Raw genomic sequence first — 72,089 nt, forward strand, 5'->3', positions numbered from 1 at the left:
ATTCAGTCAGTTGAAGGCCTGAATAGAACAAAAAGACCAACTTGCCCCTGAGTAGGAGAGAATTTTCCAGTAGACCTGCCCTTGAACTTCATCTGTACCATTGACTCTCCTGGGTCTTGAGCCTGCTAACCTGCACTGCAGGTGTAGACTTCCCAGCCTCTACAATCCTGTGAGCCAATTCCTTATCATAAATTATATATATAATTATGGAATTATGCATATATATCACACACGAGATCTATATCTATTTACCTATCTATCTAATTTGATCTCTTTCTTTGGAGAACTAACAGAATGCAACTGCTTTCTCAGTCTCCTTTGTTAACTCTGTCTCAATTTTCCAATCTCTACTCATGCCTTTACCTCTGTCTCTTATCTTATATCCTACCACTCTCCCACCATGGCCTTTCTGCTATTCCTGGAAAATCCAAGCCTAGAAAATTCAGGCTAGTTCTCACCTCAAGCCCTTCACATTTGCTCTATCCTCTGCCTGAAGCAGTATGTCCCCAAATCTTCACAATGGCTTTCTCCTTTATAGCATTCATGTCTCAGCTTAAATGTCACCTCCTCAGAGGGGCTTTCCCTGAATACACTGCCTATCCTCTTTTCTCCCCTACCTACATCCCCTTACACTGGTTTGATTTCTTCATAGTACTGACCAAAATCCATCTGCAGAAGAGGCTGAGCCTCCAGACCATGCAAAGCCTACCTATTCTGCTACAGAGGAAATTGCTGCCTCGTACCTGTTTAGCCCAGATAGCAAAGACAGAGAGACAGAGATACCCAGAAGTGCCTGCAGAAGGTAGGTTTGGGGCCTGACCCAGGTGTGCTTACTGCATGGGGGGCAGGAGTGAATGGAGAATGCAACTATCTTAGAGCAGGCTGGCCAGAGAGACACCTGACAGGTCTAAGTCAACAAGCTTCACAGTCGGGTAATTATATCTCCTTTGGAGTAAGGAATGGAGAGAAGGGCTGGTAATGGAAGAACCTTTGTGGAAAGATGAAGGCTGGGGAACAGGGATCTGACAATTTAGGGTAATAAAAAATATTGCTTGAAGTGATTGGCAGAAAAGCAAGTAAAGTGACTAGTGTGTCTCTCAGAGATCTCCTCCAACCATAACTCAATGCTGGAAGAAAATGCAGCATCAGTGATGACATCCAACACCTTATTTTTTAATATAGAGCATTGCTCACACTCTACTGGTACCTTGCCTATGACAAATAAAAGCAGGCATTGCCCCACCCTTAGCTCAACATCCCTTCTGCATGAACTTGGTTGCATAAGTTAATTATCTTCCTACTCCTCCTGCCATTCATGTCATTTACAACTTAGGTTGCTTTTCTCTTGAGCAGCTTTATTCTCCTTCTGCATCTCTGTGAATATCTTGTTTAAATCGTAGTTTCTTCATTTCAAACAAGGAGGCAATATGAAAGCAACAGGCTTATTGTGCAGAATCACACATGTTAAAGGTGTTAAAAAATACTAGAGAAAAGAAAAGATGAACACCCTTTTCTTCTTTCATCTTCCAAAATGAGTTCATCCATCTCTGCATGGATCAGCCATCCAGAGATGTGAGCCTGGGCAGGGCTGGCCTAGCATTCCACACGTGAATTCACTAGGCCAGGCCCTGCCCACGCTCACATCTCTGCTTGGCTGATCCCCCGTGTGTGCCTTGGCTGATTCCCCCATGTGTGCCTTCTACTGTTTCTCTTGACAGCAAATCACAAGTGAAAAAGTGGCATTCTGGCAAATTTTAATAAATTTTGAACACTTCCAAAGACAAAAAAGGCAACGACAACTGAATATGAACCTTCAAAAACCGTACAGGACACATAGTTGTTTTAAACCATATAAAAAGAAAACTTGTAGGAATAATAGCAGCATATGTTTGAATGAACACTCATATCACACTGTGTCTCCCTGAGAAAGCCATGAGAACTGATTGGGAATCTAAAGTCATTCTTAAATACACAGATTCTTAACACAATTGCCTTCTAAAGTCTTAGCTATAACTAGGTATTTAAAGAGCACAGAAGTCTCTTCAAGCGTTCTTTTGCAAAACAGTGAAACAATTTTTATTGAAGCAAGGATTTATTACTAAAAAGATAAAATTTAACTGTGTTTCAGTTAGGATTCTTCAGCTGCAAGCATTAGAAACTAACCCCAGATAACTTAGCAAATAATAGGATTTATTAAGGGCATATGGTAGCAGATACTTGCTGAGGGAAAGCTGAAGAACCAGGTCTCAACAGGCACAGGAACCAGGCTGCTCTGGGAATCTAGGTAGTTGAAACCAATAGCAGGGATTTCTTCAAGATGCCATTGTTGAGTTGAATGAGTGCCAGCCATTTTTTAATGTTTGTATTACATCAAGATTCTAATCAGGAGATAGTGCATCTGATTGCCCCACCTTGATCAGTGTTAGCAGAACAACCCCACTAAGGCTGTAACCACCAGGGGAGGAATTAGTCTCAAACAAAATCATAAGGCTGTTTCAAGAAGACAAGAACAGATGATGCTAGGGTGGTGGTGGGAAGGAGAATAAATGTCCACTCCAGACCACCAGGTGACTCACTGATAAAAGTGTTTTCATCTCTGTTACGTACTTTTAAGTATTAATTTGATGACAGCATCTAACATAATACATTATGTCAATGTAATGTAACACAATATTGACTTAGCAATCCAGGATGACTTCTTTGCATGGTGATTGTCATAAATTTATACCAGAAGGAATATCGTATATTCCAACGGAGATACTGTCTCCCTTTCATTTAGAGAGCAATGAAAAAGAGTGCATGCCATATATTTATTTTGGCATGTATTTCTCACAGTGTGTATGCCATATATTCGTGTTCTCTTTTTTTGTTTTAATACTCAGGTGTATGTAAATTTCTGCACTCCTTGAAGACCCATAAGCTAAATAGTCTTGCTTTTTTTCACTTTTGAGCTATTAATATTATTTTGAGGAGACACATGTACTCCAACCATAGATAGTTAAATTGTCTTAATATTTCCTATGAATCTCTAAATGGCCAATGTTTAACAAAAATTTTTTTCATTGTAGATTTTATTTTTATGTTCCATGTTGCATTAGGCCATTCTTGCATTGCTATAAAAAAATACCTGAAGCTGGGTAATTTATAAAGAAAAAGAGGTTCAATTGACTCACAGTTCTGCAGGTTATACCTCATGGCTCCAGTACCTGCTTCTGGCGAGGGCTTCAGGAACCTTACAATCATGGCAGAAGGTGAAGGGGAAGCAGGCATATAACATGGCAGAAACAGGAGCGAGAGAGCGAGGAGAGGTGCGACATACTTTAAACAACCAGATCTCATGAGAACTCACTTTCAAAAGGACAGCACCAAAACATTTATGAGGGATCTGCCTCATGACCCAAACACGTCTCACCAGGCCCCACCTCTAATTTTGGGAATTACGTTTCAACATGAGATTTGGAGGGAAGGGCTGGTAATGTAACATCGAAACAATATCACATGTGAACCAACAATCATATGCAGAGTTCCTTTATTTATGTCTTTGGATTTTCTTTAATTTTTAAGATTCTGATAGCTAAAGGAATATTTGCTCTTTCCTTTCAGTAACAAAATTAAATTAATCTTTAAAATTTATAAATATTTGACTATAAAAATTCCATTAGGACTCATGTATAAATATATACTGCCAGTGACTGCTGGCTGCTGTGGTTCAAAGAAGAATGAAAATGACTGGATTATCAAAAGCAGGACAGGTTTTGTTCTATAACTGTTAAGAAAGTGACAAGTTGCCAAGTATTTGTCTAGAGCCCCTGATTCCTCTTCTTCCCCTCACACTCCTCATTTAATCCACCAGCAATCCTTTAGGAACTACCTCCAAGTGTTAGCCTGTTTTTCCACTTCTTCCCATTTCCACAGCTAACACCCTAGTCCCAGTCTCCTTCTTCTTGCCCACAGCAAGAGCCCTTTAAAGGTTTCTAAGCTTCTACTTGCAACAACTGATTCTCTAGGCAGCAGCCAGTTATGTTTTAATAACATGGAGTATGTCAGTTCCAGGTCAGAACCATCTCTCAGCTTTCCATTACACCCAGAATAAAACCCTAGCTCCTCCACATGGCCAACAAGACCTGATATAATGCACCTGTCAACCTCTTCCACACCTGTGCTATGTCCTTGCCATTCCTTGAATGAGCAAGTGAGAGCCCATCTCAGACCCTTATGCTTGCTCTTCTCTCTGCCTTCCACACTGTATCTCCAGAAGGCTGCACAGCTTGCTCCTTTCTACCTCTTAGATCTCAGTTCAAACAGCCGATCCCTGGAGAGGCCTCCGTAATCAGTCACCTCTATATTGCCCTCCAGTCCCATTCTCACTCACTCTTCATCCCTCTACGTTGGGATTTTCTGCAGCACACATAATCTGACATTCTTTTTGCATGTTTCTCTTTCATGGGAAGATAAGATTGATGAGAACAAGAACTTTGTCTTAATTGCTGCTAATTCTCCAGCCCTGTAATGTCACCTATCACATAGTATACTCCCAATTAATACTTGTCGAATGAATTTTTCTACTTCCAAATACAATGTCTATTCCCATGAGCTATTTATGAACACAGTTACCATAATGGAGAAGACTGATATGAGTGCCACAAAGGTGAGGGTGAAAGTCTAAAAACGTGGTGGTACAGAAACAAAATGAGAAGAGACCCTGAAGATCCGTAGCCTTTCAGATAACCTACACTGTACCAGACAGTATTATTACTGAAAGACTGTCAGTAATTCCCTACTCTGTGTACCTTACAGATCTCTGGCAAGAAAGCATATTCACCTGAGGGTGTAGGACCTTAGAGGACAAAAAGTGACGAGGAAGTGCCCGTTCTGAAGCAAAGGAAACCAGAAATCTAGGCCTTCTTCAAAGTCTAGGCCTGTGTTTTGACATTAAATAATTTGCCCAATCTCCTCTGCAGTTGTGATCTAACTCTGACCCTACTTCGTCTCTGAAAACGGAAACAGACACATGGTAAGTGTAGTGGCAAGAACTCTGCACTTGGAGTCAGAGAGCACAGGCTTGATGTTATGAGTTCTGACACTTAGTAACCTTGTGACTTTGGTCACGTTTCAGGTGAATGCATTCCCTCATCTGTAAAATGGAAATAATGCACCTCCTTCACAAGTTATCATGGAGAGTCCATGAGATGTGTCTGTGAGGGAGCCGAGCCTAATGCTTACATGGAAGTGCTCAGGGTATATTCGTTTCCTTCCATCCTTCAAACTCTATAGCTCTTTGCTTTTCATCCATCAAACACGAAACAATGATTTGGCAGGCCATATAGGCTTCTAGAGCATCAATACACAGGCTTTAAAGGTTTGTTTTCTGAGCTTCACATAACCAAATGTATTACATCTAATCAGCCAGAGATGCAGTCTTCTTTGGCTAGAAACAGTCTCAGATCTTGAAAATACATTGCCTTCACTGCATTTTATTCTCAGTGCATCACTAAAATGACAAGCTGCTTTCCTCAGAATGTATCAGGAATTCTGTTTCTTAGCAACACTCCTCCCACAGGCAATAAAAGACAGAACATAATTCCTTTGAGCATTAGGAGTCTGCTCGTAATACTGAAAATGTGGCCAATTTCCCCTTATATGCAGAATTAGAAATCAGTTCTCCATGTTTGAAAGACAATACAATTGAGACCCTTCAAAGTATAGCTTTTGAAAAGTTTAGCAAATTTCTTATTCTAAGGCCTGCTATTTCAGGCCTTATTTTTAATGATGTTACAGAATTTTACTGCATTAGGTCATGATTCAAAATTAAGAATGAAGCATTTCTAATTCTAAGCTCTTTCCTCCTACTACCTCTCAAATTTCCCATCTTTTGAGAAAGTATATCAACATACTCATTTTGACTATCAGCTGCACTCTTCAGTTTTGTATTCCAGATTTCAAAAAATAAAATTTTATTTTTATTTTTTTGAGATAGGGTCTCAGTCTGTCATCCAAGCTGGATTGCAATGGCATGATCACAGCTCCCTATAGCCTCAACCTCCCAGACTCAGGCAATCCTCCCACCTCAGCCTCCTGTGTAGGTGGGACTATAGGCTTGCGACACCATACCCAGCTAATTTTTAAATTTTTTTGTAGAGGTAGGGTCTTGCTATGTTACCCAGGCTGGTCTTGAACCTTTCGGCTCAAGGGATCCTCCTGCCTCAGTCTCCCAAAGTGTTCGGATTACAGGCATGAGCCACTGCATCCAGCCTACATTTTTAATCAAGTATAAAATAAGCTCATTATAGACATAAAGTTTGTTTAAAGGTTAAAATCCAAATACGTCTAGTGTTTATATTAATGATTCACTTTTCCATCAAATAATAATACTATTACTTTTATTTAGAAATTATATGCCAAGGGCCGGGTACGGTGGCTCACGCCTGTAATCCCAGCACTTTGGGAGGCTGAGGCGGGCAGATCACGAGGTCAGGAGATCGAGACCATCCTGGCTAACACGGTGAAACCCCGTCTCTACTAAAAAAAAAAAAAAAAAAAAAAAAAAATTAGCCGGGCACGGTGGCGGGCGCCTGTAGTTCCAGCTACTCGGGAGGCTGAGGCAGGAGAATGGTGGGAACCCGGGAGGCGGAGCTTGCAGTGTGCTGAGATCAAGCCACTGGACTCCAGCCCGGGAAACAGAGCCAGACTCCGTCTCAAAAAAAAAAAAAAAAAGAAATTATGTGCCGGGTACTCTACTTAGCCTTTTAAATGCTTTATTCTCTCCTCATAAAAACCTTGTGGGAAAAGTATTAATTCTCACTAACCATGGAACTGAGACTTAGAATAGTCAATTAACGAGGTCAAGGCCACACAGCTAGTAAATAGAGAGCCATGTAAATAATATATTAATCTTTACTCTCCAATATTTATTTGTTCCCTTTTTGTCTTTATTTTGTGCTCTGCTCGTCACTATCTTTGACCTAGTTTGTTGAATCTAATTGAATGAATAAAACCACATGTAAGTTTACACTTCTAGAAAAGGTGATATTCAGTAGTTTACCAAGGACATTTGAATATATCCAAAATTAATACTTAATCCTTTTACACTGTCATTATATATTGCAAAGATCCAGAATTAACACTTAATCCTTTTACACTGTTATTGTTGGTTGCCAAGAAGATATGTTGAATGAATTCAGTGTAGTAAAAAAGTTTCAGTGAGCTATGAGTTATTTCAGATAAGATTCTCATCACCAGAGCCAAACTATTTTTCATCTGTTTGACAATAGGGTGATTTATCCCATCTTCTCTATGTCTGCAATTTTGTCATGTCCTGCGAATAACTAGGTGACTAGCAAGCAAAACAAATTTGGTCACAATTATTTAAAGTGTGCTGTCATCTGATGAATCTAATTTTTTCTTAGACACGTGACACTTGATGGCTTGCATGTTCTATGACTAAAAACAGTCTTGCCATTATAATTTAATAAGCCACTCCTTAACTTCAACATGAACACTCCAGCAAATGCACTATCTGTTATGCTGTTGGCACAATCCAACAAAATGCATTATCATTCAGCTTTATATTAAGTAGTGTCTTGGGAGAGATCTCTCTCTTTCCATATATATAGAAATATATGAGTATGTAGATATATAGGTATTTCTCTATATATTTACATATATGTATATGTTAAATGAAGTGTCTTAAGGATAAAAATATAATAGATATTTAAAAGAGTGCTTATGATGAAAGAATGTCTTAAATACACATTTCTTCCTTTAGCTACCTTGGGATAGTAGTCCATTGCTAGAGGCATATGACATTATTTTAAAGGGCCATTAAACATTAAATGATTCATATACAAGTAAATAAGAATATAAATAAAAGTTGTACTTTATACACTAAAATAACGCACAAGTGAATTTTTCTAATAAATTAAAGGAAATGCACTATACAAGCTCTTAACCTCCTTGTACCCTGGACCTTGCAGGAAGGTTTATTTGAGTTAGGACTGCAGTCTGTGACTACAAAATGAAGACAGGCTCAATGGCTCAAAAGGTTCTCAGTCCCAAATCTTGGCCTCATTACAGGTTGCTCTAAGCAACTTTGTTTTCTCTTGTGGCAGAGGAATGACACTGTTCACATTCAGAACTGAATTCTATGGGCATACCCAGGGTCACATATGATTCTCAGCACAATTATAATTCTATACTTTTCTGATCTATTAACAAAGTGTAATTAAACTTTGGGGAGAATGTCAATATAAGAATGTTCTTAAATCAACTGTGATTTATAAAACAGCAACTCCCTTAATACTTGGTACTTATGATCCAGCATAGTTTGAAATGACGGTGGTGGATTAGCTTAGTACAGACAATTCTCCCATTCCAAACACGTGGAAAAGCTAGATACATGCACAAAAAAAAATTATTTAAGTAAACGGCTAAGCTTGAAAGGAAAATCCATAAATTTCAAAAATGAAGAGGGTTATTCAAAGTCAGAATAGTAAGTGTATGAGAAAATACCAACTTTAATGGGGGTGAGACCATCTAATGGCTAGGGACTGAGGTTTTAGCACCTACAGAAGGCATCTCCTTGAGACTCAGTTAAACAGAAGCTGAAACTTATCTGAAACTGAATTTCACATAATTGCAGGAACTCTGAAAAGACTATTCCTTGCATAAAGGGAGCCAAGAAAACTTTAGTTTTCAAGTCCAGGGACACAGCAAGAAACTTCCATTGTCTGCCCATTACTCTGGGTTGGGTTAAAAACCAAATGCTCCCATTAAAAACTGGAACTTTAACCCTGCACTTGGTACACTGAATCCAAATTAACTCCATCATCTTCATATAAAATGCCCAAGATGGAAATTTAACATAAGAAGCTGATTCTGGAATTGCTGGGGCCCTGATTACTGTGATGGAATTCTCCCAAAGCCCTGGGCTTACAGATTTTCACTTGGAGAAATGCTAACTGCTGAGCATACCTACAAAAATACAGTGACAATCTACATGAGACAAGTATCCATCAAGCAGTGAGCAGCACTACAACAGGAGGATCAGCACTCTAAGAATTTGAGGTAGCATAATCAAAGGAGACCAGAAAGTAGGGAAGTTTTAAATGATATGTAGAAACTGAAGACAAACAAACAAAAAAAATGGGTAAACTTGTAAAGAAGAAATAGAACTTCTAAAAATAAAAATACAGGCATAGAAATTAAAAAAGTAATAAATGTTAGCAGACAAGATAGGAAGTAATATCATTTGTGAATAGAAGATTTAAGAAAATTAGAACCAAGTACAGAGAGATAGAAGATATGTGAAAAATTAAGACACAAAGAACGGATTGGAAAAGTCTAACAATATGCCTAATAGAAGTTTCAGAAAGAAAGAATAAAGAGAATGAGAGTCCATAGAAAGATATAATGAGTAATAATTTTCCAGAACTAAAAAGAAAGACATGAGTCCACAGATCAAAGAATCATACTGTGGTCACAAGCGGAATAAATAAATAAATCAAAAACAGGTTTCATCATAAACTGAAAAATGCCAAAGACAGAGAGAGAATATCTAAAAGAACATGAGAAAAAAAAAGATTACTCACAACGGAGCAAAGAATGACTGAACTCACTAGCATCAGAGGGCAAAAAACAATAGATTAGTATCTTCAGATTAGTATCTGAGGGAAAAGTAGCTCCTGGGGCTGCACCATGGCATCCATGGGAACCCTCGCCTTTGATGAATATGGGCACCCTTTCCTCATCATCAAGGATCAGGACCTCAAGTCCTGTCTTATGGGACTGAGGCCCTTAAGTCTCATATAGTGGCAGAAAAGGCTGTAGCAAATATGATGAGAACATCACTTGGGCCAAATGGGCTTGATAAGATGATGGTGGATAAGGATGGTGATATGACTGTAACTAACGATGGGTCCCCATCTTAAGCATGATGGATGTCGATCATCAGATTGCTAAGCTGATGGCGGAACTGTCCAAGTCTCAGGATGATGAAATTGGACTTGGAACCACAGGAGTGGTAGTCCTGGCTGCTGCCTTGTTAGAAGAAGCCAAGCAGTTGCTAGACTGAGGCATTCACCCAATCAGAATAGCTGATGGTTATGAGCAGGCTGCCAGCGTTGCTGTTGAACACCTGGACAAGATCAGTCATAGTGTCCTTGTTGACATAAAGGACACTGAACCCCTGATTCCGACTGCAAAAACCATGCTGGGCTGCTCCAAAGTGGTCAAAGTTGGCACCAACAAATGGCTGAGATTGCTGTGAATGCTGTCCTCACTGTAGCAGATATGGAGCGGAGAGATACTGACTTTGAGCTCGTCAACGTAGAAGGCAAAGTGGGCGGGAGGCTGGAGGACACAAAACTGATCAAGGGCGTGATTGTGGACAAGGATTTCCAGTCACCTATAGGTGCCGAAAAAAGTGGAAGATGCTAAGATTGCAATTCTCACATGTCCATTTGAACCACCCAAGCCAAAAACAAAGCATAAGCTGGATGTGACCTCCATAGATCATAAAGCTCTTCACAAATATGAAAAGGAGAAATTTGAAGAGATGATTCAACAAATTAAAGAGACTGGTGCTAACCTAGCAATTTGTCAGTGGGGCTTTGATGATTAAGCAAATCACTTATTTCTTCAGAACAACTTGCCTGTGGTTCGCTGGGTAGGGGGACTTGAAATTGAACTGATTGCCATCTCAACAAGAGGGCGGATTGTCCCAGGTTCTCAGAGCTCACGGCCAAGATGCTGGGCTTTACCGGTCTTGTACAGGAGATCTCATTTGGGACAACTAAGGATAAAATGCTGGTCATCGAGCAGTGTAAGAACTCCAGAGCTGTAACCATTTTTATCAGAGGAGGAAATAAGATGATCATTGAGGAGGTGAAACGATCCCTTCACGATGCTTTGTGTGTCATCAGCAACCTCATCCGCGATAATCGTGTGGCATACAGAGGAGGGTTTGCTGAGATATCCTGTGCTCTGGCAGTTAGCCAAGAGGTGGATAAGTGCCCCACCTTAGACCAGTACACCATAAGAGCGTTTGCCGACGCTCTGGAGTCGCCCCATGGCCCTTTCTGAAAACAGTGGCATGAATCCCATCCAGACTACGACAAAAGTCCGAGCCAGACAAGTGAAGGAGATGAACCCTGCTCTCGGTACTGACTGTTTGCACAAGGGGACAAATGATATGAAGCGACAACATGTCATAGAAATCTTGATTGGCAAAAAGCAACAGACATCTTTCGCAACACAAATGGTTAGAATGATTTTGAAGATTGACGACATTCATAAGCCTGGAGAATCTGAAGAATAAAGACACTGAGAATACTACGTAGTAAGATCCATTACTGTGATTAAATGGATGTCTTGTGAAGCATCTACAGTTATTTATTACATCAGTTTTCAGACACTGTAGATACTATAATAAAAATAGCCCTTCGGTAACCATAGTTTGACTTGTTCAAAGCTATGTAATTGTAGGGGTACTATCTCAACAGCTTTTGTATTCATTATATTAAAGGAATCTCCTTAAACAACAACAAGAAAAATTGAGGGAAAAGCTGTCTGAGTGAGACAAATGTAGTTTAACATACAGTTTCCACTTTCTCCTGCCCTCAAAAGAAGAATATTAACGGAAATAGTTTAGGAAGAAGAAAACGTTTCCCAAAAGGAAGGAGTGGGTTGCAAGTAATGAATAGTGAGTGCTATCAATAAAACTGGTAAATAAGTACGACTGAGCACAAACTAAAACAGTAACAACAAAATGAGGATGGGAGGAGGATGAAAACCAAGGTGAAACAAACATCTGTGATCTATAACAACGTGAAAAATTAGTGCAAGATGTTAGGACTTAAACCATTCCAAGGTCTGTGTTCTGTTAAGCCTGTATGCATGTTCTCTTAGTTTCCTAGGGCTGTTACAACCAATTATCACAAACTTGGTGGTTTAAGTAAAACAATAAATGTATTCTCTCACAGTTGTGGGGGCCGGAAGTCCAAAACCAAAATGTTAACAGGATAAATTCCTTCTGGAGGCTCTGAGGAAGAATCTGTTTCATGAATCCCCTGGCTTCTCGTGGCTGCCGGCAATCCTTGGCGTTCCTTAACTTGTAGCTAGGACTCCAGTCTTTGCCTCTGTCTTCACGTGGCTTGCCCCTTTGTGAGATTGCCTTCATGTGCCCTCTCCTTTTCTGCCTCTTACAAGGAACCTCATCATTGGATTCAGAGCCCACTCTAATCCAGGATGACCTAATCTTGAGATCCTTACCTTGATTATATCTGGAAAGACCCTTACCCCAAATAAGGTTATATTCTAAGGTTCTGGGTGGACATATTTTTTGAGGACCACAGGTCAACCCAGTGTTCATGTTAAGAATGTAAAAGTAGCTACTAAAAAGGTTTTTCTAAAAAGTAGAATGTATACATTCTAAACAAACAGAGAAACAGAAATCTCCTTGAAGGTAGGAAAGAAGAAATAAAAGCATGGTGAATCATAAACCAAAGTCCAAATAAATTAGAAATGATTTTACATGCAAACAAGTTAAAATGCAACTGTTAAAAGACAAATTCAGATTAAAAACAAGACCCATGCATACCATTGCTTCTCTAAATATTCACAGACGTGTTTCATTCTCTTTAATACCTTCTTCAGTGCCTTAGCTTAGCAAGATAGAAGTACGTTTTCATTTGATTTGTGTCCTCAAATCATTTTCACCTGTGACATTAAGCTCAGCCTACAGAGGTTACAGAATAGAAAAAAGTCCCTTTCAAGCCAAATTTCTCCTTTTCAGGTGGTAGCCAATGAGTTAATTTTTCTGGAGCAGCTTTACAATTTTTTATCTTTGAAGTACTTTTAGATGGCTTAAAACATTAGTAAAAGGTTAAAGCTGTAGGATTTATTTTTCATCCCCCACTCATGTTTATTCTTCTGCCAATTTCATGTCTTAATTACCAAAAAAATTCTTTGAAATTCCTGACTACAAAGAACAACTCTTTTTACCAAACCTGTAGACTATGACTGATTTTCAGTCATGGTGAGCACGAATTCTGAATGCACAGCACGGGTCAATTTTAATGAGTTCAGAATTTCTTCTAAAAAGTCATTTGCAAACATACACACATGCACATCCAAACGGTAGCTCTTACAATTTTATCTAAGAAAAATTATGGGTTTCAAAATAAGATACAAAATACAAATTTTGAGCACAATGATGTAAAAAAGATGAAGAAAATTTCATCCATGGACTAAATGGACTTTTCCCCTAACCCCCATCTTGATGAAAAGATGCAATAGCCAGCTAGCCCTAAACAATGTGAACTATGTTTGTTTGTTTTTTTTAAGTGGACAATGAATATAGAAGCAATTTTAATTCAAGACCTACTCCAATTCTTATTAAACCTAAAAGTCAGACTAATTCTCTGCCCTTCAAAATATAGTTGAAAATTAGCTTTGTTTGCCTCCCCCAAAATATTGCTCTCTTCGATGGCAGGATTCTATAATTCATCTTTATATACCTGACTCACTGCATAGTGCTTGATGGTCAATAAATTTGTTGAATGTGCAAATTTACACAATAAATTCCCCCAAAACTGATTTCCCTTAGGTCATAAAGACTCTTTCTCCCACACTTTCACAACATTAGCAGGCCACAAGAGTTTATGTTCTGACAATCTGACCCCACATTATTCTCTGAACAAAGTAGTTCAGGCCTAAAGAAAAGTCAATACATTCAATCCACAGCCCTATGAGGTATTATGAAAGTGACCAGCAATTCTAACTCTTATTTTGGTTTTTAGAACAAATTAAGGTATTTTATTATTTAAACATGGAGAATAATTTTCTTTTAATAAATTATTCCCTTTTATTAAATAAGTTACTTTTAAATAAAATTTAAAAGATAATTAAAAGACATCACTTCATCTGTAAGGCCTTACTCAAAATGACAGGAGACAAATTTCACAAGTTGAAAACTTTGGATTCTATTTTAGTAATCACTGCTACATTTTAAAAATGAGCTAGAGCTGGGCACAATGACTCTGGAGGCTGAGGCAGGAGGATCACTTGAGGCCAAGAGTTTGAGAACAGCCTGAGCAACATAGCAAGACTCCATCTCAAAAAAAAAAAAAAATTAACCAGGCATGGTGGCACATGCCTGTACTCCCAGCAACTTGGGACTTGAGCCCAGGAGTTAAAGGCTGCAGTGAGCCAAGATGCCATTGCACTCCAGACTGGGTGACAGAGCGAGACAACTCAAAAAAAAAAAAAAAAAAAAAAAAAACCATTATAAAGTGAGCTAGAAAGTCAAGTAAAAGCAGTGAAAAGATACTAGAGTTAGACTTGTTGAACAATTGGGTGAGACAGAAAAAAGAGAGCAATTTTAAGTGATAACGGACTCTATTTTAACTGCCTCTTATACATTTCCTTGTTTTGATGGAGGCGAGCTATAGCTGGTAATCAGAATCTTATGTCTCTCTCTTTGCTACCTATTGAAAAACAGTCATTTAAGAAAATTTTTGTTGGGAGAAAAAAGGTGCTGCCTTAAGTAACTTTGGAATATGTTTTGACTGGATACTGTAAGGTTAAAGATGAAAAGAAGTGTACTCCAGTAGGTAAACTTATTATACATATTCTAGGTTAGCAATTCTGCAACCACTTTATTGTGTACTAGGGCTGAAAAAAATAGAGGCATAACTTATAGATAATGAAAGTTAAGTTCCTCACTGGCAGAGAAAGAAGTTACAAATAAATGAAGGGGAAAAGCTAGAATGAATCCTATGGTGCTGGATTAGGAGTTACAGATATCCATATAGACTCATTTTTAAATATATACAGAAATATACAGAAATCATTACAGATATGTGTGTATACCTATGTTAGTAAACATTCATGTATTTCCTAGCTCTGTTCACTGAGGTCTAGAAGCCATGACATCCCAGTAACAATAAGCGCATTCAGCACTCAAATCTTGGATTGTAAATAACATCCTCCAATAAAAGGAGCAGGGCTCTTTGGAGAAATGACTGATTCTAGGGCTGGGCAGAGAAAATAGAAGATCAGCCTGGAGCATCGTGGTAGTGCCAGAAAGTAAAAGCTAAAAAGAAAAAAAATGGGAGCATGTCAAAAAGATATGGCTCCCAATGGCCAAAGTTGGAACAATTTGAGCAACAAAACAAATAATTACAGTACTGGATAGTACGGCCGAAAAAATAAAATACGTATCTACAAGTCTACACTGAAAAATATCTCCCCTACATTAGAATTCCAAATAATGTATGTAGAAACCCCTCCCAAGAAAATGGAGCTTAACTCCCCTCCCTGTGAGCACTGTTGGACTTACTGACTTGCTTCCACAGAATAGAATATGAAATGAGAAAACAGTAACTTTATAATGGAGAAACCTGGCACATATCATTTTAACCAAGTGATCGAGGTTAAACTTAGCAGTGCTACGTCACGTCGATATCATGTACATATCGATATGAGAAAGTTACCTCACTTCTGTGGTATTCTTCCGCGGAAAACTATAATCCCAGTATAGTCATGACCCAAATTAAGGGACGTTCTACCAAATATCTAACCAGTACTCTTTAAAAATGTCAAGATCTGTAAAAACAAGGAAAGACTGATAAACTGTTCGAGTAAGAAGGCATGATTAAATACAATGTAGTGTCTTAGATTGGGTCCAAAACCAGAAAAAGGGCATTAGTAGAAAAACTGATGAAATCCAAATAAAGTCTGTAGTTTAGTTAATAGTGTTGTACCAATGTTGACATCTTAGTTCTGACAAATGTTCCATGCTTAAAGTATTAACATTAGGGGAAAATGAATGGTGAATGTAGGAACTCTTAACTTTGCAACTTTTCTGTGAGTCTAAAATTACTCCAAGGTTTTTTAAAGTTTTGGAGTATTTAAAGAAATCTAAACGTTCTACAACTCTTACTAATTTGTGTATTTTATCTATAAAATAAAAAAATAATTTTCATAATTCAAATATATCAACATGTTCAAAGTCAGTGATACAGGAAGAGAACTAAATACAGCCATGTGTTTCAGTCAACAATAGACTGCTCATACAATAGTGGTCCTCTAAGATTATAATGGAGCTGAAAAATTCCTATCACCTAATATTTATTACACTGCACTTTTTATGATTATTTTAGAGTACACTACTACTTATTTTTTTAAAAAAGTTAACTGCAAAAACTTCCTCAGGCAGGTCCTTCAGGATGTATTCCAGAAGAAAGCATTGTTAACCTAGCAAATGACAGCTCCCTATGTTATTGTCCCTGAAGACCTTCCAGTGGGACAAGATGTGGAAATGGAAGACAGTGATATTGATGGTTGATGAACCTCACCTTGTGTGGGCCGAGGCTAGTGTGTGTATCTGTCTGTGACAAAGTTCAACAAGGAAAAAAAATTAATAATAGAAAAAAGCTTATAAAGATATGCTTTTGTACAGCTGTACAATGTGTTTTAACTGATATTACAAAAAAAGTTAAAAAGGTAAAGTTCATAAAGTAAAAAAGTTATAATCAGCTAATTTATTATCAAAGAATTTATTATAAATGTAGTATAGCTGTGTAGTCCAATGTTTATAAAGTCTACGATAATGCATAACATTCTAGGCCTTCACATTAACTCATCACTTCCTCACCAACTGACCCAGAGCAACTTCCAGTCCTGCAAGCTCTACTCATGGTAAGTCCCCCATTTTTTTTTTTCTTTCTTTCTTTTAAACAATATTTTTACTGTACTTTTTCTATGTTTAGATACACAAATACTTACCATTGTGTTCCAATTGCCCAAAATATTCAGTAACTTGCTATACAGGTTGGTAGAGTAAGAGCAATGGGCTATACGATATAGCCTAGGAATGTAGCGTAGTAGTCTAGACCATCTAGGTTTAAGTACATTCTAGGATGGTCTCACAATGACAAAATCACCTAAAGGACACATCTCAGTACATTTTCCTAGGCATTAAGTGATGCAAAATAGTACAAAACACTAGTTTATTCTTAAGATGATCATCGGAAAGGTTTAAATGCATTTTACAAATTCTGTATAACTAAAGCTCCCACCATTTCTGTAAAAAGTTACATTTAGATGAGTAGAAGCTATTCTACTATCAGCTACTGAAGAGATAAGTAGAAAGATATTGTTGCCTAGTGGCATACAATGCAGGCTTATTTTTTGTGTGTGTGAAAGATTACTCTGAAAGAGCATGAGGAATATGCCTAATTTTCTCTCAACTTTCCAGTATATAATCCCGATCACACTTATTTAAAGTCATTCGTGACTTTAAATTGCATTTTCATAATTTACCAAATTTTAGCTACTACTACTTTAAGAATTTCTGTCTTGAAAAAACTTAAGATTCAACATGGGAAAAAGAAAAAAGGAAAACATACCTAAGATACTAGGTTTTAGAACAACTATGTACTACTACAAGTATCTTTTATAGCTGTATAATCTACAAGTATAAGGATGAAAAGATACTAAAAATAGATACCAATCCTAGGGTTTTCAATTTTTTCAAGGTAGGGAACTGTATTATTTCACTTTTGAAATCAGATGTACATATATTAGAAAAATCAATTAAATTGACATAATTATATAAAGCTGTAATTTTATGAGATAAAATCTTATTTAAGAGCTTTACAAAAAAACATGCAATAAAGTAACACGGAACCCAGGAATCAGTGACTTCACTTAACTCCCACAGCCCCAAACTTCTCAACAAAGAACGTTCTACCCACTAGTACAGAGATTAAAAAAATGAAATAAAGTATCTTGAAGAAATAGAGTATCTTGAGGACATACTAAGACTTTTTCTTATTTAGAGCCTTAAACATACAATATTCTTTTACTGATAAATTTGGTAAGAGTCCTCCTAAATATTGGTGGTGGTAGTGCAGACAACCATAGAACCACAAGACCAAGGGTAAAGAAGACTAATGTTTAAAAGGGCCCGGTCAAAGGAAGACAAAGCCTATACTTGTCATGAAAAAGGGATATTAACAATTCAAAAGGGAAAAACCCATAAAACTGGAGATTTCAATTTATGCTTGGAGTTTAGAAATTACAGCCAATTCATTTTCTGACTCAACTAGAGCTTTTTGTATTAGGCAAGTTAAACATAAAAAAAACAAGGACTACTTAGATTTTACAAATGAAAAGTGATGGAAAACAAACGTATAAAATTTGCATTCATAATAATATATTTATGATATACTTCTGATCACAGCAAACCAATTAAAAAACAAAAATTAAAGGCATCCCTTCTCTCATGCAGTTGACAACAAAAGTCTCCCCATATCTTTAGCTTCTGTGATCTCTACTAGAAAAAAAATTTAGAATAAACTGTACATAAATCATACTTACATAGAAGTATTAACAATAAATGCTATCTTTTAAGTTTTAACTGGCCACAAATTATCAATTAGGTTTTTCTGAAACAGGAGTTTACTATCATTTGCATTAGGATAATACCAATCAAGTATTGAGTTAATAAGAATACACTTAAATTTGGTGCAAATTTAATTTTATTAAACCTTACAATGAATGTTGTGGCATATGATTTTCCATTGTGTGACAATTTATTAGCTGGCATCCGAATACAGTACTTCTTTTGAAAAAATACACAATGGGAACTGACAAAAGGGAGAGAAACTAGTTGTTTAGTGACACATAAGGGCAAAAAAAAAAAAAAGAAAAAGAAAAAAAGAAAATGATGATGACCAATTAGTTTGTTTCCTTAGTATCTAACTCTAAAATGGTTAAAGTTCTAGGCAATAATGCTGCTGTTACAGTGTAAAAGAGTATGTCATTATCTCATCCAGCCTGCACAATTCTAAGAAAATTAATTACAAAAATTATCATACCTGTAAATTCAGCCTAAGGTTTCTGTTGGGCAATATGATTTTTAAAGAGCTACTTTTCCCATATAACCTAAACAATTTTCCCAAATAATAGTAGACTGGGGTCTCTATACACATTAAGGTAGTCACTTTACAAGTGAGCTATCACTTAACTTCAAATTCATAATGGGCACCAAATTATCTTTGATTTGGGTTTATGCCTGTCAGATTTATGAATAAGAAAAATGACTATTTTTAAGTCTATAATCCATTTGTCTTTATAAAGTAGACTGGCATCTAAGTAAAATGACCATTTCTTTTATAGAAATGATCAAAACAGTGGAACATCTAAAATTCAGGAGGCCCCAAAAGGGCATTTTCATAGAAATGTTAATAACTTACACATTAACTCCAGTCAATAACACCGTGCTACAGTGTACAGTTTAGTTAGACTCAAGAGTGTAATTGGTTCATTATTAAATTTACTCATCTGTGGTTCAAAAAATAACACAAATTTAAGTATTTTATTATAATCCATCTCATAATTGTGAGAATACTTTCTGACAAAGGCTTTATCAGTGTCACATTTATGAAACAATTTTCCCTAAAAGAAAATAAAATCAGGGACAATTTTGAGCTATTAAATTAACTGGTTTTTCAAAACCTCCCAATGGCATTTGTGGAGATGGCAGAGAAGGGAGAAATGTATTCTAAGTGAAATAAGTCATTTCAGTTATCAAGACTGAGTTCTAAGTTATCTATTTTTACTGGTGCAAAAATGCTATTTAAAGAAATCCTTACTTTACACAGGAGTTGCACAATTCAAATTCTGCTGCAAAACAGTGAGATGTGCCTCACTATAAGAGCATGTAAGCCCTCCCACCCAGCCCCCAAAGAGGAGGAGGAAATACTAAATCAATTAAAAATTCAATTGTCATCTGTTATCCTCAAATTATCGAGATCAACTAATGTAATTTACTATAATGGCAAAGTTTTCCTTTATAAAAATAATAGCTTATTCATATATAATTCTTATACCACAAAGTTAGAGGCAGATGATTTCAAGATACTGACATTTGATATTTCTAGAATATTGGTCTAAATCATAAAGTATTCTTAATATATGTGACAGTTCAAATATTTCATCAAATTTTCCCACAGTGAGAGATAGTAAAACCTCTTCATCAAAAAGTTGGAGATCGTTCATTTATATCCAATTTACCTTTTCTTAATGGTGAAATCAAATTTACAACCTAGCAAATGAGTAAGAATATCTTTTAAAAATTAAATCTCAATTATTTAACCAAAAAGTCTAATGTTCTCTTGTTTATTTACTACTCCTCATTACAAGGTTTTTACTGACTAAAGATGATGACATACCTAATGTGACTGTTTGCATTGATGACTCCTTAAATAGTGTAACATCAACCCTCAGAATAAAATGTCAACACAAAAATCCAAGTGAGTGATCCAGCTCATTGAACTCACAGGTAAACTGAGTTTTTCTCAAATCAATAAGGAGCTTTTTATTGAGAACAACTTCATTAAGACATTTGCAGGGCAAATATGCCATCATAAATTTTATTCTGAATTACAATAAAGTGCTGAATGATAATTACCTGAATCTTTTTTAGTACTTTTCACTTATCTTAAGTTAAAAGAGCCCTTTCTGTGGCATTAGCAAATCTGTGAGTGAGTGAGTGAGAGAGAGAGAGAGAGAGAAAGAGAAAGAGAAAGAAAGAGTGAGAGAAAGAAAGGAAGAAAGAGAAAAGAAAAAGCTAACTTCCAGTAAGGGAACAGGAAGCACTGCAACCTTTCATGTTTAACTGGGGTGACAAATAATTGAGACCAAAGTAATCAAAGTAATTCATGCAAGTTATCTTTAAAGGTATACATAAGCTTGAAGAAAGAAAGAACACTGTTACTGACCTTTGATATTATGGCAGTAAATTGCATACTAAAATACCTTAATTATCCTAGATGCCTAGATCTGGCTTGGCAAGCATCATGCCACTGACATGCTTTAGCTCTTTTTGTAACTAAAAGTGATTTGCAGTTCAATTACTGAGTATTTCAATGTGACTCATTAAGCTGTGTGATGAACTTTGAAGTTAAATTTAAGCAAATTCTCTACACCTAATCACACCATCAGCACAAGCAGGACAATGCTGGAGCAGCATGAAAGGTGGGTCACTTTAAAAAGATTCTTCCTTTTACTGCATGATATATTAAGATGACAGACCTAAATTTCAACTGGGTTAATGAGTTAGAATAGATCTGTTTCCCAAATTTAGCACACAATAATTTCAGTGGATTAGAGAAAGAAACCTCAGATGTGAAGAAAGTGAAGAAAAAAACAAACAAAAAAGCTTGAGCTATAATAGCTAACCTGCAGCTCTAAAAATTGTCATGCTACAGAGTACTTTCAAAAAATTAAGTTTGTAACAAACATAAGAAAACAGTGTTTTGAGTTGAAGTTGACCAACTGCTGCATAGAAAATATGCTAACATACAACAGTCAAGTTTAAGCCTGTGCATAGAGAAGATAAAGCACTTATGGTAACTGCAAATGGTAACGAGTCCTTAAGGTTTGTACAACCTAGTATGGGTCCATAAGGAAAAAACTGTAGTAGAAATGGTTAGGACAAACAATAAAGTAGAAACAGGGGGGAAACTTGAGAAGAGAAGAAAGAAGCAAGAAAAAAAGACTTTCAATTGTATAAAATTCACAAACCAGTAAAGTATAAAGACACCATGGAGAAATGGTTAACTCTGCCCCAAACACCCAACAGCAAACAAAACCAGAATGAATAAGCCTTTGGCAGACAATTTTAGAAATTTGAATGTTACATTTCTCAATAATTCACAAACAATATATTATATGGTATATTTATATTAAATATTGGGAAACCAATGTTGTAAATTTGATGCTTATAATGCTTTAGCCAATGAGAGCACAATGATATCAATCAAGCTAAATGAATGCTGGTGTTATCACAACAGTGCTCATTTATGAAACAACTGTTACCAATTCGTGCTTTAACAGTGCTAAAATACAGTCAAGTTATCATCTATGAAGGGAAACAAAAGTCTCTAGCTTTTCTGGGATATGCCCTTTATAATATATTCTATGATTCACTATGACACGAGCAGCAAGACACTGCAATGTGGTATGATTTATAGGCTGGATTAAATTTTTAGCTATTTCCTTCTCATCCAGCAAGTCACTAGCAGTTTGTTTGTGCAAGTTTGTGGCATCAAAATGTGCACCTGATTTAATAAGGAGATTCATGATGTCTGGATGGTTGTTAAGAGCAGCGATATGCAGGGGACTGTTGTCATCCGAGTCTCTGACGTTCACATCAGCACCACATTCTATCAGTATTGCAGTAACTTGTAGAGATGGAAATTTACAAACAGGGTACCGCCCTACACATGTAGTATTCTTGTCCACAGCCAGATGAAGAGGGCTGAAGTTATTCTTTCCCCTTGGATGCAGCTTAAGAAACCTGTATATAGTCTGCTTTTTGAAATGGTCTTGTTCTAGAGTACAAGGAACTTTCTCTAACAAGCAAATTAAGTGCAAAATAATAGAAAGGGCCTTATTTAACTGTAATGGGTCAGCTGGACACTGAGTTTGTTTGATAGCTCGCTCTATTTCAAGGACGCTTTTGCAAAGTATGCCCATAAGATCATCAAATGTAACAGTAGTACCCAGCAGGCCTTTAGCCCTATCCTGTAGCATAAAGGAGAATAGTTCTGCAAAAGATAATAAGCTGCTGGCGGTCATTGGGCTTAAAGGATCCAAATTGCTCTGCTGCATATCCAAAGCATACTTCCATAGGTTGATGCATCGTTTGAAATTTCCAGAGTCTGCATAGACAGCGCCTCTATATCTAATATAGTAAGAGGTATCAGGATGAGAAGGACCAAGAATACGTTCTCTGATTAATAGTGCCTGCATTCTCATCTCATCAGGATCAGCAATAAGACCTTCTAGCTCTTCTGCACTGTTCACTTCCTTGGCATAATCATAAGCCATTATTAGTGTCTGTGGCACTGGTTTACTAATAATATTAGTCCTATCACTGTACCTCATGTTCATTGCCTTTTTCCAGTATTTCAAAGCCCCAAGCAGATCTCTTTTTTTGTCTACAAATGTAGCTCCCAGAAGCTCTAGAGCATTAATACGTTCTGTCTTGCTGGTCTGTGCATGGTGTGTCAGAAAATCCACAATATTTGTGTGACCAGTCACACTTGCTGAGAGAAGGGGAGTCATTCCATAACCATCCTTTTCCATCTTGGCACAATACATAAGAAGCATCTTCATGATGTCCAAACTTCCAGATTCTGCACAATCATGCAATGCAGTATTACCTTAAAGAGAGAGAGAAAAAAAGAAATAACATACATTGAGGGACCAAAATATAATGTAATATATATATGCACTTTAGAACCTAAAGAAAAGCAGGAAGCTTTAAGTTCCTAAGTAGGACATACTTGGTTTACAAACGAGAAAAAAAAATTCCCCCAGTACCTAAAACTAGTATCTGATATTAAACTTATTGAATAAATGACATGACCAAATTAGGTGTAAAAAGACATCCAAAGTCACCAGAAGAAATTCAAACTAATCCATGGTCTCTTCGTATTTTTCATTAATGTTTTAAAGTGCATATTTTATTATCTAAAAATCGGTAGAATACAAATAACCAGCTATTCACCATTTTACTGACAAGTCACTTAACTTCCAGGTCAGTTTCCACATTTATAAACAAGGAATTGGTCTTTTTTTTTTTCTTTAGAGACCAGGTCTTGCTATGTTGCCCAGGCTGGTTTTAAACTCCTGGGCTCAAGCAATGCTCCTGCCTTAGTCTCCCAAAGTGCTGGGATTGCAGGTGTGAGCCACAATGCCTGGCCAGACTGCTCTTTAATATATCTAAGATTCTTCATTTTGACTCTAATAGTAGTCAGAAATTATTTTTTCAATATTTATTTCTGATTGCCAAGTTGAATTTCAACTGTCTTAGCCAAAATTCTTGGTAACAAAGGACTTTCCCCAAAAAGCTCTCGTAAGAAAAACAAATCCATGGAATCTGAAAAATATGCGGGTGGTTCAATATGAACTTTAAAAGGAGATATCTGAAGTGTCCTTTCATAATGGATTATTTCCTATTATAATTTAACTTTTTAAACATTCTTTATAGCTGTACTAAATGTTCTAACACTGTCCTTTTCTTCCCACACACAGATTAAAACTGACAACAGGCACTGGCACATTAGTAAAAGCCTGTATGAAACACATTAAGACATCGGAAACACCAGGTATTTTAGCTAAGTTTAATGATAAACATTTTACTAATCGTCAAAATAGGAATTATCATGCCGACCTCTGGTATTTACATACAATGTTTACATAAAATTTCAACAGTCAGTCATTTTAGGCATGTCTGTAGAAAAGAGGTAGCATGGCAGGCTGAGACTGCTATCCTTAGAAAGACCTTCTTGCAAGGTTGGACCTTTGGCTGGTAGCTGGGAACTTGGCTGGTAAATAGTTCTCTATACTGATCTAAAACTTTCCCTAAATGATAAGGGTATCTCACTGTACCTAAACTGTATGTAGAAACAATGCAGTTTATGCTGAATGTCTGGTTTCCTTCTGGGAGTCTAGAATTTTGGGTATGAGCTAGGCACAGGGTACCTACATGACCAGCCCCCAGTAAAAACCTTGAGCACTGGGTCTGTCATGGGTTTTCCTTGGTAGAAACATGACACATATGTATTTACATTACTGGGGAAGAATATGCTCTATGTGACCCCTCACAAGAGGAACAAAGCATAAAAACATCTACACAAAGATTTCTCTACACTTCACCTGCGGCTTTACCCCTCATAATTCAGCTGCATGTCCTTATGACATTACAGTAATAAATCTTACCTATGAGTACAGTTATATGGTGAGTTACTTCCAAATTTGGGGGTGGCTTTGGGGATGCTCAACATAGCATGTGTACCAGAAAGTATTTTAAACCTGAATACTTCAAATAAATCTACTTTGTAACTAAAGTTAGAAAAAAACAAGTTATTATAAGAAATATTGAATCTTTCCACAAGTTTATCCTGTTTCGTCTTCTATGATATCTACAAGGACTATATAATTATTCTGACCCAAGATTTCAATGGTCTACAATGAAATAGTGTTTGATAAAATGTTTTAACAATGAGTAAGCTAACCAAGCACTGAAAGAGCCCAGAACTTCTGACTATCGATGTTCATTTGTTTAAAATAATTTCAATTAAACATGACTACTACACCAAGTATATTTTAAACACTCTTTTGTATTAAGGACCTCTACTATTCCCCATGTTTTTCTAAGAAATAGGCAATATAAGAGAAATCTGAATATAAAGAAATGGCTTAGATGGCACTTTTCTCTATTCAGAGTAGCACAAAATCAAGAATAAAATGTAGCAAAAGCTGGCCAGGCGCGGTAGCTCACGCCTGTAATCCCAGCACTTTGGGAGGCTGAGGTGGGCAGATTATGAAGTCAAGAGATCAAGACCATCTTGGCCAACATGGTAAAACCTTGTCTCTACTAAAAACACAAAAATTAGCTGGGCATGGTGGCACGCGCCTGTAGTCCCAGCTACTTGGGAGGCTGAGGCAGGAGAATCACTTGAACCTGGGAGGTGGAGGTTGCAGTAAGCAGAGATCATGCCACTGCACTCCAGCCTGGTGACAAAGTGAGACTTCGTCTCAGAAAAAAAAAAAAAAAAAAAGGTAGCAAAAGCCAATTAAATGAACTCTATTTCTGTATTTATCGAAAAAATACAAAATATATTTATTTTGAATACACCCACATACCAGGAGAAAAAAAGTAGCTTTAAAAAAACAAACAATAAGGAAGACTTTCACATCCAGTAATGGCAGAGATACCTGTAACATGATCACCCTCCCACTAACAACTAAAAAAACTGAAAAATTTATTTTTAAAAATCTGCTTGACAGGATTTAAGACATAACAAGGGGACAATATGCAGGAGAAGAAAAAACTAGAGAGGTCAAGTCCAGAATTTGAGGCAGCTTTCCCACAGTGGCCTCCACCAATTCTGGAAGAGCTAGCTGAAACACTGAGCAGAACTAGTGACAGCCTTGCAGGGATAGAGGGGAAAAGTGGAGCCTACAGCCTACTAAGAAAGGAACTTAGAAAATTCCCCACACTTTGGGTTAAACCTCCAACTTTAACCCTAGGGAGTTAAAGTTAACTGCAAATAGACTAGCTATCGCAAAAACTTAAATCGAATTTAAGATCATCTCATTATTGATTTGAAATAATCCAGGATGACTAGTATACAGAATTAAAAGCCAGAAGCAAATATAAATACTATTTAGAGGAAGATATTATCATATTAGGGTTCAAATTATTTATATTTTTCATATGTAATGCTTGGTATCCAATCAAAAATAATGAAAAGAAAATGAGGAACCATAACACAAAAAACAATGGAAATAAAGAGCTGACAGAAAAGCCCAACAGGAGACCCAGATAATGCAGTTTATCAACACAGATTTTCAAATAATAACTATGCTTAGCATATTCGAGGAGTTTTTTAAAATTGAGAATTCAACAGAAAACTGGAAACTAATCAAGTAGACATTCTAGAACTGAAAAACTCGGTGAGTGGCTTTAAAAGTGGATTTACACACAGCTGAATAGAGAATTAGTAACTGGAAGGTAAATACGATGAAAATATACAGAAAGAAGCAGGGAGTGGTAAAAGAACAGAAAAGATGGAGACTATAAGAGAAAGAGGGAACAACGTCAGAATATTGTTAACATACTCAAAACCAGAATTCTAGAGCAAAAAAATGGGTCCCAAAGCAATATTTAAGAAAAGATAAAGTCCAAGAATTTTCAGAAGCTGATGAAAGCTTAAACTGCAAATGCAGTAGGTTTTACAAACTCCAAGAAGGACAAATAAAAAGAAAAACACATTGACATACAACACAGCAAACTGCTGAAAACTAAGGACAAAGAGAAAAATCTTAAAACAAGAGAATGAATGGAAGTTACCTATAAAAGAGCAACAATCTGACAGCAAAGTTTTCATCAGGAACAACAGAAACTAGGAGACAGTAAATGATATTTAAAAGCACGAAAGAAAAGTAACTGCCAACTTAGAAAAAATTCTATACCCATATCAAGAATAAATGTCAAATAAAGAACCCTTTCAGGAATAAAGAAATGAAAAGGAAAAAATTAAGATATTTATTACCAGCAGATCTAAATACTATATGGTGTTCTTTAGGCAGAAGGAAGATGAGCCACGTGGAAGCCTGGAGATATAGGCAAAAACATCAACAAAAAGGGTAAATTTGTGAGTACATCTAAATAAATACTGATTTTAAAAATAATATCTTGTAGGGCTTGAAATACATACATAGAAATAAAACACTTGACAGCAATACCACGAAATTATGGAGGGTAATTGGTGTTAACGTGTTCTAAGATCTCTTTCTTGTAAAGACATAAAATTAGAAATTTATGTTAGCCTTTGATAAGTCAAAGTAATGCTATCTAGAATAACTACTAAAATAATAGAGGGTATGCACATAACTACATTTTCTCTAACATATAGAAAAAAATGAAATAATAATCCAAAAGTGGCAAAAAAGAAGACCAAGGAACACAAAACAGGCAGGACAAATAAAAATCAGAAAAGTACCCAGGAGATGAAAATCCAAAAATATCAGTAATTACATTAAATGTAAGTAAACTAAATGTTTAATTTAAACATTTAAAAGACAGAAACTGTCAGACTGAAGATACAAAGAAAAGACAAAAACTTAAAAGACAAAAACTGTCAGACTGAAGATACAAAGAAAACTCAAGACACACTGCCTACAAGACACACCTTAAATATATGGGTAGAAAATGATCTTTAGAAGTGAAAGTTTGGGAAAAAAATGCCCTTTGCAAAAACTAAATATTAAGAAGCTGTCTGATATTAAAATATGAAAGTAGACTTTAATGCAAAATACATAATTAGTGAAAAAAGGAAATATTTTATAATGTTAAAAAATTCAAAATATACAGATATAATAATTTTAAACTTGTTTTCACCTAATAACATAGAATTAAGTTACGTAAAGTAAAAATCGACAGAACTACTAGGAAAGCAAACAAATCTGCAAACATTAGTACATCTAAACATATCTTTCTCAGTTTAGAAGACCAAAACCAGTAAGGATGAAGATTTGAACATTACAAACTTGATTTAACTGGCATAAATAAAAGAACATGGCACTCAACAACCATAGAAAACAATTTTGCCCCCAGGGATACAGGGAGCATATCCAAATACTGACCATATTCTTGGCCGTAAGGCAAGTCTCAACAAATGTCAAGGGACTGAAGTCACTGAGTATGTTCTAAGTCCACTTATGAATGAAGTCAGATATCCAAAACAAAAAGATAACTAGAAAAACCTGTCTATTTGAATTTTTAATACTCACTTGCTTCGTCGGTCAAAGAAGCAAGCCCAATGAAAATCAGAAAATTTTTTTAACTGGGTGATCATAAAAAGCACTAAATAATAAATTAGATAAAAAGAAAGGCTTATTTTTTAAATAGCTAAGTTTCCATCTAAAGAAGTTACAAGAAAAAACAGTAAATTAAATTAGAGAAAGTAGAAGCAAACAGTAAAAAAAAAAAATTAATGAAAAAAGGGATACGTATGCGAATACAGCATTTTTTTATATTCCCACATTTTATTTAACTGTTGCCCCCTTTTAATCTTATATTAATAACTTTGCAAGGTAGAGATGATAAACTCATTCTACATACAAATAGAAAAGAGAATTTAGTGGGAAAACATAAACTCCTGTCTCCCAACTGCCAATTCAGTGTACTACTCATTTCTAAGGTCATATTTTAAATGCCAGTCATATTAAACCTCAATGAATAAATTATATCTAATATAAAACCAAACCTCATAATAGAACTTCAACCAATCACATCACTTTCCAACTCAAAAAACTTTCACAATTTCTCTAAGGAAAAGCAGACAATCTTTGAGATGGCCTTCAAAATTCTACATCATTGATTCTCAAAGCACTATCTGTGTGGAGAGAGCAATGAGGAAGAAATCTATAGTTTCAGAAAACATTATGTGCAGTAAAGTTTAATATTGGATATTCAAGGATACGTATTTTAAAAGACTAACAAATATTTCCCTACCCTATCTCTTTAGCTTCATTTCTCATTATCTCTGGAATGAATGATTCACTGTGCATCTAACTCAGGGACTGGCAAACTTTTCCGGTAAAAGGCCAGGTAGCATTTTAGGTTTCTAGACTATAAGGTCTCTGTTGTAACCACTAAACTCCGCCAAGTACCATGAAATATGCTATGGTAGTATGTTAAATTAATGGATATGGCTGTTTCCCAACAAAACTTTTACTTTTGTACTCTAAAATTTGATTTTCATGTGTCATAAAATATTTTTCATTTGATTTCTTTCTCAACCATTACAAAAATGTAAAAACCTTTCTTAGCTCTCAGGCAGTACTGAAATGGGGTGGGCTGGATTTGAACCCTGGGCCATAGTTTGCCAAACCTGCTCTAACCCGGAGACATGGTCTGCATCTCCCACACACAAGGGAGAAATTCTGCTTATGCTTCACATTATTCCATCCTAAGTACTTCTCCCAGCACCAAGAACAAACAGCCCTGTTCACTTCCACCTCTATGCCTCTGTTCTTGATTTTCCTATAAAGCACTTCCTTCTTTACCATTTTAACTTCTTGTCCTTCAAATCTCACTAGAAATTTCAACTGCTTAAAGAGGTTTTCCTGGTTTTATCATATCAATTTTATCATTGTGAGAATGCCTGGTGAATAAATATATGAGTCATCCTAATAATTATTCACATAACATCTACTATTATAATACCTTACACTAGTATAATGCTACTGCTTCACAAATAAGTTCTTACCTAAACAGTCTATTCTTAAAGTATACAGATCCTATATTTCTTATATCCCAGAAGCAACTAGCAACCTGCTAAAGCTAAGGTAGATTCTAAATTTTTAATATTTGATATCACAAAAAGTAATTCAATCTTAGCTTTTGCAGACAAAATAAGTTCAAAAAGTAATATCCTAGAAGGAGATCTTTTTAATTACTCTAACAGGTTAAGTGTATAACCACCACACTTTTCTGCCCTGGAAGGCCCTAAAGGTAAGTTTTTTAATTATAGCCTAGAGCATTATTACTTACAGCTTAGAAAACAGAGGGGAAAAAAAAAAGGCATGATCTTAAAGCAATTATAACTTTTGTGTCATTTCTCCAAGTCTTTTTATATAGTATGCTTTGACAAAGTTATAATCAGTATATATATAACTGTTTCCTGCTTTTCACCTACATCTTGGGCATTCTGTCATGTGTTATTACATCGTCTGCATAGTTTCTGTAACTACACAGATTCTACATAATCCTTCTTAATGGTTTTATGGTGAAAGTTCAAGCAAGGGAGCAAGTCATACATTACATAAACATTTCCCCGTTGATGGACATCTGCACTGCTTCAGAATTTTTACTATTAAAATTAATGCTTAAAAAACTATAAGGACAGATAACAGAGCAGTGATTGGCAAGGGCTGGGGGCTAGGAGAGGGGTTTAATGCAAAGGAGCATGAAGGACATTTTTGTTCTTACCTTTAATAAATGCGTAGTATATGTTTGTCAAAAATTACAGTACTGTACACTAAAAAGTATGAATTTTATTGCATGTAAATAAGTCAATAAACAAATGACAAAAAAATTAACGCCTACCTAAAATAGAATCACAAATGTGTGATGGCTTAATAGACATCTTCAATTCACTACCAATGGGATTATAAAAATTGTTTAAAGTTCCACTTTATAGTATTCTTTCTACTACTAAAATTAACTTTTTAATTTATATTACCTCTATTCCTTGGTAAATAGAATATTTTCTCATATCTGTTTATAAACTTTATTTTCTTTTATGCCATGTCTATGTTTCAGTTTCTGAGATTAATCTGGCTTTCTATGTATAAGCACTTTATAAAATGATAACCAGTTTGTTAAATTTACCGTAAATATTTTGCTATGTCAGTTTTTTCAAGTGCTAGATATGCTATAAGTATTAAATGTAATTTTTTGTGAAAAAGTATAACAAGCCAAATTTAAAAAGTGAGTTACCAGGGTCTTGTGACTAGTATGTACTGTTACATGCCAAAGATCATTAAAATCATATTTTCTTTTTTGCTAGTTAACATAATTGATTTAAAGTTTTGGTGCATAACGATATATGCCAAGTACTATAGATTTAGCTCAAGAATTTTCTCTGGGTTACACAGGCCCTTTAAAAACATTCCCATAATACAGCGATCGTACTTCCCAAAGATTTTCCATCTCCACATCATGTCTTCTTTTCGCATTCTCAGAATGAGAAAGACAATGAACAATAAAACAACACAAAGTTCAAAAATAAATATTACCAGGAATCTGAGATGAAATTAAGGATATGCAGCAATGAAATTTAATGAATTTACCTTTGGCTAAAGAAAAAAAAGGAAGAGAAAAAGAAAAACATATTATATTAAACAATTCTCAATGCCTGATTAAGAAAAAGTTCATTTGGAGAAAAAAAATATTCTGGCACTGAATTCATAAAAAAAAAAAATTTCATGATTTCTCAAAAGACATGTTTGTTAAATGGGCATTTCTTAGAAATCCGGTTAGTGGCACAACATTAAGTATTAATTCTGTTAAAGCATTTCTCTAGAAAGCTAAAACAGTATGATACGAATACATTAATTTTCAAATTCATAATTTAACACAAAAACAATGCAAAGAAAATCTGGAAGAATGAAAAGTGCCATTTTCACTGGGATGCTTCTGGGATGAATATTAAGGTCAGGAAACTATGGTAAGTGCTCGTGCATTAAAGGGTGGTAGTATTCCTCAAGAAGCATCTGAAGTGCCAATCTTCACTGCTGTTAATTTTAAAGACACCTGTAATCTTTTAATAGCAGGTGAGTAAGACATTAAAAATTCATGTTCAACTGTGAAGCTTAGGTGCCTAGGAATAGAATCAACATTTTTTTCAAATTAGGTAACCCAAAAACATAGCTGTATTTTGAGGAAGAACTAGTTAGAGGCCTAAGAATTATCTGGGTCCAAACCAAACGTTTTGAGTTTGATAAGGGCAAGTGATTGTTACCAACCAACCATCTAAATCATAAAAGAGCTTCAACATAACATATAAATATCTCAATTTAGATAAAATTACCAAGATTCACCAGGATCAAGTCAGTTTCTAAACCACCCTCACGGAGTAGACAGAATTTACTGCTCTTTATAAAAAAACAAAAATGTCCTCCTAAGGACTGCAAAATATTTAACAAACACAGTAGATTCTGCCGTTTGTAAATTCCTCATGTATTTCAAGCTTTGTGTGTGTGTTTAGCATAAGTCAAATAAAGCTGTGCTTCTCAAACTTTCATGTATAAAATCACCAGAGAATCATAATAAAATGCAGATTTTGATTCAGATCATCTAGGCTGGATCCAAGTGATACCTACGCTGCTGGTCCTTGAGTAGCAAGAAAATAGAGAAGGATTCTTATTTTCTTGTTTGCTATATAGATACTTGCCACATAGCTAATATATCTAATAGCAATATCAAGTCATATGAACATAAATTTAAAAGGAGGGCTAGGTCACAGCCCTGTTTTACACCATATAGAAATAAAATTGTATCATTCCTCTTTACTCTAAGTTTAACCATATGCCAAAGCAGGAAGGGGTTGTGTTTTACAATTAGATTACAAAGTTTCATCCATGGAAAAGTTCCTGCATAGTAAATGGCATAGTATCAGTAAATTCTGCAGTCTATTCCTAACAATTTTCTTGTTTAAGTAAGACATTATATAAGTGACACATAAATTTCCTTAAAAATCCGTTTGTAAAATAAAAATCCAAATTGGTATAAACACCACCATCAAAAAAGTTAAAAAAAAAAAAAACAAACACAGAATGAGAGAAAATATTTGCAAATGATATATCTGATAAAAGACATACATAAGAATATATAAACAACTCTTACAGTTCAGTAATACAAAGATAACCCAGTTATAAAACATGCAAAGGTTAATGAAGAAACTCCTCCAAAGAAAATAGAGACAGAGAGAGCCAATAACCACACGAATTAAGTACATGAAAAAATGCTCAACGTCATTAGCGATTGGAGAAATATAAATCAAAATCACAATGAGATATCACTACACACTTCCTAAAATGGCTATATTAAAAAAGAAGAAGAAGAAGAACAAGTGTTGGAGAGGGTGTGGAGAAACTGGAACTCTTCTTACATTGCTGACAGGAATGTAAACTGGTACAACTGCTTTGAAAAACAGTTTAACGGTTCCTGTTAAAAGAGTTACCATACAACCCAATAATGCCACTCCTAGGTATGTGCCTGAGAGAAATGAAAACATATATCCACAGAAGAATTTATCCATGAATAGCTAAAAAGTATAAACAACCCAAATGCCCATCAACTGCTGAATGAATAAAAGTGATATATCTATTTCAATGGAATATTATTCTGCAATAAAAAGAAAAGCACTCATACATGCTACAAAATGGATGAACCTTGAAAACATTACACTAAGTAACAAGACAACTCACAAAAGACTACATATTATGTGATTCCATTTAAATTAAATGTCCAGAACAGGCAAACTTAAGACAGAAAAGAGATTACTGGTTGCCTAAGACTAGTGCAGTTTCAGGGGAATGAGGAGGGATAGGAGGGAGTGACTCTTAATGGATATGAGATTTTTTCCGGGGGTGATGAAAAGCTGATAGTTGTGATGGTTGTATAACCCCGTGAACATACTGAAAAGCCATTGAATTGTATACACTTTAAGTGGTTTTGTGAATTTTATCTCAATAAGGCTGTTTTAAAAATCCAATTAAAATAAAAATATTATATTTTTGGTGAAAGTATAAGTGTTGACTGATAGAAGCAGCAATTAGAGGGTCTTTTATTATAATACATTTATTTGGAAAGACACAAAAACAGTCCTCATCTCTCTTTCTTCAGCCTACTATGCTTGGCACCAACCCATTCCTTCCTCAACTTTGTAGCTGGGGTTGGGCTGAGTACAGAGGTGGTCCACTTGTAAGATGAGGATAGGGTGTGTGGTTCAATTGCACAATAATGCTGATTCCAAGTATTTTATTCCCTGAATAACTAACAGGTGTAGGTTGATGGAGGAGGTAAGAAGGGATAAAGGGAAAAAAACAACTTAGGGTATCAAAGGAGCACTAGAAGAAGGATTCTCTGCTTAGAATGTTTCCCTTCCCCATGTGTAGTCTATCATGAGAGATACTCAAGAACAGAAGTTCAAAAAAAAGGAAATTAAAAAAAAGAAGATAAATTGTGCCAAGACTACTTACTATGTGCCCTCCCTTCATTAATTCTTTGTATAAGGCACTGAGCAAAGAACAAACAGAAATTTAACAATAAAGGTCCTTGAGCTTACAACAAAGTTAAACGCTAAAAAATATCTGCATCCAAAGAGGTAAGATGCATTCTTATAACCTGAGGGAGATGAAGAATTGCATTTGAAATGAGTCTCGATGTTAAGTAGAATTTTCAAGGCTAAGAGCACTGGAGCTAAGGGATGAGGACTAAAAGCAACTAATTATGTGTAAAAAACTCATCTAATGACAGAAAACTTCAACATTATAATTCCCTGTCCTCTAGTTCACAGACTCCCTGTTCAATCACAGCTCTTCCCAAAGGGAGGAAAAAAAGAAGGAAGACATGTTCTGATCAGATTTGCATCCAACTGACTTTTTCATCTGGGTCTCTCCCTATCTCTTCCACTTCTATCTTCCATCACATACATTCCTGCTGCCTCAACAGCATAAATCTATGTAATGCCCTGGGTTTCCTGAATTTTATTTCAAACAAACATATTTTATCAACCAATCAATGAAAATCTGATAAAAAATGAACCAGTGAAGGAACTACATTGTACCCGAAGGCCAGTAAGTGAAACGTAACTTCTATCTTAAGCTCATGTTACTGCCACGAACAATATGAACAGCAGTAGTGCTCAGGATCTACTCATTCTCACCAAACTGCTCAATTCTGTGAGGATTCACAGTTCAAAATCCAATCTCCAGGGACAAAGGACCACATGGATATTTCCCTACTGGACTCAATTTGCACACCATCTACAGCTTAGTTTATCCAACTAAGATACTAATTCTTCCCAAGGACACAGAAAAGTGTGCCAGGGGATACAAGAGGGAAAAGAATGAACACAGAGCAACTTACAGGAGTAACTTCATAATTTGGGATTAAAGTGTTAATGACTTCAACTAGTAAGTTATTTAAACATTACTCAATCAAAATAAATATAGATATATTAGAATAAGTCCCTCCCTTCCCCCTTTTATTTTTCTCTGTAAGTAGGTGTGCTGAGGTAACCAACAGCTGAGAAGAGTTTTCAAAGTCAAGAAGGAAAAGAGAACTTCAGCTTTCAACACTCAGATAGTACTAAAGTATACTAAAATAACCTAGAATGACATCAATCATTATCTTAGTCTATCTGAATACCAACAGTTTTTAGTTTACAAGAGAGATTTTCTCATTTGAGATTCTTGTGCATTTACAGTGGGGAATTAAATAAGATTTTTCTTTAGCATTTCCTTGACTAAAATACATCTATATTCTAAATGCCCATTCTATGAGAGAGAAATAATATAAAGCCTTGGATTTGCTTTAAACTACTATAGAAAACAAAAGGAAAGTAGAAACTTTTTTTTAAACTTTAGCAAATGGGTAATTGTTGAAGTAAGATGATGAATACATAGTGGTTCAATGTATTCTCTCTGTGTAAGTTAGAAAATTTCCATAATGAAAAGGCAAATAATCTGTCTGAACTAGTTCTCTCAAACCCTTTTAATGCTAGCAATCCTTGCCACATGCCTACATGAATTTCTCCCTTTTCTGAACCCCTATATTCTACCTGTGCTACTCATTTTTGTCCAACTACTGTCTTACTTTGTTACTTCAAGTCTTCATGCATGTATTTATTTCCCTACAGAAAGGCCTATAAAACATAGTGCTTGCCATCAAGGAGCTTATAATCTTTCCTCTCTTAAATCCAACATGTCCACTCAACAAGCTCATTTAGGGCCAGATACTCTTCCTAATGCATGGGGTAAAAACACTAGGTCTTTAGCCTCAAAGACTATGTAGTAGAATGCGGTTAGATGTCACAGTGTTGTAGTAGAATGCAGTTAGATAAGTTTCTCTGAAAACAAACAAGCAAACAAACAAACCACTCCAGTTAGTCCCCTGCTGAAAAACTTTTACTGGCATGAAAAATAAAATCCAACTCCTGTACCTAGATTAAATGTCCTTTAAAATTCAGCCCTGAGTGCCTTTTAGTTCTAATATGCCTACTTTCCAATTCCTGGACCCTCCAAGCATATTCTTCAAAGTGCCTTTCCTTATGCCATTTCCTAAACCTTCAAAACTGCCAAAACCCTTCCACAGATCCACATCCCAATAAACTTTCTGCAGATCTAAACCCCAACCTGTCCATAGATCTAAACCCCAAAATTCAAAGCCCTGTTTAACTTCTACTTTCTCCATGAAGCATTCCTAGTCAGTACACCCGCTCTAAAATCCTATAGCATGGATTGCTTATACTATTCCTTCAGAAGTTAAAAATGTGACACCTCGTATCTTCTCATAACCTCCAAAATGTCCCACAGAATGCCTTGCCTACAGAAAGTGCATGTTAATTACCTTATTACCAATTTATTTAATTACTTTGGGTATCTAAACTGACTGATGAATGAGGACAGAATGTCTTCTAGAGCCAGTCTCCAAATCTGAGCCTACAGCGTTTTCTATTGGTCTGTAGTACTGAATCAAGAACTTTTAGCTGCTCAATTTCTGTTAGAATTAGGGTGTAAAAGTGGAATTGAAGAGGACTTAACTTTGGATCTGCAAAGTTCTAAGTCCAAACAAAAACAACCCCAAAACACAAACAAAAGAACCAAAGGAGGCCAAAGATGACTATAACCATGAAGCGCTGAGATCACTGTGATAGCTCTGAGAAGGACTCACCTAATCACTACAGATTTACAGTCTAGATTCTTAAATAGGAACCAACTCCCGTCTCAAAACTCAATTGCTATGACTGTTAAACTGAAGAGGTATTCCTAAATATATCAAAGATTTTCTCCCCTTTTGGAATGCCATGGGAAAAGAAGAAAACCATTGTCCCCTCAGGTTATAAGTTGTTGGGGATAAAGCATTTCCAAATATCTAATAGAAGAAAGTACTACTGTTGCACTTACCATACTGTGGTTTAAGTATCTGCTTATGAACCTGTCTCTCCAATCAAACCATGAGCTCCTCAAGAGCAGGGAATCAAGGACTGGCTATCTTGTCTTATTGCTCTTTGTATATCCTAAGTCTAACAGCCTGGCACACTGCGGGACTCAACAACTGCTCTCTCAATTAGTGAATTCCACCTTAGGTTAAAACATGTTCAAAATGCCAATAGCCTGTTAAAAAGTAATGAAAAGAGGTTAAATAACATGTTCAAATATCAACCGCCTGTTTAAAAGTAATGGAATGTAGAAGTCACATGCATTTTATCTTTAAGCAGACCAAGCACAATGTACTGACATTTTCTTTCCTCAGAACCATTTCCAGTGAATGACACACAAAATGTCCTAAGGAATTATTCTAATTTAACTCTAGTCTTATTAATCTTTTCTACTTTTTGAATGGGGCTAAAAAAGTGGGGAAAAATCCTCTCTTGCTGCTAAATCACATCCTTCTCCAGTGTCCCTGCCTTAGTTTCAATTGGTTCCTGCTTTTGTTACCATTAACCCATAGAAAAAAATCCAGAACCAATGAGAGAATGAGCAGTGAAGCTTCAGGATCAGAGTGGAGGAGGATGAACATGTACTTTAATCTGCCCCCAACATTCATGAAGAATCACTATGGAAATTAACAGATACCATGAAAAGGTAAAAATTCTGCACATGAAGTGACAATATCTATATGCATGTGTATGGGTATAAAGTTGAGGTTACGAGAAAACAATTTTTGGCATGAAATTGTTTTCTCATGTTATATGTAGTTTTTTTAAAGACATACATATTAGATACTGATACTGGGGAAAAAAATGACTTAGAATAAGTTTGGCCAAAAGAGAGAACAGACATACCCTCACATATAAGGCTAAAAGATGATAGTGGTGATAAAGGGAACATTGTTTTGAAAGAGCTCAAAGGTAATCAAGTTAAATACTGTTCACAGCTTCTCAGGAGAAAATGCTGAAAAAATCTGAGCTATTTATATTAGAGTTCTCTCATATACTATATCTCCACAAGTACATAAAGAAGCTTTGGAAAATATAACGGAAGTAATACCAGTTCTCATCTCTCCAATAACATAGGCTTTTAAAACATATCCCAATTTGACTTAAATATGAGTTTATCAATAATATCTACATCAAGCTGATGAATAAAAAGCCCAAAACAAAGAAACAAAAAATTCAACAAACCTAAACAAGCAGCCATGATTTCAAACCATTCCCAATATTAACATGGTTAGTTCAGCAGTAATTTGTTGTCTTAAAACAAGCATTCTTCAAAAGAATGATAATTGTTTGGAGAAAAAAGAAAAGCCATGCTGTCATTTGATCTACCAAGCCACCTCTAAAGATAATCAGGAACAAATGAAAACACTTATTAGAAAGAATGTTTACAGAAACATTTTTTATCATACTGAAAAACTGGAAGCAACATAAAACTCCATCAGTAGAAGAGTATGCAGCTATTGAAATTAAAGAGCTATAATTGGTAATATTAAAGATAACATTTATTAAGCTAAAAAACAGGTTATAGAACAGCATATAAAACTGCATACATATATCAGTATGCAAAATTCAGAAATATCTTTGGAAGTATTATCCCTGAGTACTGGGATTTTGTGGGATTTTTACACTTCCTCTGGAAAAAAAAATTCAGAAAAATCACAATGATCTTGTATCATTTTTATAAAAGATCACACTTGTATCATTTTTATAAAAGATCACACAATCTACAGCAAATATGCTCAGTAACTATATAGTGCCCCATAATTGTGTGGTTTAACCTTTCTGAAAGGCAGACACTATCACAACTGCAAATGTACATTCACTTTGATTTAGCAATTCTGAACACAGGTATTTATACTACAGTTATTCTCACACAAGCGTGAAAAGACACATTTTTGTTCAAGAATGTTCACAGCAGCATTGTTTATATTAGCAAAGTACTGGATGTGACCTAAATATCAACCAATAGAGACTAGATAAATTATGTACATTCATACAATGAAATACTGTATAGCCACAAAACAGAATGAGGTAGCTATGTGTGTTGGAGTTGAATGACATCCAAGGTTAGAAAAATAAATAAAGATAAAAAAGTATGTAATCAACCACTAGACGGAGGGCTACACAAACAAGCATGCTTGTACATAGACAAGTATGCTTGTATTTGCATAGACCAACTCTAAAAGGACACATAAAAAACTGTAAATAGTGGTTGTCAGCGCATTAGAGATCTAGAAATCAGGAATAAGACTTTTTATTCAAATGTAAACCAACAATGTAAACCAATTTACACTGTTTGATTTTTTTTAACATGTCTATATGCTACTTTTAAATTTTAATGGCTTTTAAAAATTAGGTAGTGAATTATTTTGCTGTCGTATAAATAGATTCGTGTAAGGGAAGTTAAGGTTTTCAAGTATCAAAATTATGCTATCAAGGCAGTTGCTTTTAAGGGTTAAAAAAATTCTAAACTACTTTTTGCTGCTTTTAGTTTATTACAATCAACAAAAATTATACACAATCAAAAACCGGAGCCCTTCTTCTGGACAAAGGTGTTTACACTGTTGCTAGCCAACAAATCCACATCTGTTTAATCTAGTCCTTGTTCTTCACTCTCAGTATTGAAGCAGTTTTAAAAATGTGTTTTCTCTCTTGCTATATTTAATGCATGTTCTTATAAAAGGATTATCTATTGACCACAAACAAATATAGAATAAGGGAACAGATTTGCTCCTTTCCACTGATATTAATCCTTCCAGGTCAGTTTAGCCTAGCCTTCTCTGACAGAAAAAGTGAAATGACTGCCTAGAACAAACAAGACCATGACTCAATAAATATAGTAATTTCTACTCCAAGGTTGTTCTAAAAAAAAAAAAAACAAAACAAAAAGCTAAGAAAAATGTATTACATTTAACCATATTCCCAAGTAGATTAAGCATAAGCCTAAAGGCTCAGATCAGCTACCACTAACATGCTCTGTAACTCTGGGGAACCCATTTCCCAAGAATTTTAAGTTACTCCAAATAAGAGAGAAAATACTGCTTAACAGAGTAACAGAAGTCTTTTATCACACTTTTTCAATCTATTACCAAACATCATAGAAACACTCAACAAAGTCATACTGGAAGACTTACCTAATCAAAACAGGTCTGTCAATGCTGGTTTACTCAACACCAGTGCTTATAATGATGTATCAAACTTCCTGAAAATAAGTGGTAGACATTTAGAAAAACAAAGAAGCTGAACTCACCTTTGACACTTTTTCTATTAACATCTGCCCCCTTTTCAAGTAAATACTGAGCAATCTCTTTATGTCCTTTGTAACATGAAATCATCAAGCACGTATGCCCATGTCGGTTTGACACTTCCAAATCAGCTTTGTGTTCTACAAGGTACTTCACTATTTCCAAATGGCCATCGAAACACGCAGCTCGAAGAGGAGTTGAATTGGTTAAAGTCGTGTTGTTGACAGATGCTCCATGATTTAACAAGGACTGGACCACCTTCAGATGTCCTGCTGCAGAAGCGGCCCATAAAGGGGGAGCCCCCTCAATGGTTTCGCCATCAAAATTGACGGAGCCCCCAACTTCTATGGAGGCACTGCATTGCTCTAGGAGGAATTCCACCATGTCAAGGTGCCCATACCTGGCGGCCATCAAGAGTGGCGTGGCCCCATTTGTTTTTTCAGAGATCAAGGAGGAAACCTCCTCTTTGGATTTGCTTGCCAACAATTTGGTGAGAAGCCGGAGTTTGCCATCCCGAGCTGCGTTAAATACTGCTGTCTTTAGATCCATTTATGTCCAGTTGAGAGGCTGTGCTTTATTTATCTTTCAAAGCAGAGCTCCAGTTTAACTCTATCGACACAGGCAAGAGTCACAGGAACCAAAGTCCAATGTTAATTGCTGCACCCCAGAACGGATACACAACCACGAAGAGTATGTTCCGTCCTACTGCTTTCCAACATCTGACAACCAGGGCACCAAACTAGAGAAAGAAAAAAAAAGTAGCAGCATTTAATTTTCTATAGAAGAAGGCAAAACACTTCTTAATTTCCACTTCTGTGGGAAGAAAGGAATAAAAGCTATACTTCAGGCACTACTCCATCCCACACACCCCCCCCACCCCCAAAGAAAAGGTGGTAAAGAAAAATACAGAAGGATACACAGAGACCCAAATGTTCTGGTCGCAGGCAGTCTCCTCCATGTGCGGAAAATTTAAACACTACAGGCAGCCCGTTTTCTCGCCTCCAGCTCTAACCAGCCAAGCTTTGTTCTAGTTTTGCTTTGCACACGCCCAGGGAGAGTACAACCGAAAGAGGCAGGAGACTCGGGTTCAGAAATGTTTCTCTTTCTTGCAACTGCAGGAGAGCTGGCCAAGGGCGCCAGGCTGGAAGGCCTGAGGCCGGGTTTCGAGAAAGAACAAAAAGGTCGGACACACCAAACCCCGGCTAAGGCCAAAACTGTGCCCCGAAAGATTCTCTTTCCTTTAAAACTACTCACGGCTCTCAGGAAATCCGCCTGCCTTTTAGTCATTAACTTCGCCCGCCCCATTTCGATCACCCCCCACCCCCCGCCAAGGGATGATCCGCAGGTTCCTCAAACCACAGTCGCCCCAACACAACCTTCCCCTCTCCCTGTTCCAGACAACGGCAGCCCCCTCCCAATCTCCTCCATCGACCACAACCCCCTCCCGATGGGCCAAGCTGTGGCCTCCAGCCCGCTGCCCGCCTTCGGCTCCCCCGGCGCCCTCCTTCCCGCCCAGGCCTTCCGCGGGCACCTCAGGCCCCGGCCCGAGCCCTGGCAGGCCGCTGCCGCCGCCACTACCTGCCCGGGGACTAGTCCTCCCCGCCGCCGCTGGTCACTCGGGCTTTGTCCGTCCCCTTCAAAGGGAAACCGTTGTCCCCACCGCCGCCCGGGCCGCCCTGCTCCGCCTGCGGCCGCACAGCTCCTCCATGCTCCGCGCCCCAAAGGAATGAATCCGGCCGCGCTGTTCGCCACGCCCCGCCACCCGAGCTGCCTCCCGCCCTTAGTCGGCTCGGACTGCAGCGGCTGCAGCGACTGCTGCGACGGATGGTGTAATGGGCTGCGAGCCGGGGGCCGGACAAGCCTGAGCGTCACATCACTGACTGTGCCGCCACGCCATTGGGCCGGGGGAGGGCGGCGGCCGCGGCCAGCAACAGCCTAGGCGCGGGGCGGGGCGTCGCGGCCGGGGTGGGGCGACGGGGAGGGGGCGGGGCCTGAACTACTGGGAGGACGTGCCTGCGTGCAACGCGCTGGGGGGCGGGGCGCTGCGAGGGGGCGGATCTGTGCCCATCGAAGCGGCCCGAGGCAGCTCGAGTTCTGAGATCTCGCTGGCTCTTCTCCTCTCGGATTTTCGGGGTGCTCCCTTAGGGAATCTTTCGGTCCCATCTCAGAGACCCCAGAAGGGAAGTGTATTAGTGCGTTTTCACGCTGCTGATAAAGACATACCCGAGATTGGGTAATTTATAAAGATAAAAAGATTTAATGCACTCAGAGTTCCACGTGGCTGGGGAGGCCTCACAATCAAGCCAGAAGGGGAAAGGCACGTCTTACATGGCAGCAGGCAAGAGAGGAAAATCAGAGCCAAGGAAAAAGGGAAACCCCATATAAAACAATCAGCTCTCCTGAGACGTACTCACTACCACCAGAGCAGCATGGGGGAAACAGCCTTCTTGATTCAATTATCTCCCACTAGGTCCCTCCCACAATATGTGGGAATCATGGGAGCTAAAATTCAAATTTGGGTGCGGACCAGTATTACCCTCACACACGTGAAGTCTCTCGGACTAGTCTTCCGTCCTTACTTTGGTGGGCCCTGGAAATTACCAAGCTCGTAATTACACCTCAGAACACACACGGAGGAAACTGAAATTTCAGAAAATGTGATTAGTTTTGGAGGCTGTCAAACTGACTCTCTTTCTAAAGTAGCCTCTAAAAAGCATAAAGGCTACGAGGAATGGTAAACCCTAAGAGCAATGTAAAGTCAATGAGGTCAGGTTCTTGAGCTCTGAGTAATAAATCGGGAACTAAAGCTTAAAAGGTTATATATATGAATGAAAAGAATTACTTCTTCATATAGTAGTTGATAAACCTCTGGAATTTGATGCTAAAACCTACGTTGCATTAAACTAGGATGAAAAAGTTTAAATGTGTTTGGGAAATAACGCCCATAATGAATCCTGATGAGAAAACAGAATTTTTGAAAATGGACCTTCAATCACTTTGTTTGAGGGAACTTAAGCTCACATAATTCCTTAGTACCACTAGGAGAAATAGAATATTACAGTAGGCAGTCTGACCCTCAGCATATGTAATCCATAACGTTATGTTAGAAGTCATGCAGCACTAAAAACATTTATAAAAAATCACAACTTCATTTTTGTATATTGTAGTGTTGTTCAGAAGTTTATGTAGTTTTGCATAATTGAAATAATTTTCATACAACTATATATTTTGCTTTTCCTTTCTATACTCTAAACGTTTCTTATGTTTTTACAGTCTTAATAATTTTTAAGTATAGCATAGTATTTCCCTTAGGTAGTCAGTATCAGACTACACTCAACATCAGATTCCCAAAACTGAAGTTAAGGTAATTGCCACTGAGAAGAAAATATAAAAGAATAGAGTATAAAGGATAAGATTGACCATCCATAAAAATTAACCAGCCAAGAGGACTGGCTGTTTTATCCCCAGCATATGTCACAGTTCTATACTCTCCCAGGGTACAGATAACAGTGTACAGTGTCCCAACCAAGGCCTAACCTGAGCTGACCTGTCTCTCTCACCTAATTCAATAAGATGTAAACATTCACATCAGCCATCTTCAAACTGAGCTCTGTATCCCTCATGGGATTGTTAAGGGATAGACGGACACTTAGTTTAAAGGCTACCAATTTCTGCTGTGGCTCACACCTGTAATCCCAGAACTTTCGGAGGCTGAGACAGGCAGATTGCTTGAACCCAAGAGGTCGAGACCAGCCTGGACAACATGGTGAAATCCCAACTCCACACACACGCACACACACATGCACGCACACGCACACACACACAAAAAATTAGTCAGGCATGGCATGCAGGAGGCTGAGGTGGCAGGATCACCTGAGCTGAGCTGGGGAGATCAAGGCTATAGTGAGCCATGATCACACCACTGTGCTGCAGCCTGGGCCACAGAAGGAAACTCTGTCAAAAAAAAAAAAAAAAAAAGGCTACCAGTTTCTGAATCTTCAATTTACACCTACGTTCTTTCCTAAAATTGATCTGCTGGTAAAGGAATATGGTCAAGGTGTCTCATTTCCCAACTCTTTCACAATAGCTGTATGTTTCCCAATTTGTAAAAGGAAAGACATTTGAGAATCTTACAGGCATTGCTCTGGGTTATAAAAGGCTCAGCAATCTTTGCCAATTCTTTATAAATTTAAAACACTGATCTATATTAGAAAGTGTATACTTCTAATGACTGGGTAACAAATTCTTTTGCAAGTCAGATGATTTCCAAATAATTGCTTTGAAAAAAGTATGACCTAAAGATCACTGATATCGATTAGAAGGAGTTCAAAGAATTAAGTGACATTGATATAATGACAAAACTCCTTATAGACCCAACTACTATTTTTTTTTTTTTTAGACAGGGTCTTTCTCTGTTGCCCAGGCTGGAGTACAGTGGCACAATCTCAGCTCACTGTAGCCTCGACCTCCTGGGCTCAAGTGATCCTCCCATCTCAGCCTCCCAAGTAGCTGGGACAATAGGCATGCACTACTACACCTGGCAATTTTTTTTTTTTTTTTTTGTAAAGACAGCATTTCACCATGTTGCCCAGGCAAGTGTTGAACTCCTGAGCTCAAGCAATCCACCTGCCTCCCCCTCCCAAAGTGCTGGGACTACACGTGTGTGCCACTACACCCAGCCTCCATCTACTTATTAATGTGAAAACATTTTCTCAGAATTTATAAAAATGAAAAATTGAGAAAACATTGAATCTGAACTTTGTCTCATTCTAGTAAGAAGTAGTATTTAACAATAAATGTGTGCACTTAATTGTAAAACATCACATTTAATAATCAAAAAATTTATATTTTGTATTGTTTTGAATACTTGAAAATTACTAATAAATACAATGATGCCTCAATCTGGAAGAAAATGAGCACCTAGGGTCTTTAGTTATAAGAAACTTAAATTTCAACTTATATGTATTTCTTTATATGTGTGTGTGTGTGTGTGTATATATATATATATATATATATATATATATATGTATATTTTTTTTTTGTGACAGAGTTTTCCCTGTTGTCACCCAGGCTAGAGTGCAATGGCACGATCACGGCTCACTGCAACCTCTGCCTCCCAGGTTCAAGCAATTATCCCTGCCTCAGCCTCCTGAGTAGCTGGGATTACAGGTGCCTGCCACCACGCCCAGTTAATTTTTGTATTTTTTAGTAGAGACGGGGTTTCGCCATGTTGGCCAGGCTGGTCTTGAACTCCTGACCTCAGGTGATCCACCCACCTTGGTCTCCCAAAATGCTGGGATAACAGGCATGAGCCACTGTGCCTGGCTTTTATATGTATTTTCATTGCAGAGAAATATAATAGAGTGATTCATAAAACACATTCAGCTAGGCATAGTGGCTCACGCCTGTAATCCCAGCATTTTGGGAGGCCCAGGCAGGAGGATTGCTTGAGCCCAGAAGTTCAAGACCAGGCTGGGCAACAGAGTGAGACCCTGTCTCTACAAAAAACTTAAAAATTAGCCAAGCATGGAAGTACATGCTTGCAGTCCCAGCTACTCCAGAGGCTGAGGTGGGAGGATCACTTGAGCCTGGGAGGTTGAGGCTTCAGTGAGCTGTGATTGCACCACTGCAGTCTAGCCTAGGTAACAGAGCGAGATACTGTCTCAAAAACAAAAACAAAAAACATATTCAAACATAAAAGTACATTAATTAGGATATATTCCTGAGGAATGGGATGTGGAATGGAATTATAAATGCGAAGAGAAAATAAATTATGTAAAAATATCCTATAGGTAAATAATAATTTGTTCATATATTTTTTTAAATGGTTCATAGTAAGCATAACTGCTATGATATTTAGATTTCGTTGGATTCATTTAAAAGCATGTTTTATTTAAAAATGTTAATTTTTACATTTTGCGGAAAATTGCAACCTTTGCGAATACTTAAACTTATGATGAAAAATTTTAGGTGACAATTGAAAAATATGTAGGAGGGTAGATAGCATCTCATGTGCATGAGTAAAAATGTTTGAAGACTTAATTGAAATGTTTGGAGACTTATTCACAACCCCCTATTGGAAGTCATTTCCATTTCTAAAGAACATTTGTTCTTCCAATCTTTGATTTTTTTTTTCTTAAATAGAAAATCAACTAAATTTCCTTTTATATAGATTTTACATTGTGTTTCTAAATGCCCACCTCTTTTCTACCTTCCATCAATGGGAGGGACAACTTTTTTGTTTGGTTTGGTTGGTTTGCTTTGGATTGGTTTGGTTATTAAGACTTTGATGTCTGGTTAAATCAGCAATTACTGTCTTCCTGAAAGCCACAGAATGCTACTGGGGCATAACAGGAAGACTCATTTTTAAGGGGTCTGTAGGGGGAGCCAAAGACTGGAAAAGGGGAAAGGGACCAGAGACAGCCTCTGAATTACCCATTCAGGTAAGTACCCAGAGATGACAGACAAAAAGGGGAACCACTTCCGGGAGCCAAGGTGAATATTCAGGCTTCCCCGACGGGGGAGCAAAGTGTTACTTGCATCCAGAGCATTTCCCTAGGCCCAAGGCTTTATAATGTAAGCCCAGAGGAGACATTACCCCTTACCTGAAAGGCTGATGGGGAGGAGGAATTGGATCAGCAAAAAGGGGACACCCTAATTATAGAACAATGAACATTTTCAGGCCTATAAGTTGTTTTCTTCTTCTCACATATTGCCTTGGGATAAATTTCCAAGAGTTGGATTACAGAATGTCTTTTTGGCTTTTCATATACATTGTTATACTATTTCCTAGAAGACTTAGACCAATCTGTCACCACCAGCAAGGCACTATTGACTTCACCAAACATTGAACCCACTTGATATTATATTTTTTGAAAATTCTTACTGGTTTTGTATGTGTTAAATGATACCGCCAAGTTTCCCAAATTTACCTGGCTACCCTTGGGATTTTTTTGGTCTGTGCAATATCCTTGAATTAGTAGAACATTCCTTCTATAGTATTCCTTCTGGGGATTGTCAAACATTTAATTCCTGCCAGTCTATATTTAAACCAGAAACCTCAGTGAAACAGTTTGCTTGCACGGTTTTGGTATACTTTGGTAACTTGTTCTAATTTGAGAAATGGCCAGGATGAATTTTTTTTAAATCTCTAGTTTTTGGTAACTAACTGGGCATAGTTCTATTTAGAAAAGTATGAAAAGAATCTACTTTCATGAATTTAAAAGTTACACAAAAATAGCATAGCAAGGTGTACGCTTCTTGTGCTATTTAGAAATGTCTTTCTCATATAAGTCCGCTTTATTAACACTGATAATTTGCTCAAGGTGAGATATTTTAATTGTCATAAATTCATTCACCACCTTAAAAATTATTGAATCCTGGAATCCCAGCACTTTGGGAGGTCTAGGCTGTCAGACTGCTTGAGCTCAGGAGTTCAAGACCAGTCTGGGCAACATAGCAAAACTCCATTTCTACAAAAAATACAAAAATTAGGCAGGCATGGTGATGCACACCTGTAGTCCCAGCTACTCAGGAGGGTGAGGTGAGAGGATGGCTTGAGTCTGGGAAGCGGAGGTTGCAGTGAGCTGAGATTGCGCCACTGCACTCCAGCCTGAGTGACAGAGCCAGACCCTGTCTAAAAACAAAACAAAACAACAACAAAAAAAACCCCAATAAAACAAAGTTATGGAATCCTATTATGTACTATGTTAGATACTGGATGAATATGACATAATCTCTACTTTTGAGGAATTGATGGTCTGTAGGAGAAATGTAGCTATAAACAGATGAAAACAAAATATGTGTATAAACAACAGTGAGAGCCCAAAGAACAGAGCTGCTAACTCTGCTTGAGCAAATCTGGGAAGGAGGTGAAGGTTAAATGGAATTTTAAAGGATTAGTAGGAGGAAGCCTAGCCAAAAGTCAGCAGGAGGGGGGTGGGAGGGGGCACCATCCAGAATGCTGGAGCTGAGAGAACACGTGAGATGTTCCCTTCTTTCTTCCTGCTTCCCCCGTGCCAGGGAGAGAGTGGTGCCCTAAGCTACCCTCTGAACGACCAAAAATCCCTACTCCCCTCACTCAAAGTGTATCCTAATATTAACACACCATTTCCTATTCCTACAGCTCAACCAGCTTTCATATTTTCTTCATGCAGCTTCTCTCTTGCAGGTTTTAGGAGGAGTGAGACCCCACTTAAGGTTATTTACTTAAAGCAAGAATACTTCCTTGGGGTACTAGCATTTTAAAAAGGAAACTTGTGAACCCAAATTAATTTTAAAATTGTAGAAATATGCACGCAAGAATTCTTTTAGCAGGGAGATTTCCAGGTTCCCTTTGGGTAGTTTGGTCTTATCTTTACTTCTCTGAATGAAGCAAGATAAGGAGGCAGCAACTCAGTCACCAAATTCTGTTAATTTTCTCTTGGCCCAGTCTCCCTCTATAGTATGGGGTTATCATTTCACTTATCACATTATTACAAGCTAGAAATCTTATGTCATTATAAAAGTATCCATTTATTTCCTTTGTTGTCTTATTTCCTGAAGTTGTCAGGGCCCTAACTCTAGCTCTCTAGCCACACCCTAAGTGACGAACTCTGGTCCTGAGTTCCCCATCACCACCCAGACTGATGTCAGATGGGGCCAGGTTCTTCTCAGTTTTCAACACATGCGACCCCACCCAAAGTCACTGGATCCACGCTTTATTAGAGAGGGATGAGTCAGATCTCTACTAACCCAGTAGTCTATCTAAGTCTCCACACAGAACAAGGACTCCCTATCGTCTCCCATACCTGGGTCAAGGGCACTCCCACCTCCTCTCCCAGGCCTGGGGAGAGTGCCTCAGACTCCACTGCAATGCCCCTGTTGACCAGGACTAGACACTCGAATGATCTTCTGGTGCTTTCCTCTTTCAGAACTCACAAAACAAACTTTGATTTTACAGCCTCACTCTCTAGGTGTCTTCACATCCTGGCACCAGTTCCCAACTATATCAAAGCTGCCTTCTCACACACACACCAACACCATCCCCACACAAGAGCTCCCAGCCACCTCCTCAGATGCTTAGCTCGAAGGCCCTCTTCCCCCTATTTGAATAGGAACAAATCACTATGGATGATTCTCTCTCTCTCCCAAGGTGATTACTCCAAACTCCAGAGCTGCTTCAACACCCCCCCAAGTGCTCTCTGGTCTAGGAACCTCATGCCATTCATCCTCCCAGTGGAATTTACTATGTTCTAGTGTGGAATTCTGTGAGGATCAGCTCCACCTCATTTCCTATCCCCCTGACTTTCTGGGCGTCTAGTGACTGTGTCCACTGACTCTGTGCCTCCCACTCCATCTTTAGGTCCTTCCTACACAGGCACAGGGTGTTCCACTGCTGCCATTCTCTGAAGAGGCCAGTGCCTCAGAAAGAAAGGTCACTTTCCCCAGCCCCAATCCCACCTGTTTTTGGCTTCTTTCTCCTGCTGCCAATTGGCAGTTCCAATATGTCTTGTCCATATCCCAGCCCTGAACTCAGTCATGACGGTAGGGACCTTCACTTTGACTCTTTCTTGTTGGAGCCAGCCATGAACCCATCTTCAAACTCCCAATACTTATGATTGGAAACCCCCTGGCCAGTTGTTGCCTGGATTGTAACTGGGGCTACTGTATCTCTTAATAATGACTCCCATTTGGCTCTTCCACTGGCATTATTCTCTGCACCTAGGTTAGTTCTTCAAAGCCTGTCCCATTGTAGTGGGTAGGTCTCATGCCAAGTCTTGGCCTCTCTTCCTGCCACATGTGGCCATACATACAATCAAATCTTGAGTTACAACTGCTAGTCAGAGGGGATAAGCCCCTTAGTGTATGTTCTGTGAGTTCAGTGCTATTGTGGAGCATGCCTGAGGACCCATCTGAAGACTTTCATTAGTGGTAGGTCTGTGCTACCTAAGGTTCTCCCCATGAGAAGCATAGATCAGATCCTCAGAAGCAGGCTGGCAGATGTGTCCTTGACACTGAGTACTGCTGTATGTTTATCCTCTTTAAGCTCAGTACAGTCAATCAGTTTTCCATGATTTATTTTATTTTGGCTAAGTCAGTTTACTGTTATTTATTTTAACTAATAAGTAAGTGTTTTCCCATGTGCTTCAGACAAGCTTCAATTCCTTAGTCAGAGGCACCCAGTCCAAGGATACCTAAAACAGCCCTCACCTTCCAAGTCCTTATTGAAAGTAACCCTCTGATTAGCCATTTGTGGAGGGCAGGCATATTTCTTTCATCTATTCATTCAGTCAGTCGCTTATTCTTTCAACACGTATTTATTGCTGACTGTGTGCATTGCGCAGTGCTGAGTGAGCCTGGAAATACAGCATGCATGAGCAAGATTGTGTCATCTATGCCCTCCTAGAAAATCCAAAGAACCTCCTCTGGGCTGGGGTGTGGTGGAGAGGAAGGCTTTCTAGAGGCAGTAATGATTGAGCAAATGCCTGAAGAATAGGTAGGTGTTTTCGCAGGTGAAAGTTGCAGGCAGAGAGAAATGCTTACAAGCATTAATTCTAGATAAGAAGAGAAAGGTTGGCTGCTGAAGAACTAAAAGAAATCTCACATGGCTTTAAAATAACCCACAACAGGGGATCAGTGAAAAATGGAGAGTTTTGAAGGAGGCAGACTGGGGAGAATCTTAGGAAGTCATGTGAAATAATTTGAACTTGATGCTATGGCCATAAAACTTCCTTCAGGTGGAACCCAAACCTGGGCACAGGGGGCAAGGCTGGGCCCAGCTTCTGCTAACCTGGAGGGCGCCAAGTCAAAGTCAGCATCTGGTTGTCCTGAGAACAAGCTGGACATGATGTGGAAAACTGTCCAGCTAAGTCCCTCACTCCTCAGGCAAAGGGACCCCAGAATCTCACAGTGTCCCTTACCTGGATCTCTACCTGGATCTCACGGTATGCCTTCTGGATCACTGAGTAAAAGAAGTAATTTGCTCATGTTCCACCTCCACCTTAAAAACAAAAACAACAAAACAAAAAACAGAACACTCCTAAATTCTAATTCAGTGCGTCTATTCAGTAGGTTCTGGGGCTAGAATCCCTTATTTTCCCTGCCCAGAAGAGTCCTGCCTATTAGGGCTCTACTTTATCCAACTTAAGAATAAACAATAATGCCTACAGTTGTTTGTTTTGATAAAATCACCAGCTTGGGTCCCTCAGTTACAATCGCATACAGGCCCCACTCATGGTTCCTGGGGTAACATAAAGTTGCTATGCCCTGAATGAGAGGCCAAGGTGGGCAGATTCCTTGAGCTCAGGAGTTCAAGACCAGCTTGGACAACATGACGAGACCCCGTCTCTACAAAAAATACAAAATTAGCTGGGCGTGGTGGTGTGCACCTGTAGTCCCAGCAACTTGAGAGGCTGAGGTGGGAGCCTGGGAGGTGGAGGTTGCAGTGGCCCGTGACCACACCACTGCAGTCCAGCCTGTGTGATACAGCCAGACCCTGTTTAAAAAAAAAAAAAAAAAAGGAAGAAAAGAAAAGAAAAGAAAATGTCAGTTGTGTTGGAAAAGAAAATGTTTTGAGCAGTACCCTAGTTCTGTGGCTAGAGAGAGGAGAAAGAGCAATGTAATTTCCAGAAACCTTTTCTGGAGGACTAGATTAATGGAAGTGTGGATTCACCCAAGCTGTTGTTGGCTCTTAAGTTGGTTTTGTTTTGTTATCATTGTTATTGTTGTTCTTGGAGTAGCTTATAAGGTTTGAAGGATTTAGGGGAGAAGTCAAAGGCCTTGCTTCGGTGAAAAATTATGTGACCCTTACCTTCATCTGAGAATATTAGGCTGAGAGCTACAGTCTCCCCAGTTGATCCTTTGCTCTGTCTACAACCTGTTCATCTCTATTTATGTCTTGGGAGGCAAAATGGTGAAAACTGTGCTTTTTACATCTTCCACAGGCTGACAGCAATCTCACACTCAACCTTGTACCTATCATCAGCAGGACACTGACAGTGATGATAATGATGCTAAACAACCACCAATATTGACATTATTTTTAAGAACCCATTGTTTTCCAGGTCCTATACCTTATTTTACATTCCTAGCTACTGTAAGAAATATGTATTTTTAAACTGTTTGTAGAGGAAAACTGCTAGGATATACATGCAAGGTTTCTGTTGGCCCGTTTCAAAGAAAAATGTGTACACGTGGACTCAGGGTGGGGGTGGGCCCTGCCAATTTCCCAGCCTCTGTAGCTCCCTTGTTATAACTGGATGCCACATATTGCCCTGCCTACTTCCTCCACTCCCCATAGCTGCCATTGTGCCCTTTACTTCCTCTCTTAGGATCCTTGTGATGCTTTATCTATTTCCTTTATACAACTGGAAGGCCCAGGAGGGCAGGGGCCATGTTTGGATGTTCAATTCTGAGTCACCATAATTCAGCAGAGTGTGTGGCACACAGGTTGTCCTCAGTGAATATTTGCATAGTGAAAATGAATGAGTGGATGTGGAGACTCAGTCCACCTCTGTTCAGGCACAAGCTGGACTTTGAATAGGAAGATTCAGCCTTTCCCCTAGTTTCCAGGCCAAACTAGATACAGGGAGACAGGTTCAAATGTCTTTAGCGCACTCATCAGGCCAGCACCTCTAGAACAGCAGGACCCCCAACCTCGAGGAAGGAATGTATGAGCTGAGATCTGAATGTGGAATACCTTGTGCAAAGACCTAAAGAAGAAAGGGGCATGGCAATTCAGAGCTAGCAATGACAGCTCTTGTGCTGACCATGGGTTTCCAAATTGTTTCTTAGTTTCCTTTGTTGCTAATTAGTATTATAGTTTGCTGCTAATAATAGCAGTGAGCATTTATTTAGTGTTTCTGTGTGAAAGAGGCTGTGCAAAAAAGGTTTAGCATTGCTACGTTAATTTTTATAACAGACATTGTAAGTACTTCTATACAGATGGAGAAACCAAGGGTTAGAGAAGTTGAGTAACTTAAACAAATTCACATGGCTAGTAAATGGCAGGGTGGAATTTGTCTGACTTTAGACAGTCTGGGCCAGAATGTAGGTACTACGTTGCCTCCCCAGTATATTTCCTCAGTAATGGGTCTACTGTCTCCAATTTGCCATTCTCCATACCCCCTCAGTCCCTAGGTCCTGGGGCTGAGCTGCTGTGTATAGTTGTCTCCCTGAAGGACTCCCATCTATTTGGGACCTGGCCTGCAGCTTATAGCTTGCAGGACCACATCCCCATCACTGGAGAAACACCAGCAAGAATGGGCCCCACCACCTTGGTCTTGTTTTCTATCCTGAGCAGTTTCCTCTAACTTGCTTCCAACCTGCTTTCTTCTCCCATTCCTGACTGCTGGACACCTAATCCCTAGATTCACTGCCCATTTGTAGACTTATTTGCCCTTCAGATCTGATATGTGACCAGATTCCACTGGATCATTTGTGGATGGCTCATGTTGATTATGGTTTGCACTTACCCCTTTTGTTTTGCTGTTTCCAGTTTCTTTGAGTAAACACTTCATCTGGGAAATCCCATCCTCTGAACCCTGCCCGCTATGATAGGCTCCATGAGGATGTCCATGCCAAAATCAACATAACTGAAGGAGAGATGGAACCATGGCATGGTCTGAACCCCTAGATCCCGCCATGTCAGAGGTCAAATATCCCCTGGCCAGTGCCACTGTGTTGCTTGCCTCCAGAATCACTGAACAGTGCTCCCTGGAGTTAGGCAACATGCTAACCCTGTCCTAGCCTCTCGGATATATGAACAAACACATCCGTCTTCCAACGCTTTTTGTTTTTTGTTTAGGCCAATTTGAGTTGGATTTCATTCATTGCTATCAAAAGATTTCTGACAAATAGTAAACAAACATAACATATACAAAGTGAGGTCAGCACTAGGAAGAAGAAACACATATGCTTTTAAGGGTGTGCAACAGAAGCCATGACCTATTCTAAGGGGTCAACATGGGCTGCTTTGAGAAAGTGTTACTTGATGTGAAAGCCAGAGGAGGAGCAGTTAATTAGGAAGTGAGTAGAGCAAGGAGGAGGAGTCCAGGTAGAAGTAAACACTGTTTCCTAAGGACATGTCTTGAAGTGAGAAAAAACTCAGTGCACTGTGAAAGCAAATAGAAAGCCAACACGTGTGGAGTATTGTGAATAAGAGGGAGATGTGGACCCCCCAAGCTAGAGGCAGGTAGGAACCAGACCATGCAGTCCACAGAACTCTGTAATCATGGAGTATCCAGACTAGTGATGAATGCAAAGTGTTTTTCACTTGGCAGAGAAATAACTTGGTGGTGAATGTAGGAGTGGTGGTGCCAGGTGACAGAGTTTTTCAGATGGTCCCATTAACCCTTCCAGACTGAGGCATTAGCCTCCTAACAGGCCTTCCTACAACTGCTCTTGCCTCCTTAACCAAATTTCCCCCAGCTACTCAGAGAGAAAGGCACATATGTCATGAGGCTCCTTTAGATTCAGCAGCTTCTCCCTGCTCTTAGGGAAAAGTTTACAAATATTCATGTGGTTTCCAAAGCCCGCCAGGCTCTGGCCTGCACCTGCCCCACATCCTTGATTCGTACCTCTCTCCTCCCTGACAACTCCTCGCTGCCTTATTGGTATTGCTTTCTGCCTGCATGTCAGACTCTTGCTGGTTCCTCGGCTTCAGGCCCCACACACACTCTTTTCCTGGCCGATGCCTACCTTGCCACGCTACCACTAGGCCTCCACTTAAATGCCCCTCATACTTGCCCTAACCCTAAGGACTAAGTTGGGTCCTAGTTTATTCTCATAGTCCTCAGTCTCCTCACTGTTTTCATGCCTCATTCACTATCTGTGAATCTGTGAGCTCTGTGGGTCCTTTCCTGTCTCTCAGGGCCAGGCAGTAGTAATGCCAGGAACCTAGCAATAACTGTCACATTTCTTTTGTTATTCTGTGCGCTCTGGGAGGTGGGGGTGGGGGAGCGGTGAGAGGAAGTTAAAGGAAGAAAGGTTTACAACAGTTTGTATGTACTGTTCATGGAGACTGATTTTTTGTTTTGTTTTGTTTTGTTTTGTTTTTATTGTCAGGAAGTATGTGCATGAACAAAGAATTTTGAGAATGAATTCTTCTGAAGAGAAGGATATAGGTCATTTCTGGACCTTTCAATGTTAAACGCTGTGTTTTCCTTGCCTCCAGGCCCTAACTGTGTCCCTGCCATGTTTCTGTCATGTTCTTAAGGCCACTGAGTTTAGGTAGTTAACACATCATGCCAGGTGATAAGAGCACAGGCTTTAGAAGCAGATAATTCAGTTCAACACACATGTATTGCCTGCAGCAGGTTCAGAATAAGACAGAGTCCCACCCCTCATGACCTCACAGTCTGGTGTGGATGACAGACACATAAACAGGCAATTTCAATATACTGGGTAAACAATGAAAAAAGTGTGCAGAATGCTACAGAGGCAACCACCACTTCCTAATTGTGTGTCCTTGGGCAAATAATTACCTTTCTCAGAGCCCCAGTTTCCTCAACTTTCAAATAGGGCCAAAAGTTCCTACAGCCAAAGGATTTTTTTTTGCGAACAGAATGAGATAACATTTGTAAAGCAAATAACACAGTGTTTTACACACAGGAGGCACGTGATAAATGGTATCCATTAGATTATCTAATAAGGTCAGAATCTGGAGTACTTATTCTATTTGTACTGACTAAATTTGTGTGATTCTCTCACCAAAAACTGAATTTTCACATAACCCTATGCACTGTAGTAATTGTAACAACAGTCCATATGATCCTTGCCCTTGTTCATAGGAGAGACTGGACAAGAAATGATGACTATGTTAGCAGAAATCCACGAGTACTACTCGTATAATGCTTCAGAGAACATTCTGTGCTGACAGCATGCCAGGGCCATTGTTTTAATATACAAAGAACAAAATGTCCACATTATCACTGTAACTTCTTCTATCATCTTCTTCTCACTTCTGTTCACTAGTCCATTTTTTATTCTATTGCTACCCTTATCTCTGGCTGGTTGTTCCAACAATATTAACCCCTCTATTCAGAAATCAAAGATTCCCTCTGAATCAAAATCAGACACCTAACTATGTTCTAGGCTTCAAGTACCAGGTCGTCTTTACCTTTGCCCCCGTGTCTGCCATAATTCATTAAAGATTTTCTCTCTCTCTCTCTTTTAATTGATATATAAATAGCTGTACAAAATTTGGGGGGTACATATGATATTTTGATATATCTATAAAATGTGTAATGATTAAATCAGGGTAATTGGGATATTCATCACCACAAACATTCATCATTTATTTGTATTGAGAATATTATAGTTCTTTTCTTCTAGCTATTTTGATAAATGCAATAAATTATTGTTAACTGTAGTCTTTTCTTTCTCTCTTTGGTCATGTCAGCCTTCTTATGACTTTGTCCAAGATAGCTTTACATAGAAGCGGTATCCAAGTGTGCATGATTTAAATGCCACTCCCAAAATTCCTCCAAAGAGTCTTCCATGTGCTGGACATTTTACCTAGATTAAGTCTTAGGGATCCCTTTCATATTAAGATCCATTTTATATTAAGAAATTGACTACCAAAGTGATATCTGGTTGGCTTTTTCTTATTGATGACACTTAACTATTCTTAGAGAAAACTTAGCTTGAAAAAAATGCCAATAGACTTTGTTTAAAAAAATTTATTGTGACCTTTTTTCTCAGTTCTTTGATTTCCTCATGCTTAATTATTGAGATCATCATCTATGAGATCACCATTACCAATGGAGGCCCCATAGTTTTAGAAGTCAACACTTATGAGATCACTGCTAGAGAATAACTAACAGACTTATTCATAATGTGGCATCTGGTGGTTGACACTGTCATTCTTAAAAATTGCAGTGTCATTTCATTAGCTTTATAAACATTTGAGTTATACCATACTTGTCACTATATCATGTGTTCCTATGTATCTGCCATAAATTCTTTAAGATATATGAAACATGGGCTACACAAAAAATAGAATCATTGCTATGGTAGGCAGAATTCTAAGAATGACCCCCAGTAACCCTCTCCAGAAGGCAAAACCAAGATCCTGGGTGGGGAAAGCCAAGAGCCTAGAGAATGAAGTAGAGAGTCAGGGATAATTATTCCCAAGCTTTGAAATCCAATGGAGTTGGTACAGCTACATGCCAAAACTTCTTTGGACTGATAAGTTATTTGTACCTTCTTTTTTGAATTGGAATGCCTGTAACTGTCATCTTATGCCTGTCCCACTATTGTACGTTGATAGTGTGGGACAGGTAACTTGTCTCTTTAGTTTCACAGTCCATGAATAATGAGGAATTGTGCCCAGAATTAATTATACACAGGAGCCACATCAACACCTGGTTTAGATGATGATATTTTGGACTTTTGAGCTGATCATGTTTAGATGAGATTTTTGGACTTTGAACTGATGATATAGAGAGAAAAGACCCATGGGAACCTTTGAGGGGCATGTGTTTTGCATGTGTCACAGGTGGATCATTGGGGGTAAGGGGGTGGAGAGTAGCAGTCAGAATTCTGCCCCAATGACTCTCAACCTTGTACAATTGTCTTGCTTTTGAGTGTGGCAGGAACCTGTAAATATGAAATATCAGCCCAATGAGTATGTTATGTTATATGTCAAAAGGGGAATAATCCAACTAGACTCACAAAATTTAATTGCATGAGCCTTTTAAAAACAAAGAGTTTTCCCTGGCCTGTGGCAGCAGAGGGATAAATAAAGTTAGAGGGATTCAAACTCAAGAGAGATTCTCTTACTGGACTCAAAGTCTTCTGTTACTGTCATGTTGCAAGAGGGCCTGTGAGAAGGAATGGCCTCCAGGCATAGAGAGTAATCCCCAGCTGAAGGCAAGGAAACAGGGACCTCAGTCCTACAATCACAAGAAACTGAATTATGCCAACAGCTTGAATGAGCTTTGAAGCTGATTGATTACTCCCTAGTTGAGCCGACAGTGGAGAATATAACCCACTAACACTTGATTTTAGCCTCTGAGACTCTGAGCAGGGAGCCCAGTTCTGCTATGCCAGATGTTGACAGAACTGTGAGCTAATAAATGGCTGTCATTTTAAGCCACTAAGTTTGTAATAATTTATTATAAAGCAAGAGAAAACTGATACAATTCCTAAATATTTATAGACTATTTCAATGTATGTCCCATGTAAGTGGAAGTCAATTACTATTCAAATCATCAGTTGCTCATTGTCTTATTAGTTATGATGAATCAACCACTAACAATTCACATATCTCAGCTTTAAAACGCAATCAAATCAAACACTTGTATTTTCCTTGAACCCCCAACAGAGATTCTACTTCATTATATTAATCACGGCAATGCAACGGAAACAAATTAGAGTTGTATAGGCAATAAATTTCCTGAGGAACTTAGATGATGACAGAACAAGACAGGACAAGAATGGTTGGTGCAGGTAGAAGAGGGGTTGGCAGGCACTGCAAGTCATGTGGGTAGGGCAGGCAGGCTGTAGGCAAGCCCAAGAGAAGATGCAGCCTAAGAAGACTAGCATCCAGGACTCAGGATCTAGATAAGAGGTCCAGGAATCAGACTTAGGGCACCAGCAACAGGAAGGGACTTGAAGCCAGGTGTATTAGTCTGTTTTCATGCTGCTGATAAAGATATAGCCGAGACTGGGTAATTTATAAAGAACGTAGTTTAATGGACTCACAGTTCCATGTGACTGGGGAGGTCTCACAGTGATGGCAGAAGACAAAAGTCACATCTTACATGGTGGCAGACAAGAGAGAAAGAGAACCAAGTGAAAGGTAGTTCCTGTTATAAAACCATCAGATCTCTTGAGATTTATTCACTACCATGAGAACAGTATGGGGGGAACCACCCCCATGATTCAATTATCTCCCACCGGGTCCCTCCCACAACACATGGGAGTTATGGGAGCTACAGTTCAAGATGAGATTTGGGTAGGGACACCACCAAACCCTATCATCAGGCCACCTCAAACTGATCTCAGTATGTTGAAAGATTAGTCCTGAAAGGAGGAACATATAACCCACCTTGCAGGGAGTTCAACAGGTAGTGCTTTAAATAATTCCTTTTCCAATAGAGTAATGTTTTCTAAAGTGTGGTTCCTGTATTAGCTGTATCAGCATCACCTAGGAAATAGGAAATTCTCTAGCCTAACTGAGACTTAAGGAATCAGAAACCCTTAGGGGTGGGGCTCAGCAAGCTGTATCTTAGTACATCCTCTGGGTCATTTTGATATGCAATAAAGTTTGAGAACCCAGCAAGCATTTTCACCTTTACCTTCTACTGATAAGCATCTTGAGATCCACAGAAACAAGTCATTAGCCTAGATAGAGCTCCCTCTGTTTTCACACTAGAGCCTGTCTATCAGGACACATGGAGGGGAGCAACAGCCTCCAAATGTTGCTCATCTTGCTTATCACCCTGGGTATATCATAAAGCACTGAGAGTTTTGTGCCTAGCTTGGGTCAGTGGTTCCATTTATCATCTAAGTATTACCTTAATTTTTTTTTTTCAGAAATGTCATTTACTAAAATACTTTTATTGTGTCTCCTTGACTTTTTCCTGTGTAGTTTTATTTTTCAGCTAGTAATCCAGAAACTTATTGCAGCTCTTTTTATCCCTACACTTGTGTCTACATGGTTTATTATCAGTTTTCAACTGGCCACGTGGCATTCAAATATTTCTAGAACTGAAACACAACTGAAGTTCATTTATGACTTATTATCTGTACATTAAGATGCTATTACCATGATCTTTTAAAATCTTTTTAAAAATATATAAATATGAATAGACACTAAGAGAAACCCAGGACAGTCAAAATATTTTTTTAATTTAATTTACATTTTTTTCCTTCATGAACAGTCATATTGCAAAAAAATGACATTTTAAAAAAGTAAATATAACTGGGATTTCATTGCCAAAAGTTAATTGTAGAATGACTAAAGTATAGGTAGAAATTATCTTTTATTTGTACCATGATGAAGAACGCAACCAGTCTAAGACTATACCTTTTAAGGAAACATGTTTCTGCTCTTTTGTGGTATTCTCAGTCTAACTTCCTTAAATCATCCAAGGAGAACTATAGAACTTCTCCAGTGAGGACCATTAATAGGAACAACAACATTTTATTTCCTTTATATTAAAGTGCCATCACCTTATTGACTTTAAATCTGAATTTTGAAATATGGCAATACATATAGAAAAGCAGATGTGCATTTTATATTGTTGTACTTTTCAATGAAAGGAAAACAAAAATTACAGTCCTTGACATTCAGAATCTCACCTTACACTAGGCCATATTATTCTCCTATTAGGCATAAACCATCATATAGAATACTGACTGCAGACAACATTACTCTAAGACCATGATAAAACGAGACAAAATAAGGACACTTCATAATTTTGTCTATGCACAGAAAAAAAAATACAAAGTCAGCATGCAACCCACAAAATATAAGATGTCTCCTCTCTTGGCCAGAATAATTGACTACTACTTATTAACCAATTGCAACTTTATGATCATTCTAACTTCCTCTCCCTATAAATAAGATTTATTGATATACCCAATATACAATTGCCCCTGCTTTCTTACAGTCTCTAATCTAGAACAATCCCTCACCACTTTAGACCATTCCCCAAATTACTCTACCAAAGTCCAACCCTATAATGGGTTCCTTCTCATACCCTTTGCCTGAGGTGCTCCATGGTCTCCTATGGTGTATGTTCTCCCTCTCTGCAACAGGTAATAAACCCACTTTGTTCAGTTACAGGTGTGCTTTCAGTGGTCAATTGTAAGCTATTTTAATTTTTTAAAATTAAAGTTTCTTTCATGTAGATGCCTACAATCCTTTAATATACATTATAAAACTTGAATAACTTGAGTGGATCTGCAAAGCTAATTAATGATTGATCCAGCAGCTCATCTAGTAGTTCAATGCTCTGTGCTAACTACCTAGCTATTACTTGGCATTATGTTTAATCTCTTGAGAAGTCAAACAGCATCAACTATTTGATTTATTTATTACTTATATGCTTAGATTTGGTAAATTTAGAAATGGTGATTGGTATAGTTTGAGTATTTGTCCCGGTGAAATCTCATGTTGAACTGTAATCCCCAACGTTGGAGGTGGGACCTAATGGGAGTTGTTTGAGTCATGGGGGCAAATCCCTCATGGCTTGGTGCTATCCTTGCAATAGTGAGTGAGTACTTCTAAGGTCTGTTTTTTTAAGTGTGTGGCACCTTCCCCCAGCCCCTAGCTACTGCTTTCATCATGTGACGTGTCTACTCCTGCTTCATCTTCTGCCATGAGTAAAAGCTCCCTGGCCAGGCGCAGTGGCTCACGCCTGTAATCACAGCACTTTGGGAGGTCGAGGTGGGCAGATCATGAGGTCAGGAGTTTGAGACCAGCCTGACAAACATGATGAAACCCCATATCTGCTAAAAATACAGAAATTAGCCAGGCATGGTGGTGTGTGCCTATAGTCCCAGCTACTTAGGAAGCTAAGGCAGGAGAATCACTTGAACCCAGGAGGCAGAGGTTGCAGTGAGCTGAGATCACACCACTGCACTCCAGCCTTGTGACAAAGCGAGACTCCATCTCAAAAAAAAAAAAAAAAAAGCTCCCTGATGCCTCCTTAGAAGCCAAGTAGATGCTGGCACCATGCTTGTACAGCCTGCAGAACCATGAGCCAGTTAAACCTCTTTTCTTTATAAATTACTCAGTCTCAGGTATTTCTTTATAGCAATGCAAGAATGGCGTAACATAGAAAGTTGGTACCAGGAGTAAGGCATTGCTATAAAGATACCTGAAAATGTGGAAGTGACTTTGGAACTGGGTAACAGGCAGAGGTTGGAAGAGTTTGGAGGGCTTAGAAGAAGACAGGAAGATGAAGGAAGTTTGGAACTTCCTAGAGACTGGTTAAATGGTTGTGACCAAAATGCTGATAGTGATATGGACAGTGAAATCCAGGCTTATCAGGTCTCAGATGGAAATGAGGAACTTATTGGGAACTGGAGCAAAGGTTACTCTTATGCCTTAGCAAAGAACTTGGCTATATTGTGTCCATGTCCTAGGGATCTGTGGAAATTTGAACTTGAGAACAATAACCTAGGGTATCTGGCAGAAGAAATTTCTAAGAAGCAAAGTATTCAAGATGCTCATGGCTGCTTCAAACAACGTATGCTCAGATGCAGAAGGAAAGAAATAACTTAAAGTTTAAAGTTATATTTAAAGGAGAAGCAGAGTATAAAAGTCTGGAAAATTTGCAGCCTAGCCATGTGGCAGAAAAAGAAAAAGCTTTTTCAGGAGAGGAATTCAAACGCACTATGGAGCAACCACTTGTTAGAGAGATATGCATGATTAAAAAGGAGCCAAATGGCTAATAACTGAGAAAATGGGGAAAAGGCCTTGAAGGCATTTCAGAGATTGCAGAGGCAGCCCCTCCCAACACAGGCCCTGAGGTCTAGAAGGACTGAATAGTTTCCTGGACCAGGGCCAGGATCAGGGCCCTGGTATCCTATACAGCCTTGGGACACTGCTTCCCACATCCTTGCCACTCTGGGTCCAGCCTTGGCTCAAAGGACCCCAGATATAGTTCATGCTGCTGCTTCAGAGGGTGCACGATGTAAGCCTTGGCAGCTTCCATGTGGTGTTAAGCCTGTGGGTACACAGAATGCAAGAGTGAAGGCTTGGCAGCTTCTGCCTAGATTTCAGAGGATGTATGAAAAAGCCTGGTGTCTAGGCAGAAGCCGGCTGTAGGGGCAAAGCCCTCACAGAGAACCTCTACTAGGACAGTGCAGAGGTGAAAGGTAGGGTTGGAGCCCACACACAAAGTCCTCACTGGGGCACTGCTTAGTGAAGCCATGGGAAGGGAGCCACTGTCCCCTAGATCCCAGAATGATAGAGCCACTGGCAGCTAACCCCCTGCACCCAGAAAAGTAGGCACTGAACAACCTGTGAGACCGGCTGTAGGTTCTGAATCCTGAAAAGCCACAGCGTTGGGGCTGCCCAAGGCCTTGGGAGCCCATTTCTTGCACCAGTGTACCTTGTATGTGGGACATGATATCAAAGGAGATTATTTTGGAGCTTTAAGATTTAATGTCTGCCTTGCTGGGTTTCAGACTTCATGGAAACTGAAGCCCCTTTCTTTTGGCCTATTTCTCCCTTTTGGAATGGGGATGTTTACTCAATGCCTGTACTCTCATTGTATATTGGAAATAAATAACTTGGTTTTGATTTTGCAGGCTTATAGGTAGAAGGAACTTGCCTTGTGTCAGATGAGATTTTGGACTTTGGACTTTTGAGTTAATGCTGGAATGAGTTAAGTCTTTAGGGGACTACTGGGAAGGCATGATTGTATTTTGCAATGTGAGAAGGACATGTGATTTGGGGGGCCAGGGGTGGAATGATATAGTTTGAATGTATGTCCCTGTCAAATCTTATTTGAATTGTAATGAAGTTGTAATGAATTGTAATGAGTTGAATTGTAATCCCTAATGTTGAAGGTGGAGCCAAATGGGAGGTATTTGGGTCATGGGGGCAGATCCCTTTTAGCTTGGTGCTATTCTTGCAATTATTAGTGAGTATTCACGAGATCTGGGTAAGTAAGTGGCACCTTTCTGACTGCTCCTGCTCCTGCTTTACCTTCTGCCGTGAGTAAAAGCTCCTTGAGGCTTCCCCAGAAGCTGGGCAGATGCTGGAGCCATGCTTGTACAACCTGCAGAACTATTAGCAAATTAAACCTCTTTTCTTTATGAATTACCCAGTCTCAGGTATTTATTGCAATACAACAATGCCTTACTAGTAATGATCAAAAGCTACAAAATAAACACCATGCTTGGAAGACTTTGACCAAGAATATTAAAATAGCCTCTATTATTAAGCAGCTACTATATGCCAGTATTGTACTTAGTGTTTTACACAATTTAGCTCATCTAAAACTCAGTACATTTGGTTTACCTAGGAGTAATAGAATGTTCAATTAAAAGTGGCTTAAATACTGAATAAATTTAGTGTTTCACATAATTCCATGATGTTATTGGCTCAGTGATGTCAAAAAGGACTCCTTCACTTACCATTTTTCTGCATCTTATCCTCAGTGTGTTCGTGACATCTTCATTTTAGATTACAAGTTGGCTAGAGTAGTCTCAGGTTTCACACGACTATATGTAATGAAAGTAGATTTCTAGCATCTCTTTTTATTAGAGAGGAAATGTTTCTCCTGCTGATTTCTCCCTTCGGACCCCAATGGCCAGGACTATGTCATGTTGTATTCAGGCCCTAGCTGCAAGAGCAACTGGGATCATGAGGATCTGGAATTTTCAGCCATAGTAATTGGAGGTGAGCTCCATTGGCAAGGAGTAAGGAGGGCAGGAGGGGTAACTCTTAGGTAGGAAGCCAACAGCATCATGCACAGGGGCTACCGTTATCCTCATTTTACAAAGGAGAAAACTGAATCTTAGACAGGTTATGTAATTTACCAACAATTACTCAGCTAGAACATGTGGTATTACAATCCAAATGCAGCTCTGTAGAATTCCAATGCCCAAACTCTTTAAGGACTTAGACTCCAAGTCAGATGGACCCAGGTTTACATCTCAACTCTGCCTCTTTTCATTGATGACTTTGATTTTTTATTTGTAAAAAGAAATTATTGTATTATCTATTTCGTTGGAATATGGTGATGATTAAATTCATAATGTATAGGTAGATCTAAAGTCCTGGCACTGATATTACTGTTGTCATCATCATCTATCAGCAGGAGCAACATTATTACCCGACTCCACTGGATGAAATTTCTAGGTTATCTTTCAGAGTCCAGTTGTTCTTTTCCCATCTTTCATAACACCTCGTATATGGAATTTACTTTGTTACTATGTCCATACTCTAACTTGGATTTTGGTTTTCACTCATATAGCTCCTTGAAGGCAGGGACGATGTCTTATTTATTTTTATATCTTCAGCCTGTTGTACAATGAATGATGCATAGTATGTGCTCAATAAAATATTTTGCATGAAGCTGTAGGTGAGGGTAGGAATAGCACTATAGCGCAACAATTGGGAGCTATAAATTCTATTCCCAATATTAGAGGAATCATCACATTCCAGAAAAACATTTGATTACAAATACATTATACAGGAAGGTCTACGATGACAGGCTTAGCATTTAAACAGCTATGTATTTTCTTTTTTTTTTTAGACGGAGTTTCGCTCGTCACCCAGGCTGGAGTGCAATGGCATGATCTTGGCTCACCACAACCTCCACCTCCTGGGTTCAAGCGATTCTCCTGCCTCAGCCTCCCAAGTAGCTGGGATTACAGGCACACACCACCAAGCCCAGCTAATTTTGTATTTTTAGTAGAGACAGGGTTACTCCATGTTGGTCAGGCTGGTCTCGAACTCCCGACCTCATGTGATCCTCCCGCCTCGGCCTCCCAAAGTGCTGGGATTACTGGCGTGAGCCACCACACCTGGCCAACAGCTATATATTAAAAAAAAAAAAAGTTTTTTTTATTCTCCCCAAACTCCAAAATGAAGGGCTACTATTATATAAACCTCTTTCTTTCATTTTAAACCTTGGTGTACTTTCATTCATTAAAATTTATAGTAAGATGTCAACAAATTCTCAGTTCAAAGTAGTTCATTGTCCAAGTCTCCAGAAAAATCCATGGGTATTAAAAACTGAAATACTTTAAAAGTTCAGGAATAACATTTTAAAATTCAGCAATAAAATACTTCTTGGAATAAGAGGAAAATGCTTTCTAGAAACCTTTCAAATAAAACCAAACTTAAAAGAAATGTGCATTTCTTAAATTTGATTTCAAATTCTCGAGTTTCCTTGTGTCTGAGGGTAGGAAACATAACTCCTCAGCACAGGATTAATAGCAGCTGGCTTATAATACTCACCCTGAGAGCAAATAAATACACTGTGGGAAGCAGATACTGTTCTAGCTGAAATAGATATTTCAGTGGCAGTCAAAACAGGGCAGACATATTGATGTCCTCATCTGCTTATCATCCATATCACAATCATAGAATTAACTTTTCTTTTTGCTAATTTATAGGTGGTTAAAGCTTTCTTTGACAGTAAAATTACAATGGATGATTTCTCTTTTTTGTTACTTTGTTTTGTTTCACAACAGGTGTATAGTCATGCTACTGGCAAATAATAAAACTGTCCAATAATTTCTTTCCAACTATGCACACTTAATTTTACTATTTTGCTTCTTTAAAATAATTCTACAAGCCACTATTTTTAAAGTTATATTTTTACATATCAGTCATTCATTAATGAATCTATAATTTCAATAAGAGTTTCTTTAGGAAGAGTGGCTGTATCATAAATAAAATGAAGAAAACATCCAGCATTTGTAGGCTGCTCTGATTTGGGAAAATATTGTGTTTTTAAACTACCAATATACCTCTTATAAATGTCATTCAAACCCAACCTTGTTATGCAGCTAATTTTTTAGAATTTCATTATTTAGATATAAAATTACTGTTACTTGTAGAAAAGTTGGAAAGTACAACAAAACGGAAGGAAAAAAAAATTGTCCACAATCCAACCCTTGTAGATGGCTAATACTAACATTTTAGTTTACTGCCTTCTTGTCTTTTTTCAAAGCATAGGTAATATATACATTCAACTTTTTAAAATGAATTCAAGCCATACTAAATATATTTTTGGTTTCTTGTACTATTACTTAACATTATAGCTGGAATTTTTATGTCAATAAATATTTATTTTAAAAAGTTGAATCACTGAAATGCATTTCAAGATAAGGATTACTGTAATTTAACCAAATCTTCACCTGTGGGCATTTACATCATTTCTAATTTTTGTTATTATGCTAAAAATAATATAAGCACATGTATACAATGCTTTCTTCATATCTCTAATTTTCTGGCTTTGGAAGGGAATTATTAAAATATATATTTTTAAGGTTCTTAATATTTTTAAATTAAAAATGTTTACTATTAACTTTAGAGACATAGCCATAATACAATGTCAAAATGTTTTGCTCAAGTCATAAAGTAAAAACTGTTGGTGCACTAGTGCAAGGCCTGCTTTAAACACTTGGCACACATAACATATACAAAAGCTTGGCATTTTTGTTAAAAGCACCCAGAGATGGCACATCTGTGTTGCCCTTTGGCATAAGATGTCCCTAGATGGAAAGACACAGCAACATAAATATATCAAATCTCCAAGCTAAGCTGTAAATGGAATGCAGCCCTAATAAAAGGATTTTTATAGCAATATAAGCATATTTATATTAATATATAAAATTTATATTTCAGTCATATGCAATAGTAAACAAGCAAGCACAGAAGTAGAAAATTTTGAAAATGAAGAACAATAAGGGTAAACAAGCTTTCTCAGATACTAAAGCATATTATAAAGCTTAGGAAAAAACTCAGATAAAAGAAAAACTGATAAATTCTGCTACTTACAAATACAAAATATCTCCACGGGTAAAAAAATTACCATAAGCAAATCTAAACCCGCACTGTGAAAAATATTTGCAAAACACAGACGGGGGCTAATTTACCCAACATATAAAGAGATCCTATTCTTAGGAGCTCCTATTCATATAATAGTTATATAAAGACTAATAATCCAATAGAAACTTGGGCAAAGGGCATATACAGATATTTCACACAAAAGGGAATACCAACAGCTCTTGAACATATGAAAAGATGTTCAACTTCACATCTTAAAAAACACCAATTAAAACTTTGGTGAGACACTGTTTTTTACCTTTAGATTGGGAAAGTTTGGTGACACACTCTTCTAAGGCTCTGGGAAAACAGGCACTTTCACATAATGCTGCTGGGAATGTAAACTGATGCAACTTTTGTGGAGTATCTGTAGAAATTTCATATCCACATGCTCTTAACCCAGCAAGTTCACTTCTAGGCTTTTATCTTACTGATATATTCATTTATACATGTGCAAAATTTCACACATACATGGTTGCTTGTTACAGGGGCGCTGTAGTATCGAGAGACTGGAAACAATATAAAGGGCCATCCATCAATGGGTACTGGTTAAAATAAGTTATGATACATTGAAACAACTGAGTACTAGGCAGTCAGTAAGAACAAAATGAAGAAGCTCTTCATGCATTGGTATCGGATGACCTCTGAGATAGATGGGGATGGGTAGATTTGTATATATGTACATATGTTATTGATTGTATATGCATAAGGCATCTTGGCAGAACTCATAAGAAGCTTGTAATAGTAAATGGCTTTGAGAATGGAAACAAGGTTGCTGCATTGTACTCTTTGAATTTCGAGGCATTTGAATATATTAACTATTTTTAAAAATTAAATAGAACTGAATTAAATGTTTTAAGTTGAGTAGGCCCTTACAACCACAAGAAATAGCTTGGGTCCTAATGGGGCAGTCCAAAGAAGAATAAAGGAAATATCTCAGCAAAAGGCTAAGAAAATAACCAGGACCTATTGTTCCCCTAAGTCCTCAATTGTTAGGTAGCCTGAATTCTCTAGTCTCCATGCCAACCACGCAGCAGAGCACTAACCAGTGCCAGAATTTCTTTGGCGGTGAAAATCAGGCCTAGAGCTCTCCTCACCTCCTTCTTCTTGTTGCTGGCAACAGAGTAGCTACTATAGCACACACACAGAACTGACCAGTGAATGAATGGCTGGGAGCTTTCCAGTTCTGGGCAAATATAAAACTCAGGGAAACAAAGACAGTATTGGAGTCGCTGGGTCAGTGATTAGAGATCCTTATGTCACCCGCTTCAGAACACCAGCCCTGAGTTTTCTCTCAGCTGTGCACCAGTGACTGGATGCCTGACTGCAGCAGCCACTACGACAAGAAGGAGGCAGTATAGATGAAGCCTACCATAAGATGGAGCTCATCCTTACAGAGATCTTTTCTTTAATTTTTTTTTAAGTTAAAAGCAATAAATGTATTCTTAAGTGGTAGATGGATTGTTCTTTGGCTTTAGGCAAATGTATTAGAGGAAAGTAACACATATGGCCTTGAAGGGGAAAAATAGGGCAACTATCAAGATCTGGATCTAATTGCTTAACTAGTCTCTTAGCAGTCAGCCTTGAATAATAGGCAAGGTCAGGATGAAAGCGACTTCTAAGAATGCCTTACTCCCCCTGTCCTAAGTACTGTATCTCTATTAAATCACTTACTTTCCAGAACACCTCTGAGGTAGTCATTCCTATGATTTCTACTTTACAAATTGAAAGTATAGAAAGGTTAACTAAATTTGACCAAAGTTACCCAACAAATAAATGTACAACTAAAATTGAACCCAAATAATGGGGCTGCACAGGCTGTACTCTAATCAAAACATACGGCATTCAATATCACAGTAGTTTTACATAAAATCTAAGCATTAAACATAATTTTTGCTAGATCTATCCCACCCTGAAACTCACAAATCACAGTGTATGTAAATGTCTGCATTCGTTTCCCTTTGTTAATGTTTCCTATATTGCTGAACAACATCTTTGTTCTGAAACACAGAAAAGATGCACATGATTATATGCATACAGGAGCTAAGCAACACATTTTTCCTGAAATAAACACTAGTCCCACTTATTATGTACCCCATTTTTCCTCCTCCCTCTAAATCAAAGCAGTGTTTCATTTAACATATGTGTCATCTAGTATGAGCAAATAAACTACATAAAGCAAAACAAAACAAGAGTATTTGGCGACCCTTTAAATTATCATGCCAGACATAGTGGACTTCTTGTTCAGAGCTAAAAGACACTGACATCCTCCTCTCTCCCTAGACACAGACAGGGCTTACTAAGAGAGCATCATTTCCATTTCCAAAGGTCATGGAGTTTGTGACAAAATAGTGCTTAGTGATGCTTGTTCAAAAGCTGAAGTGAAGAAAGTACAACAAAAGAAGGGAAGCATTTTAGAATGGGCAGAGACCTTAGTTTTTAGAGCTCAGAAAAAAATCACACAGCTAGAAAATGTTAGAAATCAGCTACTGCAATACTTTGAGTCTTCTGGAGGAAAGTGAAGATTAGAAAAGTTAGCTCCACAGCAGCACAGTGGAATTAGGACGCATAGTTCCTGAGACTCTCTGTCATGAGTTGTGCATACTAGGCAAAGAAGACTAGAATTATGGCAACCTCACCATGAACTTGTTATGGTTTTCTCTTTGTACTACTGGCCTCTCCTAATTTCTCCACCATGAGAAAAGCAGACAGGTACATTGAGAAGCACAATTATGAAGCCTAAGACCCACAAGGCTTTGGAGCCAGACCACTGAATATTTCAATGACTCCATCCTCTACCAGCCTGTGATCTTGGGTATATTACATTTCCAGCATCTGTTTCTTGGCCCAGTATTGGACACTGTATGACTAACCTTGTAGGAATCTGGGGAACACTGGAGATAATGTAAGTTAAGTGCCAAACACAGTAGGTGATAAAAAATGAAACGTATTATTACAAGCATATATTTCTCTACCCATTGACAGTCTTCATCTTTTTTTAGTTCCTCAAATCATTGCACGTGTAGGAAACATCTACAGCACTTAACATGACTACAAGTGAATGCTAATTTAAAAAATAATTATGAACTTTTTCAAACATACAGGAGAGCATGGAAAATAATATACCATCACCAATGTAAGTACCCATTAAAAATACAGAGCTGTCTTGTACGTTTTAAAACTTTATATAAATGTTATCAAATTATCCATATTATTCTATAATTTACTTCTCCCACATATTACATTTTAGAAATTTACCCATATTCACATATGTAGGTTTCCTAGTTATTTTTAATGCCCTATAGTATTGATTTCATGAACCTGCCATAATGTATTCCTGCATCCTCCTACTGATGGACATTTAGATTGTTTCCCATTATTTACCTATTACAAAGAATGCTGCATAGGCATCCTTCTCACTCGTGCTTCTTTGGGTACCTGTGAGAGAGTTTCTTTGGGATACAAATCCAGAGGTAGAATTGCTAGATTCATAAGATATGCCCATCTTCAACATTACTAGTCATTGCTAAATCATGTTTCCAAATCACTGTAGCATTTTATTGTCATCTTTGCTCGAGAGTATTTTTTAGGTTCTTTATTGAGATATATTTTACATACCATAAAATTTACCCATTTCAAGTATACAACTCAACAGTTTTTAGTATATGTGCAGAGTTGTGCAACCAGCACTGCAATCTAATTTTAGAACATTTTAATGTGATAGCATTATTTATAAATACACATAAAATATACAGAAATCTGTAAAGCTTGTTATGTGTCCTGTCCAATATATACATGGAAAACCTCCGGAAGGAGCTAGTTTGTAGAGGTCCCCTACAAATAATAGAAAAAAACAATTTTCTTGATTTAAACCTGTAGTTTGAGTAGGTAGCTGAAAGCAACATTTCTAATTAGATTTGGAAACTGCTTAAATGCAGGTTCCTGTTACTTGCTAATAAAAGCATTTCTAATTATTCACCTCAGAGTGAAAATGACTCAGAACTCACTCTATCTGAAGAG

General features: G+C 37.9%; 1 protein-coding gene and 1 pseudogene across 1 annotated transcript, besides 5 other annotated features; one reads left to right on the forward strand and one right to left on the reverse strand.

Moving 5' to 3' along the window:
* Positions 9,667–11,538, forward strand: CCT5P1 (chaperonin containing TCP1 subunit 5 pseudogene 1; annotated as a pseudogene).
* FEM1C (fem-1 homolog C) lies at positions 18,525–42,392 on the reverse strand. Its single transcript, NM_020177.3, has 3 exons — positions 42,140–42,392; positions 40,567–41,300; positions 18,525–23,234 (listed from the first exon to the last, which is right to left on the reverse strand). Exons 2-3 carry the CDS (start codon positions 41,108–41,110, stop codon positions 21,925–21,927), a joined length of 1,854 nt encoding a protein of 617 aa, NP_064562.1. The 5' UTR covers positions 41,111–41,300; positions 42,140–42,392; the 3' UTR covers positions 18,525–21,924.
* Positions 41,941–42,707: an enhancer, noted in NCBI's record as "NANOG-H3K27ac-H3K4me1 hESC enhancer chr5:114880021-114880787 (GRCh37/hg19 assembly coordinates)". NCBI's record gives its function as "activates a minimal SCP1, AML or CMV promoter by ChIP-STARR-seq in naive and primed H9 embryonic stem cells {active_cell/tissue: H9 hESC(naive and primed)}" and the evidence as "EXISTENCE:reporter gene assay evidence [ECO:0000049][PMID:30033119]".
* Positions 41,973–42,142: a silencer, noted in NCBI's record as "silent region_16249". NCBI's record gives its function as "represses an Ori minimal core promoter by ATAC-STARR-seq in GM12878 lymphoblastoid cells {active_cell/tissue: GM12878}" and the evidence as "EXISTENCE:reporter gene assay evidence [ECO:0000049][PMID:35858748]".
* Positions 42,193–42,242: a silencer, noted in NCBI's record as "silent region_16250". NCBI's record gives its function as "represses an Ori minimal core promoter by ATAC-STARR-seq in GM12878 lymphoblastoid cells {active_cell/tissue: GM12878}" and the evidence as "EXISTENCE:reporter gene assay evidence [ECO:0000049][PMID:35858748]".
* Positions 42,249–42,543: an enhancer, noted in NCBI's record as "tiled region #5951; K562 Activating DNase unmatched - State 1:Tss". NCBI's record gives its function as "activates a minimal TATA promoter and a strong SV40 promoter by Sharpr-MPRA in K562 cells {active_cell/tissue: K562}" and the evidence as "EXISTENCE:reporter gene assay evidence [ECO:0000049][PMID:27701403]".
* Positions 42,343–42,682: a silencer, noted in NCBI's record as "silent region_16251". NCBI's record gives its function as "represses an Ori minimal core promoter by ATAC-STARR-seq in GM12878 lymphoblastoid cells {active_cell/tissue: GM12878}" and the evidence as "EXISTENCE:reporter gene assay evidence [ECO:0000049][PMID:35858748]".

Source organism: Homo sapiens, chromosome 5 (genome assembly GCF_000001405.40).
Source record: "Homo sapiens chromosome 5, GRCh38.p14 Primary Assembly".
In the NCBI taxonomy this organism is placed as follows: domain Eukaryota; kingdom Metazoa; phylum Chordata; class Mammalia; order Primates; family Hominidae; genus Homo; species Homo sapiens.

Bases quoted from the DNA above. Each gene is read 5' to 3' on its own strand.
- FEM1C (NM_020177.3), bottom strand. From the start codon at position 41,110: ATGGATCTAAAGACAGCAGTATTTAACGCAGCTCGGGATGGCAAACTC. The intron at 23,235-40,566 runs GTGAGTTCAGCT...TCTCTCTTTAAG, and splicing joins TAATAGAAAAAGTGTCAAAG to GTAATACTGCATTGCATGAT.